This window comes from Mesocricetus auratus, unplaced genomic scaffold, assembly GCF_017639785.1.
Source record: "Mesocricetus auratus isolate SY011 unplaced genomic scaffold, BCM_Maur_2.0 Super-Scaffold_100003, whole genome shotgun sequence".
NCBI classification, from domain to species: domain Eukaryota; kingdom Metazoa; phylum Chordata; class Mammalia; order Rodentia; family Cricetidae; genus Mesocricetus; species Mesocricetus auratus.
Window position 1 is genome coordinate 40843880 of NW_024429188.1, and position 72089 is coordinate 40915968.

General features: G+C 44.6%; 2 protein-coding genes across 2 annotated transcripts; both read left to right on the forward strand.

Annotated features, from left to right (window-relative positions):
• The first annotated feature begins 24424 nt into the window (after positions 1–24424).
• Positions 24425–31157, forward strand: LOC110339636 (mitochondrial intermembrane space import and assembly protein 40-like). Its single transcript, XM_040744202.1, has 3 exons — positions 24425–25640; positions 27782–28036; positions 29586–31157. Exon 1 carries the CDS (start codon positions 24528–24530, stop codon positions 25308–25310), a length of 783 nt encoding a protein of 260 aa, XP_040600136.1. The 5' UTR covers positions 24425–24527; the 3' UTR covers positions 25311–25640; positions 27782–28036; positions 29586–31157.
• A 13928-nt stretch (positions 31158–45085) lies between these two features.
• Positions 45086–47419, forward strand: LOC101833567 (transcription factor SPT20 homolog). Its single transcript, XM_040743957.1, has one exon. The coding sequence runs from the start codon at positions 45086–45088 to the stop codon at positions 47417–47419; it is 2334 nt and encodes a 777-aa protein (XP_040599891.1).
• The last annotated feature ends 24670 nt before the right edge of the window (positions 47420–72089 follow it).

The window sequence follows — 72089 nt, forward strand, 5'->3', positions numbered from 1 at the left end:
CCAGAGGTCCTGAGTTCAATTCCCAGCACCCACATGGTGGCTCACAACCATCGTAATGAGATCTGGTGCCCTCTTCTGGCCTGCAAATATACATGCAGGCAGAATACTATACATAACAAATAAATAAATCTTTTTTTTTTTTTTGGTTTTTACGAGACAAGGTTTCTTTGTGTTGTTTTGGAGGCTGTCGGTCCAGCCCAGCCTCGAACTCACAGAGATCCGCCTGCCTCTGCCTCCCGAGTGTTGGGATTAAAGGTGTACGCCACCACTGCCCGGCAAATAAATCTTTAAAATGATTTAATTATCTTCTAGTAGTGGAAGCAGGAGAGTAATCCACAAACAGAGAGACTCAAACTATTTTTTAAGGCCTAGGAAAATGCTTGTTTGAGGTTTTTTTTTTTTTTGGTTTGGTTTGGGTTTCAATGTGGCAAAGGATATCACATACCTTTCCTTTTTGGAAAAAGTTCTGGATTTTGTTTCCCTTTTCTTTGCAGTGTGTGTTCATCTTGGTTGTTTTCTGGATCTTCTCTGGTCAATGACATCTGCATGATTTAGGTGTCCTTATCCTCAATCTTTGAGATCACTACTAATACAAGAAGCATAAGTACTTGAGACATGATAAAAGTTGAGGTGAGATGAATCTACCTATGGACAAGACTGGGAAAAGTCTGTGGGTTAGAGTCCTCAAGCTAACTGTCAAGGATTGTTTCACAAATTATAGGAGTACAGTCATCTGTTCCCTCAGTATAAAATGGAGATTGGTTCCAGCACTTGTGGGTACTCAAGTCTCTTGTATAAAATCCCATAGCATCTGCACAGAATTTAACATGTCTTTCCAAATACTTTAAGCCATAGCTTCTTATTTAGAGTGCCTGATACAAAGTGAATGTTGTGTAAATAGATGCTATATTGTATTGTTTAAGGAATAATGACAAGGAAGAAGTGCTCAATGCAGATAAAATTTTTCCAAATATTTTCTATCTATGGTTGGTAGAATACAAGAATGTAGAATTCAGAGATACAGAAGGAGGACTGTATTGGGAAGTTCCTGGCATTGGGGGAATACACAAGGGAGAATGGCCCCCTTTGGAGACTCCCTTAGACCAAAAACTAGGGTATGATTTATACAGGCAAAATTAGTACATTTCCCAGAGAGGCCGCTTAACAGGCCGAGTTTGGTAGGTAGTTCAAGATCAACTCCTTGTAGTGAAGCTGGGTACTGTGGAATAATTCTTTTGTACACTATGAAGATGTGTTGCTGTCATTGTTAACTGACCAATAGATAGGAAGAGGCTAGGTGGGAAAGCCAGACTGAGAGAATGCTGGGAAGAAGGGGGGTGGAATCACCAGCCGGACACAGAGGTAGCAGGAAATAAACATGCCATGTTGTAAAAAGGTACTTCGATGTGGTAGAGTGTAGATAAGAAATATGGGTTGATTTACGTTGTAAGAGCTAGTTAGAAACAAGCCTAAGCTATAGGCCAAACATTTATAATTAATAGTAAGTCTTTGTGTGGTTATTTGGGAGCTGACTGGTGGGACAGAGATAACTGGTGGGACAGAAAAACTCCACCTACAGCTGGGAACAGGTGACTTACTGAACCCCATGCACAGCTGTGGATTTTAGGAATTATGTTGAGCCATCAAGTCTGTTGGGTTGGCTCCAGATATACAGGCTTCAAGTAGCCACATTTCTATCAACAAGCTCTTTCCCCACATTTTAAAACCAATTTGGGGCTATTTTCAAAGTAAGTAGTTTCTCACTTCTTCATCCATTTTCTTGGATGTTACTCGTTTAGGGAAACACTTTTTATCTTACAAAGTTGCAAATCTTCTATTATATTAAACCAAATTTTGTCAGGAATATTCAACATACTTAAAAGTTGGTGGTTTGTGTCTTGAGAGAAGGGAACAAGGTGGAAAATACTTTATTCCATGTGAGCAGGTCTTGGTCTTCAGGATCATTCCCAAGTCAGATGAATAGCTAAAAGGACTCACGGGATCCAGCATATAGTCATACTCATAACTATGGCTTATGAAGTAGGTATCAAGAACAGCCAGTGATGGACCGGGCATACAAGGAGAAAGCAGTCAGAATCTAGCACTTGCTTCAAAGGATTCTGTCTCAGCAGAGTCACATGGGGAATGCTTAATCCTCCCACTAATGAGCTGTGATTACACAAGTGAAATGTTGTCAGCCAGGCAAGCTCATTAAGGATCTAGTACTCAGGATTCTTACTCCAGGGGATGAATACACAGGCAATCTCTATTAGCAAATCCCCAGATTCCAGGCTCTCAGAGGGAAACAGAGGTTCAGCACAATATTGCTTGTATAGTTTAGAGACAATGTCTTAATTACTTTTCCATCACTGTGAAGAGACCATGATCAAGGCAACTTATAGAAGAGTTTATTAGGGCTTACAGTTCCAGAGGTTTAGAGTTCATGACCATCATGGCAAAGACCATGGCAGCAAGAAGGAAGGTATGGCACTGAAGCCATAACTAGAGAGCTTATATCCTTGAGGCAACAACTACAAGACAGAGAGAGAGAGAGCTGGAAATGGTGTATAGGCTTTAGAAACCCCAAAACCCACCCCCAGCAGCCTGTCTCCTCCAACAAGGCCACACCTCCCAGTTCTCAAACAGGTGCATCAAAGAGGAACAAGCATTCAAATATATGGGCCTATGAGGGCCATCCTCATTCAAACTACCACAGTTAGCCACTTTCCAAATCTCCAAATCTCAGTCTCCAGATACCAGTCAGTGTCCAACTTTAGCAGGAATTTCAAAGATAAAAATTAGACATGGGATGTTAACGCTTATCTGCGCATATTCCAATCAGAAAACATTCATTGTTATGTTTTCTTTAGTTAGGACACCATAGAGAAAACATACATATCTATAAATTATTTGCCAATTAGAGGGAAATCATTTATTTCTCTTCTGATTTTATATAGGGCCTTTGCCCCTGATTTTGGAAATAAAGTTTTATTGAAACACATTACTGGGACATACACATTCATTCTCATATTATTCCCATTTCCACTTTAAAGTACAGATTTGAACTTGCAACAGAAACTATATGGTTCTCAGCCTAATGTGTTTACTATCTGACTCATTTAGAGGAAAAGTTTGGCAATCATTATTTTAGACGACAAAAAGTGCAGATAACCCATTTCTTATAATGTTTCATATGTCTTCTTCCAAAAATGTTTTTTCTTATCTAATATAATCTTCATTCAATAAGGTAAAAACATTGAGCATAAGATCAGTTAATTGATAATTACTCTTCAGTTGGATTATTCATGTAAGTGACTTACCTATGTCCAGTATACAAAATTGTCACTCAGAGAGAGAGTACCCTCTAATAAAACAGAAAGCTGTTTCTTCTGTGAGGAAATATAAAGATGACTCTACCTTCTTAAGCTCTTAAATGGGTCCTTTGTCTGCATAAAGGAATCCGACTAATTCAGGAGCTCATTAACTAGAGTAAAGCATGGAAATTGTATTGATTTTACATGTATGCCAGGATCTTCACAAGAGAGTGGAGTTGAAGAAATGACCAAAGCTTGATGCTTTTATGCTTTTTAAACAAAGAATAGTTAATTTGTGAGGGAATGAGAGGGAAAAAATGGATAGCCTGATGGGGGAAGTCCTTCTGTGTATATGTTTGTCTGATTGGTATAAATAAAGCACTGTTGGCCAATAGGGAAGCAAGATAGGTGGGACTAGGTGTCCAGGAGGATTCTGGGAAATGCAGTGAAGAGAGAGTCGCCATGTGTGATCCCGGGAGGAGAGAATATAAGTCTAGCGTTCTCAGTAAGATAAGACCTTATAAAAACATATATTAGTAATTATGGGTTATAAGTAAGTCAGAGCTAGCCAATAAGAAACCATAAAAAATGGCCAACAGCTTCATAATTAATATAGTGTCCTGTGTGTTCATTTGAGACTGATGCGGCTCTGGGACCACACTGGCGAGAAGAATGAACATTACAATAGCCAGGCTAGGGAAATGAATTTTAGGAATGCTGCTGAGAGATACCTGCAAAGAAGTAGAAGATAGAGATTGATTTGCAGTTTGTTTATTCAGCTTGATTGCAGCTTAAGTTATCAGTTGTTGGTGACCAAGGCTACCTTCTAGACTTGTTATGTGAAGACTTGTCTCCCAAAAGAATTTTTATGGACCTGGGAATAGCACACCAATAGGTTATCCGATACTAAATGAACAATCCTGAAAACATATACATACAAGTAACAGTATATGGACTGAGTAGGTTACATTTATGCATTTAGGAAAATACATACACATGAATTAAAGGAAAAAAGGCCTTCAATTTGAAAGAGAGCATGGGAGAGGTACATGGGTGTATTTGGAGGAGAAAATGGAAGGGAAAAACAACAGAATTATAATATAAGCTCAAAAAACAATAAAAATTTTTTAAAAAAGAATTTTTCTGGCTTGTGCATACAAGGAAAACCAGATCAAATGGCCCCTTTGAAGTTAAAGTTCTTCAAGTGATTGTAGCAAAGACTCAACATATTTTGAGATGGTGCACCCTCTTCTCCTTTCTTTTTCTACTATAGTACCAGGCTTTCAAGATATTAGAAGAAATGTAAATCTTGGGGAAATTTGCTACTTGTCTTGGTTCTAGAAATTTTCTACTGATCACTTATGACCTCCAAGACTATCGGTTTAGACTAATAACTTTCAAGGCAATTTTCAAAAGGTGGAGGATGTCACTCATTGGTAAAGTACTTGCCTAACATGTACAAGGCCCTGGGTTCCATCTCAGCACCTACAGAAAACGTAAAGGTTGGTAGGGGGCCGTGACATCAGGCAGTGGGAGCAAGTCTGAGGAAACGCCCATAACCAAGGTAAACAAAAGGAAGAGATAGATTCTTCTAAGGCATTTCTAGCAACCTAAGTAAAATCACTGCAGTGTAAAAGCAAGTACATCTCATTTTTATTCATTCATCATTCATTTACTCAGGAAAAATCTACTGGCATGTTCTATACAAATATCTATTGGTATCTAGCTGGTATGGCAAAGGAAGAGGGCATTGTAGTGGTTTGAATGAGAAATGTCCCAACAGACCCATACATTTGAACAGTTGACTTCCAGTTGGTGATGCTGTTTGAGGAGAGTTATGAAACCTGTAGGAGGTTCAGCTACATGTATATCATGTTTTTTGTTTGTTTGTTTGTTTTGCTCAAATATCAATAGATAGTGAGAATTTTCCCATCTTATAATCACCATGATTATATTTTAAAAGTTGTTTATTAGATACACACACTCTAATATTTCAATGGAATAAAACTAGAAAGAACATATTTTTGCAGAAACTTGTATTTAATCTAAATTTGTTTTAATTTTGTTCCTATAGGCCTTATCCCCTTAAACTGTTTAGAGAAAATTTAAATACTTATAGAAAAAGTTGATGAAAATATCAACTCAATAAACGTTAACAATAAAGAATTACTTGTTCCTGGGCTAAAAGAGATAGCTCAGTGGCTAAGAGAACTTGCTGCCTTTCCAGAGGTCATAAAGTTTGGTTCTAAGCTCCAACATAATGTTGACAATCATCTGTAACTCTAGTTCCAGGCGATCTGACACCCTCTTCTGGCCTTTGTGAGTAAAACAATCTGTTGCATTTTGGATACATTTTCTCTCTTTAAAAACGAAAAGTTGTGAGAAGCTTCTGTAAGGCAAAGGACCCAGTTAACACGACAAAACGGCAGCCCACAGAATGGGAAAAGATATTCACCAACTCTACATCTGACAGAGGGCTGATTTCCAAAATATACAAAGAACTCAAGAAGATAGTCACTGCTCCAAAACAATACAGAGAAACACTGTCTCCAAAAAAAAAAAAAAAAAAGAAAGATAGTCACCAAAACACCAAAGGATCCAATTAAAAAGTGGGGTACAGAACTACATAGAGAATTCTCAATAGAGGAGTCTAAAATGGCTGAGAGACACTTCAGAGATTGCTCAACATCCTTAGCCATCAGGGAAATGCAAATCAAAACAACTCCTGTAAGAATGGCTAAAATCAAAAACTCCAATTACAGTTTATGCTGGAGTGGATGTGGAGAAAGAGGAACACTCCTCCACTGCTGGTGAGCCACTTTGGAAATCAGTATGGTAGTTTCTCTGGAATATGGGAATCAGTCTATCTCAAGATTCAGCAATTTCACTCATAGGCATTCATACAGCAAGGATGTCTGTTCCACTATGTTCATAGTAGCATTATTTGTAATAGCCAGAACCTGGAAGCAACCTAGATGCCCCTCAACTGAAGAGTGGATAGAGAAAATGTGGTACATTTACACAATGGAGTACTACTCAGTGGAAAAAAAAAACAATGAAATCTTGAAATTCACAGGCAAATGGATGGAACTAGAAGAAACCATCCTGAGTAAGGTAACCCAGTCACAAAAACAAACATGGTATGTACTTACTCATATATGAATTTTCGACATAGAGCAAATAATTACTAGCCTACAATTCACACCTCCAGAGAAAGTAGGAAACAAGGAGGACCCTAAGAGAGACATACGTAGTCTCCTGGAGAAGAGGAAAGGGACAAGATCTCCTGAGATAATTGGGAGCATGTGGGAAGGGAGAGGGAGTTAGAAGAAAGAGAAGAGGAGAGGAGGACATGAGGGAGCAGGAAGATTGAGTCGGGAAGAACAGAGGGGAGCAAGAAAAGAGATACCACAATAGAGGGAGCCATTATAGGTTTAAAGAGAAATCTGGCACTAGGGAAATGTCCAGAGATCTACAAGGATGACCCCACCTAACAATCTAAGCAATAGTGGAGAGACTACCTTAAATGCCCTTCCCCGATAATGAGATTGATGACTACTTTATATGCCATCCTAGAACCTCCATCCAGTGGCTGATGGAAGCAGCAGCAGACACCCACAGCTAAACACTGAGCCAAAATCCTGGAATCCAGTTGCAGAGAGGAAGGAGTGATGAGCAAAGGGGTCAAGACCAGGCTGGAGAAACCCACAGAAACAGCTGACCTGAGCAAGGGGGAGCTCATGGACCCCAGACTGATAGCTGGGAAACCATCATAGGACTGTTCCAGACCCCCTGATTGAGGATGTCATTTTGGAGGTCTAGTTAATCTGTGGGGTCTCTGGTAGTGGATCAGTATTTATCCCTAGTACACGAATGGACTTTGAGAGCCCACTCCACATAGAGGGATACTCTCTCAGGCTAGATACACAAGGAAGGGTCTAGGCCCTGCTCCAGATGATATGACAGACTTTGAAGATCCCTCATGGAAGACCTCACCCTCCATGGGGAGCAGAAAGGGGATGGGATAAGGGGCTAGAGGGGGGCAAAGGAGGAGGGGAGGGAGAGGGAACTGGTATTAACATGTAAAACAAACTCGTTTCTAATTTAAATTAAGAAAAGGGAAAAAAATGAAAAGTTGCCAGGTGGTGGTGAGTGTCTTTAATCCTAGCACTCAGGAGGCAGAGAGAGGTGGATCTCTGTGAGTTCCAGACCAGCCTGGTCTACAGAGCGAGTTCCAGGACAGGCTCCAAAGTTACACAGAGAAACCCTGTCTCGAAAACCAAAAGAAAAGAACAGTTATCACTAAAAGAAAAAATAACAACTAATGACTCCCTTGGGTTGTTGGGACGCTCAGGTGAGGCATATGGAAAAGTCCTTAGCTTTCATAGTCTGAGAAGCCATAAATAAAGAAGGCATTCAGACTCTCTTCCTCCTTGGAAGTTGGGAAGAAAAAACTTAGCAACAAGCTGCAACTCAATCTGAAGGCTTCCCTAGTAAAGGAAGTAATGTTAGGCAGCCAAATCTCCTGTGTACATGCTGATGATCAACCTCCTTGAAAATACACTAATCGCATTAACTAGTGGTAAAGTTCTTCTCTATGGAATGCTCTTAGTAGGAGGTACCTGTTTTGGCTATTGTTTACTATTGTTATAGTAAGCAAACTTGAGATATGTATATTTCTGGTGCATAGCTCCCTGGAAACTATTATATAAGTTATGTAACCATCAGAGTATAAATAATGACTATATACATTGCTTAAAGATTTTATATGTTAAATCTGGTCTGATATACATCTTAATGGACAACATAAATGACAACTACAATGACACTGACCTGACTTCTCCATGCTGTCTGTATCTCATAGCTGCCAGTGTTAAATAATGAAGCTGGTTAGTATCCAAAATCAAGACATGGGCAGGACTGTGCTCCTTCTAAAATCTCTAGGTTGAATCTTCTTAGCTTTTGATGCTTACCCACAATCCTTAGGGATTAGGACTCACCTTAATATAACCTTATTTTATGTTAATTACCACGAGTTTCAAATAAACAGGAATTGCCTTCTGCATATATCGCAAAAATAAACTGTGCAAAGTTTAGCTTTAGTGGGGGAATTTGGAGTAGCATTCATGTCAGCAGAATTTAGCAATTATATTAAAGTAGCATATCATAAAAGAAGTGCTTTATGATGGGTTTTGGCAGTGCTGAAGGTTTAACCCAGTGTCTCATGCATGCTAGACAAGCACTGTAACTATGATGATTTTTGTATGCCAGATGTTATTCTTAAAATTCCAGTGTGGTTTGCTGCAGAAGCAGGTAAGAGGACTAAAGAAATACTTTAGGGACTAGAAAGATGGTTCAGTCAGTAAAGTACTTGCTGCACAGCATACATTTGGATCCCTAGCAATTATATTTTTAAAAACTAAGCATTATGGGGGCTCTAGAGATGGCTCAGAGGTTAAGAGCACTGGCTTCTGTTCCAGAGGTCCTGGGTTCAATTCCCAGCACCCACATGGTGGCTCACAACCCTCTTCTGGCAGGCAGGTATACATGCTGGCAGAACACTGTATACATAATAAATAAATCTTTTTTAAAAAGCTAAACATAGCAACACACACCTGATATCCTAGCACTGGAGAGATAAGGGAAGGAAATTCCAGGTCATATTGACCAGTCAGGCCAAATCAGCAATCCTCAGGTTCATTGAGACACTCAGCTTCAAATAATGATTAGTAGTAGTAGTAGTGGTGGTGGTAGTAGTAATAATAATAATAATGTGAAGAGCAATAGAGGAAGATGTCTGATGTCAACCTCTGGCCTCTATATATACAAACACACACACACAAATATTGGGGGGGGCAATTGGTATTGAAGAAACATTTAATGGATAAGATGTTTGTTACAAAATCATGCAGGCCTAAATTTGGATTCCCAGCACCCAGATACAAAATCAGAGTTAGTGTCCCTATAATCCCAGCACTGGGAGGATGAGACCAGAAGATGTCAGGAACTCAATAACCAGCCAATCTAGCCAATCAGTGAGCACCAGGTTCAGAGAGAGAGTCTGTGTCTCAAAAGCATAAAGTGGAGAGGGTTTTTGTTTTGGTTTGGTTTGGTTTTGGTTTTTGGTGTTTCGAGACAGGGTTTCTCTGTATTGTTTTGGAGCCTGTCCTGGAACTTGCTCTGTAGACCATGGTGGCCTCAAACTCAGAGGTCTGTCTGCCTCTGCCTCCCAAGTGCTGGGATTAAAGGCGTGCGCCACCAACGCCTGGCATATAAGGTGGAGTGTTATAGAGGAAAACACTTGTCATTGAACTCTGACCGCTACAGGTACACACACAGCCCCCCACATGGACTTTTAATGAACTACTTTAGAAAATTAAATGTTTAAGCCAGATGAGGTAGCTTAAGCATGTAAACGCTACTCTTTAGAGGCTGAGGCAAGAGAATTGCTGGAGTTTGAAGCCATACTGGGATCAACAGAAACGAAAAAGAGGAGAAAAACAAGAAGGAAGGGAAGACAGAGAGGGGAGAAGAAGAGGAGGGGGAGAGTCATGCTTAGTAAATTGAACCTTGACTGCCAGATAAAAAGATAAAATGCTTTCCCCTGTTCTTAATTGTTCAGTATCACTGAGTATTTTTCTTCTACTATTGGCAAATACAGAATGGTCTGTGTTTAAAACACAAAATTAGTCCAGGCAATGGTGGCACACGCCTTCAACCCCAGCACTCGGGAAGCAGAGGCAGGCGGATCTCTCTGAGTTTGAGGCCAGCCTGATCTACAGAGCAAGTTCCAGGACAGCCTCCAAAGCTAAATAGAGAAACGATGTCTCAAAAAACAAAACACAAAATAAAACAAAAACATAAAATTGGAAACTGTCTTAAGACTTTTGGCTAGCACGGGGCTTTTCAACCTTGGCACTGTCGACATCTTGGGCCATATGGACTTTTTTGTGGGACTCTGTTGTACATTGTAGAAGCTCAGCAGCACTCCTGGCCTTTGCCCACTAGGTGTCAGTAGCACCACCCACTCTCCCACAGCTGTGGCAACTGAAATGTCTCCAGACATCCAGAATAGGGATTTTTACCTAAAGGTTTAACAAAATGGTGACTCAAAAAAAAAAGCAAATTTGTCTCTCAGAGAACATGTGCTGCCATCCACCATGCCTCCAACCCCACCTCCACCCCCCCACACACAGAGCAAAACCAAAATCTGCCTCAAATGCTAATGTCCAGGCTGGGAAAATTGCTATAAACGAACAAGACTTTGGTAAGTGTGGGAGAGATCAGGATATGTTTTTTACTACTGGATTACAGTCACAGTTAACCTTTGAAAGTATTTTATCAGTTTAATTGGCACATGCAGATGAAGCCTCTCCAAAACCTAGTCTAGCCTCTTCAGGTTTCTGGGGCCATAAATTTCCCTTATTATTTAAGCTACTGTGAGTTATACTTTTCTGGTCTTGACACTAAAAGATTGATGTAAGAATCTGCGAATGTTGTTTTTAATTTTGTTGTTGGCACAGTGGCTGCATCCTAATCGACTGCTATCTCAGCCAGCAATTGCAACTCTGCAGCTACCAGCCTGCTTCTCTAGCAGCTGCCTGGCCACTGAGGCAGCAGCCTGGTGGGAAGTCTGTTCCAAGCAGGCATCAACTCCGTAACTGCCACTAGAGGTGGCTTTAACTAAATCTCTATCCCCCACCATGCGAACATGTTTCTAGCCACAGAACGCTTCTAAGCCAATCAAATATGTGAGATTTTCTCTCATCACTCATCAGCTCTCTAACTTCCTGGATGCTGTTCGGATGCCCTACAATCAATTGAACTCCAATCTGATCCTATAGATTCCAAAATTTAAGGACTCAGTCCCTCAAAACTGCTCCCATCGGAATGTTAATTGCAAGTCCTAACCCTCCTAAATCTGGGATTTCTGGTCAACTAGCTGGACATTCGGGGGATTCTCACTGTCCCCTGGCCCCATTTGATAACCTACTACAGTTACTCACAGAGTCAAAAGCATACCTCTCATTACGTTTATAGAGCTACTGTGAGGTGTCCTGGTGAAGAGGTGCATAGGGTTCTTTGTTTTACTCTTTACTCTTTTGAGGACCCGCCACTCAGCTCCCAAAATAATCACATGGAGAATTATTCTTTTTTATGAATGCTCAGTTTTACCTTGACTTGACTCTAGCCAGCTTTTCTTAAATTACCCAGTCTACCTTTTGCCTCTGAGCTTTTATCCTTCTCTATTCTATATTCCTTTCTTTACTTCTTACTCTGTGGCTTGCTTGGTGGCTGGGGGCTTGGGGCTGGGGGGCTGGGGGCTGGGGGGCTGAGGGGCTGGGGGGCTGGGTGCCTGGGGGGCTGGGGGCTGGGGCCTGGGGGGCTGGGGGCTGGGGCCTGGGGGACTGGGGGACTGGGTGCCTGGGGGCTGGGGGCCTGGGGGCTGGGGGCTGGGGGCTGGGGGCTGGGGGCTGGGGGCTGGGGGCTGGGGGCTGGGGGCTGGGGGCTGGGGGCTGGGGGCTGGCCCCTGGAGTCCTCCTTCTCTCACTCCTCCCTCTCTTCTCTTTCGTCTATTTATCCTCTCTGCCTGCCAGCCCCGCCTATCCTTTCTCCTGCCTCACTATTGGCCGTTCAGCTCTTTGTTAGACCATCAGGTGTTTTAGACAGGCACAGTAGCACAGCTTCACAGAGTTAACAAATGCAATATAAAAGAATGCAACACATCTTTGCATAATTAAGCAAATGTTCCACAGAATAAACAGATGTAACACATCTTCAACTAATATTCCCCAAAAGGTACACAGAGTGAAGTTCAGGAGCTTATGACAGTGTACAGTTACGATGCTCCATCCTCCCAGCATACAGAAGTAGTCCCCAACCTTGACGCTCTCGGAACCTGGGCATTTAGGGACTCATCAGAAAGACATGCTCTCCCCACCTCCAGAAGTTGAAGGGGTGGGCCTAAAAGTTCTAAGCCTCTGCTACTCAAGGTTTGATCTGCTTTGCAATCAGCTCTCATCTTGAAGTACTAACAGTAGTCTCAGTAGGAAAGGACGGGCTCCTACCACTCAAGGGATTGAAGAGCTCTATGCGAGCAACAAGAATCTTCTATCACCCTCATTGGTCAGGGTATTGCAGGGAACTTAGAGCCTGCACTCAGCAATGATGCCAAAGGCCAAACATAAGAAGGAAAGATTCCCCGGGTGTTGGTGGCGCATGCCTTTAATCCCAGCACTCGGGAGGCAGAGGCAGGCAGATCTGTGTGAGTTCGAGGCCAGCCTGGTCTACAAGAGCGAGTTCCAGGACAGCCTCCAAAGCAATACAGAAAAACCCTGTCTCGAATAAAAAAAAAAGAAGTAAAGATGCTGCTAGCACTTTATCACTCAGGAAATCACACAGGTCCTGGGAGCCCTTTGTCAGGAACTGCGAACAAAAGTCCAATGTACAGTTCCTTGTGAGTGGAGGACAGAGGAACTTCAATCTGTCAAAGCCTAAAAAGCATTGAACTATATTCACCCAGATACCTAATGGACAATCATCTTGCTTTGCTTGTCTACGTATGCCACAGTGTCTGGTATGTAACAGGTGCCCATTCAATGCTTGAAGAATAAACCAGTAAACTGACCCCATTAATAGACCCCATTACTACAGCACTTTAACTAACAGGACACACACTAGCTATGGCTAGCTCATCGTTAATGTAAACTGCACTGTTCCTGGTTTCTTCTTTCCCCCACTGAAAAGGCATAAATCGTACATCCCTTCTGCAGCAAGTTCCTAAAGGGAAAGGGCGCTTTCTCAAAACCAGATGCTCTTGGCAGCTTCCTGGAGTTATATTTGGCCACAGTGGGAGTCCAACAAGACCATGAAGTTATTGAACACACAACAGCTGCAATGTGCTGGCTACAGGAGTGAAAAGACCAAGCACTATACCCTCTGTATTCTTTAAAATAGCCTAACAGCATTGCACTCCCCAGAGGAGTTGTGCTTCTCTAAGTACACCATTAATACAAGGAAAGTAAACAGCAAAGAGGAAGTCCGTATATTCAACACCAGTCCTCCCTGGAAAACATACTGACTTGACTGCTAGGATCAGTCTCATGACTTTTATCAATGGAACCATAAGGAAGAAAAGTACCACTTACCAACAACCACTTCCATTACTTTAGGGTTTTATCTGCATTGGGCATTCCATTGATGCCTTTGTGTGTGTTTAACTCCCCATAACCAATCAGAGATTCCGTTATTATCCCCATTTTACGTATGGGTAAACTGAAGCATGTTGAGGTCAAGCAGCTTTAAGCCCTGGCAGTCCAGCTCCCAAATCTGTCTTCAGCCACTTCTCCACATTGCCTCCTAATCGTTCAAATTCCAAGGAATCTGCAGCCCTGGCTCCTTAGGAGACAACAAGCAGGACATCTAGGAACTGACGCGATCTTCAAAGGAAGGGCAGAAATGTGGATGATGAAACCGAGATGGGAATCTCTGGCAACATGGCAGGGGAAGTAGGATCGGGTGAACTGAATCGAGATGCTGCCAAATATGTGGAGACAGAGCTGAGTCTGGGCAGGAAACTGTAAAAACCAATTTCTTCTGAGGAGAGCAAGGCCGCTAACCTGCTTCAGAAAATAGGCAAGTGACTCCAGAAGTTCTCACTGTTTCCCTTTTCCATCCTAACTAGAAGCATTCTTACAAAGTCTTCCCCGATGGTCAGTTCTTAGCCGAAATGAAAAGTTCTCTCTCTCTTTTTTTTTGAGCTGCGAATATGGTATAGTGATGTTTTCTTCCTTGTTCTGGAGATTGAATTCAGTGTCTCATGCACGGTAGGCAAGTGCTGTATCATTGAGCTGCAACCCCAGCCTGCTTGCCATTTTTTTCTTAAATTTTGAGATAAGGTCTCTGTGCTGGTTACTTTTGTTTGTTGATTTGTTTGGATTCGGGTATTGCACTTGGTTTGTTAGTTAGTTAGTTTTGGTTTGGTTTTTGTCAACTTGACACAAACCAGAGTCGTCTGGGAAGAGGGAGCCTCAATTGAGAAAATGCCTCCATCAGATTGGCCTGTGGGCAAGTCTGTAGGACATTCTTCTCGACTGATGATTGATGTGAAAGGACTCCTCCCAATTGAGCGGTGCTACCCCTGGGCAGGTGGTGCCAACCCTAGGCAGGTATTACCAACCATTCGAAGGTTGTCCTGGGGAAAGCAGGCTGACCAGACCATGGGGAGCAGGCCAGTAAGCAGCAACCTCCACAGCCTCTGCACCAGATCCTGCCTCCAGGTCCCTGTCCTGACTTCCTTGGATGTTGATGGACTGTGATGTGAATGTTTTAAATGAACCATCCCCTCCCCAGATTGCTTTTGGTTCTGGTGTTTATCACAGCAATAGAAACCTAACTAAGACAGGCTCAAAGCTTTTTGATATGCTCCCTTCCTGGGTAGTCCTTGAGATCCTTAATGTCAGTCACTGTTCTACTGAGGTCTTCACTATTATTACTCTGTGACCAGTTGCAATTGTTTTTCTGCATACAGTGACCTTCAGCTGCAAGAAAAAAATCTGTAAGTTTACACTATGGTAAGATGACAAAGTTCTCTTTCTTGAATGGTCAATATTCAGTCTTAAAGAGAATGGTGGTGTAGCATAGTATGAACTACATATTTGGGGGCTGGAGAGAAGGTTCAGTTGTTGAGAGTATTTGTTGCTCTTGCAGAGGATCCTGGTTCAGTTTCTAGAACCCACATAGTGGCTCACAACCATCAGACACTCCAGTTCAAAGATATCCTATATCCTCTTCTGGCCTTCATGGACACCAGGCATTAATATGATGCACAGACATACATGCAGGCAAAGCACCCATACACATTAAATGAAAATAATATTTTTAAAAGAGGAAAAAGGCAGCCAGTGGTGGTGCACACCTTTAATCCCAGCACTCAGGAGGCAGAAGCAGGTGGGTTTCTGTGAGTTCGAGACCAGCCTGGTCTACAAGAGCAAGTTCCAGGACAGCCTCCAAAGCCACAGAGAAATCCTGCCTTGAAAAAAAAAGACGAAGAAGAAAAGGACTGTATATTTAGACTTTGTTCCCAGCTCCTAACAAAGGACCCACAGAGCCCTTGTAATTTCCTGAGTGATAAGGGTTGTGGGAGCATTTTTTATTCCTGTTCTAAATTGCCCAGGCTGACCTTGAATGCAATCTGCTGATCCTCCTGCCCCAGCCTACCAAGTAGCTGGAATCACAGGCCTGTGCTGCCAGGCTTAGCAAATGTGTTTCCCATTATATTCTTTTTGTGCATTTTTCCATGCATTCACTAATTCTTCATTCAAAATTCCTTAAATTTATAGTGTTTTTATAGATAGTGTTTTTAAGCAGTCCTTTCATACAGTAAAAGATAATAAATATGAAATTGCATTTGACACAGGATGGGATTTGAAGTTATAATTTATACATGACTGTAAGACAATCAAAGATTAGTTCTTGGATTTTATTCTGTGAAATGCTCACTTCGTAAGAGTGAAAAATCACATCTCAGTCAAGATCAGTGTTCCTCAGCCTTGGGGTAATGTGAGGGAACCACCAAGGGAACTTCAAAAGCTGCTGACAGCCAAACCACTTCCAGACATTCTGATTTGACTTCCAGGCCACCGTGAGATTTTTAGTAGTTGTATCGATCAGTATCAGTATCAGTATCAGTATCAGTATCAGTATCATCATCATTACTATATAGGTCACATAAGGCCATTTTTGTACAAGTATGTAATTTACTTTGAGTATCCTCCCCTTATACCTGCCTACCCTCTCCTTTCTACCCCCCATTAGTCTCCTTTGTTTCCTAAACAGTTTCACTTCAACTTTCATAAGATGTTTTAAAGCTTCCAATATGACTGAGCTGAGGTCCACTAGACTTGATGCAGTGTGGAGTCCTATCCATGCCATTGGCATCTTATTTACTCCCCAGGCAAGCCTTGTTGCTTTTTGTCACTGAGTTTATGTTTGATTTGGGAACTTTGAAAGTGTCTGAATGCAGAGGGCTGATCTCCAAAATTTACAGAGAACTCAAGAAGCAAGTCTCCAAAACACCAAAGGATCCAATTAAAAAGTAGGATACAGAACTAAATAGAGAATTCTCAATAGAGGAGTCTAAAATGGCTGAGAGACACTTAAGAAAGTGCTCAACATCCTTAGCCATCAAGGAAATGCAAATCAAAACAACTCTGAGATACCATCTTACTCCTGTCAGAATGTCAAAAATCAAAAACACCAATGACAGTTTATGCTGGAGAGGATGTGGAGAAAGGGGAACACTCCTCCACTGCTGGTGGGAGTGCCAACTTGTACAGCCACTTTGGAAATCAGTATGGAGATTCCTCAGAAAAATGGGAATCAGTCTACCACAAGACCCAGCATTTCCACTCTTAGGCATATACCCAAAAGATGCACATTCATACAACAAGGACATCTGTCCCACTATGTTCATAGCAGCATTATTTGTAATAGCCAGAATCTGGAAGCAACCAAGATGCCCAACTGAAGAGTAGATAGAGAAAATGTGGTACATTTACACAATGGAGTACTACTCAGCAGAAAAAAACAATGGAATCCTGAAATTTGCAGGCAAATGGATGGAACTAGAAGAAACCATTCTGACTGAGGTATCCCAGTCACAAAAAGAGACACATGGTATGTACTCACTCATATATGGATTTAAGACATGGATCAGTGGAGTACCAGCTCACAATCCCACTGCCAGAGAGTCTGGGAAACAGGGAAGACCCTAAGAGAGATATGCATGGTACTGCAGAAGGAGAATGGGATGGGATCTCCTGTGTGAATTGGGAGCATGGAGAGAGGGGAGAGGGAGCTGGGAAAAAGAGAGGGGGAGAAAAGGAGGGGAGAGGAGGACATGGGGGAGCAGGAAGGTTGAGTTGGGGGAAGAATAGAAGAGAGCAGGACGAGAGACACCATAATAGAGGGAGTCATTATAGGTTTGAGGAGAGATCTGGCACTAGTGAGATTTTCAGAGATCTACAAGGATGACACCAATTGGCAATCTAAGCAATAGTGGAGAGACTACCTTAAATGCCCCTCCCTGATAATAAGTTTGATGACTACCTTATATGCCATCCCAGAACCTTCATTCAGTGACTGATGGAAGCAGAGGCAGACAGCCACAGCTAAACACTGAAATGAACTCCTGGAACCCAGTTGCAGAGAGGAAGGGGTCAAGGGGTCAACACCAGGCTGGTGAAACCCACAGAAACTCCTGACCTGACCGAGGGGGAACTCTTGGACCCCAGACTGATAGCTGAGAGGACAGCATGGGACTGATCCAGACCCCCTGGATGTGGGTGTCAGTGAAGAGGCTTAGGTAATCTATGGGGCCTTGGGTAGTATTTATCCTTGGCATACAAATGGACTTTGAGTGTCCATCCCACATTGAGGGATGCTCTCTCAGCCTGGACTCTTGTGGGAGGGCCTAGGCCCTGCCCTGGAGGAAATGACAGACTATGGAGATCCCCCATGGAGGGCCTCACCCTCCTTGGGGAGCAGAGTGGGGATTTGGAGGGAGTTTGGGGGGTTGGTAGGCGGTACGGAAGGAGGGGAGAGAGAGGGATCTGGGATTGACATGTGAAGCAAGCTTGTTTCTTTCTTTCTTTCTTTTTTTTTTTTTTTTGGTTTTTACGAGACAGGGTTTCTCTGTATTGTTTTGGAGGCTATCGGTCCAGCCGGGCCTCGAACTCACAGAGATCCGCCTGCCTCTGCCTCCCGAGTGCTGGGATTAAAGGTGTGCGCCACCACCGCCCGGCTGCAAGCTTGTTTCTAATTTAAATAAAAAGATAAAAGAAGGTGTACGAATCATGCATTTTCACCAATTATGGATGCAACTGAATTTCATGATATCCTACAATTAAAAAACATTGAGACAGAGTCTCTCTCACTATATAGTCCTGGCTATCCTGGAATTTAGTGAGTAGTACAGAATGGCCTTGAATTTCAGAGATCCTCCGGTCTCTGCCTCTCGAGTACTGGGATTAAAGGTGTGTGTCACCATGCCAGGGTCTAAAAAATAAAATTCTATACAACTAAGAAATGTTTGTGATTATTAAAGATCCAACATGGAAACAGAAGGTTCATATTAGAGCAAATAGAGCACGGGCAGAAGAATGCTCAATGAATACTTCTCCAGACACCTGGGAAACATGGCTACGCTCCAAAGATCCTATGTCCATGCCCATATCCTGATCTCACCTGATCCTGGAAGCTAAGCAGAGTTGGATTGGAGACAGAAGATGGAATACAAATAGGTGCCCAAAAACATACTCATTTTGATTGAATTTGTTCCTAAATATCAGAAATGAAATTTTCTCATCTGCTTGACAATGTATAATACTCCTCCACCACTGTTTCAGTATCAAATGTTGGGGTCTTCTCACATATACCACAAACCCCAAACTGACCAAAGGATTTATATTTGTCACCTTAATATAAGTTAGGCTCACTTAATGTAGAAAACTAACTCCAACTGGTCACAGAGTGATAACAGGCCCTTGTGTCCCCAGTTTCGAGGAAACATGTGGTCATAGTGAAGAATGGATTGCTTTAGGGTTCTTGGATTCACCTGGACCTGTTCTTCCTCACTGCCACCAGGGACAAGTCCTCCTGTCACCAGCTGCCTCGTACTTCCCACAGTAAGTCAGATTTTTCCAAACACCTAGAAAGGCTCCACACTTTATTAGTTCAATCAGCAGGAACATCAACCAGGTAGACTGGCCAAAGCCTGTGGTTACAGCACTCTAGAGTCAGAGGCAGGAGGATTGTGAATTCACAGTGAGACTATCCTATCTCAGAATAAAAAATTTAAAAAACAGGGGCGGAAGAGATGGTTTGCTGCTTAAGAGCACTTGCTGCAGAACATCTGAGTGCAGGTGCCTGCAAAGCTAGACGAGGCTATCATATTCCCTGGAGCTGAAGTCACAGGTGGTTGGGCAGCTCACAATGCAAATGCACAAACCCACGCAGAAACACACACTCGTGCATGTAACTTTAAAAAATAAAAAAAAAATAGGAACAACAGATCAGAAGAAAGTATATGGGAAAATTTCTCACTTAAGCAAAATATAGGAATCACTGCTAATTAAAGGATTTTCAAATATCCATCATGATTATAAAGAATTATTTGTTAGATTTCTGCCCTTTTTTGCAGTTATCTGCCTTTTCAAGCATCCTCCCAGTGCTGTTTGCTATTCTGTGTAATAGTTGGTAATTGAAAGGTATATACTCTTCCTGTAGCTAGATTGAGCACCACCATAACACAGTCTAAACAGAATAAATTATATGTGTTTCTAAAATATGAGAAGCATTAAACATTTTTATATTAACTTGGAATATTAATAATTTCAGTCTAAGACTTGCAAAAATAAAAACAGTACTAAGAAACCTGAATTAACATTGGTGCACCTTCATTATCCTCTCCTCCCCTTCCACAGATCCCACAGACCACAGTCCTTGAGGCCTAGACATTTCAGCATTTTCCCTGAGAGCAGAGATAGTCTCACACAATCACAATAGTCAGGGATTGCATGCCAGACACTAGGGCCATTGTTCCGTGCTGTATCTTTCTGCTTAAATGAAAAGGCTTCTCTAGCATTTTGTAACTAAATCTTCTCTAGGATGAAGTTGTGTGGAAACAGTTTGATTCCTTCAAGGCCTGTTTTAAGCTTTGTGAGGCTAGTTCAGATAAGAAAGAACAGCCTTCAGTCCCTGTTGAGGGAACACTCTTCTACATATTGTACCAAATGCTTGGCTATTACAATGCTTGCCCATGCTGGCTATGGGGAAGATGAACTCTTTCTAGGCCTGTGTAATACCCAAGACCTTCCCAGGCTTCATGAGCCACACAGATCAGCATGAGGCTGCAGATGTCTAGACAGTCTCTGCAGATCTCCAGACTTCAATCTTGAGGTAGAGAATTGACCTTCTCCAGTCTCCCCCCCCCTGCAAGTTTTAGCCACAGTGAGCTCTCCAGATCCTTTTGTAAATTGTCATTTAAAAATTATTACACAGCCTGGTCTACAGAGCGAGTTCCAGGACAGGCTCCAGAACAATACAGAGAAACCCTGTCTCGAAAAACCAAATAAATAAATAAAATTATTATACAAAATTCTTATTATAAAAAATGAAACTGCTTAAGGAAAACATGTCAAGAACTCTCCCAGAAGGACCCCAACAGCACAGGAAATAACCTTAAGAGTTGACAAATGGGATTATATACAATTAGAGGGCTTCTGCACAGCAAAGGAAACTATTGCCAGGAGGAAGAGACAAATCTTAATCAGCTATACTTCAGAGAGAAGGCTATCATTTAAAACACAAAGAACTAGTCAAGCACGGTGGCACACCTTTAATCCCAGCACTCAGGAGGCAGAGGCAAAGGCAGGCGGATCTCTGAGTTTGAGGCCAGCCTGGTCTATAGAGTGAGTTCCAGGACAGTCAGAACTGTACAGAGAAACCCTGTCTCAAAAAGTGGGGGTGGGTTGAAAAATGAGACCAAATGTCAATCTTTGGCCTCTAATGCATGTGTGTATGCACGCATACTCCTGCACTATTGTGCGCAAGTGCATGCTTGCTTTTAGCTAACAAGGGCTAACAAGTAGTTAATGTGGAAGATCAGAAAAGCAGAGCTGTGGAAATGATCATTCTGCAACCATCATAGCTAAGAGTAATCAGTCAGACAAGAGTCATGGGTAAGTACTAACTTTAGGAGAGATCTTAATAAGCAACAGGGCATTTCCATGGCCTTTTACTGTTTCTCCTCAGGTTACCAGTTAGTTGTGTTGGAGAAAGAATAGTATTGGTGTCACATGAAGAAACACATGAACAAAACTACCACCTTTTTTTTTTTGAGACAGTCTCATTGAACCAGGACCTCGCTGATTAGCTAGACAGCAAGTTCCTGGGATCCTCCTATTTCTATCACCTCAGCTCTGGGATTACAGGCACACACAGCATCCAGCTATGTGAGTGTGAGTGTTAGGGATCCAAACTCAGGTCCTCTTGCTCACGTGACATGCTCTTTACTGACTAAGCCATCTTCCCAGCTCCTAATAATCTTGATGACTTTTTTATTCCATAGTATCAGTCACAGAGTACAATAAATTACGGTGGCTCTGTAATTTCACCCAGTCCCATTTGTCACCTCCTGACATTATTTCCTGTACTATTGAGGTCCATTTCAGAAAGTGTCTGCCTATGCTTGTATCTTGAAATGTTTTCCCTATATTTTCATCTGGCATCCAGTGTTTAGGGTTTTATACTAGGATCCTTTATCCATTCTGAATTCCTTTTTGTAATGTTATTAAAGCACAATGACTTTGTATAATGTTTTATTGTTTAGGCCAGGCGTTGGTGGCGCACGCCTTTAATCCCAGCACTCGAGAGGCAGAGGCAGGTGGCTCTCTGTGAGTTCGAGGCCAGCCTGGTCTACAGAGTGAGTTCCAGGACAGCCTCCAAGACAATACAGAGAAACCCTGTCTCGAAAAAAAACAAAAAAAAAAACGTTGTTTTATGTTTTGGTGTTTTACCATGGGTATCAGATCCCCTGGAACTGGAGTACCATGTGGGTGCCGTGTGGCACTGGGAATTGACCTCTGGAAGTGCAGCCAGTGTTCTTAACCACTGAACCATCTCCCCAGCCCCTTGAATTCCTTTTTGTGCAGAGTAAGAGACACATGTCTAACTTTATTCTTCTATACATGGGCATCCAGTTTTCCCATCACTGTTTGCTGAAAAGGAAACATTCATTTCCAACTAATGTTTTTGTCAAAAATTAGGACTATACATGTATGAAACTGTCCAACAATAAATAAAAATATCTTAAAGCAATTGTAAAGATTAACAAAAAGTATGTCTGAAAATCCCACAGTGAAACCCATTACTTTTTATGCTAACTCAAAATTAATACTTAATGAAGACACTGTCCGTAATCATTTCTAGAAAACACTGAAGCTGGGCTGAGAAGATGGCTCAGTGGGGAAGAACAGTTGCTGTACAAGGACAAGAATAGGAAAGAGTTCAGATTATCTACACCTCCATAAAATTTCAGATGTGGCCCTGTATACCTGAAACCCTAGTGCTGATGCTCGGGACAGGAGTAAGACAGGAGGATCTCTCCACTTTGTAGGCCACCAGCCTAGTCAAAAAACAGTGCGCTCCGGGTTTTGCAAAAGCCCTTGTCTCAAGAGAAGAAAGCAGAGCACAGAAGACGAGGGTCCCAGATATCAGGCTTCTGCAGCAAGTGCCTTTCCCAACTGAGCCGGCTCACTAGCCCCTTTGATCTTGTTTGATACAGGCTCTCACATACCTCGGATAGTCCTGAACTCCCTACATAACCAAAGCTGGCCTAAACTCCTAATCCTCTTGTCTCTGTGTCCTAAATTCTGATTACAGGTTTCTGCTACCATGGTAGTTTTTAAAAAGGAAAGAAAGATGCAGAGGCAGGCGGATCTCTGTGAGTTCGAGACCAGCCTGATCTACAAGAGGCTGTTCCAGAACAGCCTCCAAAGACACAGAGAAACCATGTCTCAATCCGCCCTCCCTCCCAAAAAAAGCGGAAAAAAAGAAAAAGAGGGAGAGAGGGAGGGAAAGAGGGAGGGGGAGGGAGGGGAAAGAGAGAAGGAAGGAAGGAAGGAAGGAAGGAAGGAAGGAAGGAAGGAAGGAAGGAAGGAAGGAAGGAAGGACGGATGGTTGGATGGAGGCTACTCTTCTTAGCTAGGCAGGGTGAATTTCATCGTGGCTGCTGTACAGCTGTGGACATGACACTCGCAATGACTTTGGCTCAGTTGTACAGCAAGCAGATGAAAGAGCAGGATATCAGGCCTGAGGTTTGGGGATTCCTTCCATGGCTTTTCAACACCATCCCTGAGCAAAGATGCCATAGAGGGTGGAGTTTAAAACCATGCCTGTGTGAGGCACGGACTCAGTCTGTGATCAGTGAGCTGGGTCACCTGTCTTTGGTGGTTTCACTCTTCTCCTTGGAAACTCCAGATTTGGGCTAGACAGTACAATGACTATGAGCTAGGCTGCATGTCACTGTTATGGGTCACAGTGGTGGCCAATTCATTTTCCATTCTGGAGGCTATCGCTGAATTCTACTTGCAAAATTCGAAATTTAAAGGCACGCCCGTGCTTCCTTTAGGAGGGCCTTTAAGGACCACCTGTTTCATTTTAAAACAACAATAACAAAAGAAAATAAGAAATACAGGATGGCAATTCAGGCTTACATTTTGATAAAGCAGGGCTGGTATCATTTTTTAAATTGTTGTCTGCCCCTCAGAAGAAAACTAATTTAAAGGAACTATCAATTTTCCTTTGTCCTGCCATTAAAGAACTCATATTTCCTCTAACTTATGGCATATCAACAATCACTTTATTTCAGTTAGGAAAGTGTCCAGATCATATTGATCAGTAGACTACTTTAAAATTACAGATTCCAAGCGCCTCCACTGACCTACCCAATAATAATGTTCAGGTGCAGAACCTAAAAATATTAATTTTAACAAGCCATCAGATGATTCTTATACTCAGCCAAGTTTGCAATTAGCCGATGCAGAGGTAAAGACAGCTTTGCAAAAAAAAAAAAAAAAAAAAAGCCTGATTCTGGAGATTGAAGTCTAAGAATGGGCAGCTCCAATGGGTGACAGTGACACAAGCAGGACATATCGCTCAGGCCGTTTGCATCGTGGATCATAGTTTGAACACCCTTTCTCTGGTTATGTGCTGAAAGGGTGTTCAAACCATGATCCACAATGCAAGGGGCCTGAGCGATTTTAGACTCATTATTTCCCTTCAAAGGCATTCCCTAAGGAACTCCCACTCGTTTCTACAGCGATGCTTAAAGATTCACAGAGATTGCCCAAAAGATAGCACCACCCTGGGGACCCAACTTTTATATATGGACCGGTTGAGGGGTACTCATCAAACTTCAGGAGGTTATGGTTTCCTTTGAAAAACACCGAGGGCCACAGCAGGCCGGCCTGGAGGGGGCGGGCCATGCGAGCCTCAGAACCGCCCTCCAGGCCAGAGGAGGGGAGAGGGAAGTCCCAGCCTGAAGGTGTATCAGCTACAGGCAACTCCTTCCAGCACTGCAAGCTGTGAGCTTCAAGTTGCTAGTTGTGAGCACCCGCACTGAGGCAGTGAGCAGCAGCACCCAGAGCTACCATGGCCTACTGCCGGCAGGAAGGGAAGGATCAAGTCATATTTGTGACCAGAGGAGACCATGAAAGTCCCAGCACTGCAGAGCTGGTGGTTGACGACCCCAGCGATCCCTATGCGGAGTACGGGTTGATACTGCCAAACGGAAAAATTAATTGGAATTGCCCGAGCCTTGGGGGAATGGCCGACGGCCCCTGTGGAGAGCACTTCAAGTCTGCCTTCTGCTTCCACTACAGCACAGAGGAACTCAAGGGATCCAACTGTATAGAAGACCAGTTCCAGGCCATGCAGGAGTGCATGGAGAAATACCCAGACATCTACCCCTGGGGAGAGAAGAATGAGAACAAGGGCGAGCACAAGGGTGACCCCTACGACTTCTACGAGGAGAGTGAGGAGGACAAAGAGGTCGATGAGGAGGAGGAGGACCGTGACGACTACTACGTGGATGATGAGGAGGACGACTATGACGACTACTACGTGGGAGGTGAGGAGGAGGACTACTCCGAAGGGAATGAAGAGGAGGAGGATGAGTACTACGACGAAGACTACTACTACGACGAGGGCGACTACTATCAAGAGGGTGACGACTACTGCTACGAGGAAGAAGAAGCCAAGGACTTCTACCACAGAGTTCACAACTATAAGCGGGACAGAGAAGAAGAGGAAGAGCGTGCTTACTTCGAGGTTGACTACAATGAGGAGGAGGAGGAAGAGGAGCCAGAAAAAGCGGTGAAGGAAGCCGTTGCCACTAAGGCCTCTGCTGCAGAAAAGCAGGAGTCTAGTGACTGAAGGCCCCGGATCACAGCTGCCACGCATTTGCTTAGCCACAGGACTTTCTGCTCAATGAACGCCTTTCAATAGCCCTCCATGAAAGCTTCTTTCCCTCTGGTGTTCTATACACTGTAATAGAGAAAATAACTTTTGATTATCAGGGGTCTTGGCGGCTTGCCATACACCCTGAAGAAAAGAGGTGTGTACGCGTGCGCCTGCACCCTGCTTAAACCTCCCGCCAGCACTAGGCCACTGCTGAACTGTCTTATCTGACTGCCCTGGATTCTGCTACCTTGAAATAACGTGAACTTTCTCAACAGTCAAAGCCGTTACTCAACATAGTCTCTTGTGAGTAAACTGATTTATGCTGACCCGTTGTATCCCTTTTGGTAGATTTTATAACTCTTTGGGAAATGAAGTAGAGGCCCAAACACCTTCCTTTAATAATAGCTGGTGTGAGGCCATCCCTGCTGGAAAAGGCCAGCGAGTAGACCCTCCCATTGGAGTGTGGCATCTGCTATGCTCCATCCCGGATATACTTGGTTTCGGTGTTTGAAGTGCATCCACTCTCTTGGGTGTCTACAGTTGGAAGGTGGAGTTTGGATCCTTTAACTCCTAGTGCATTGCCAAGTAAAAGGAGAGGCTGCTTTGGGGGTTTTGCTCTTTGTTGTCTTACCGTTTCAAAAGGCCTGGTGTGGAGCTCCTGTTCACTCCATACACTGAGTTGTAACATTCTCGAGATGTGGAGACCAAACTGTTGCCTGAGAGGCAGCCAAAGGAGGATGTGATCTGAATGAAGTACTCAAGGAGAAATGATTACTGAGAGAGAGAGAGAGAGAGAGAGAGAGAGAGAGAGAGAGAGAGAGAGCAGAGACAGAGAGACAGAGAGACAGAGACAGAGACAGAGACAGAGACAGAGAGTGTTCTAGGATTGGGAGTGGGATATGTGGGAGAGAGAATTTGTGGACTTGTGTATACCACAGCATTGATGTGGAGGTCAGAGAGCAGGCCTTGGGCGTCTGTGTCTGCTTTCTACCTTGCTTGAGACAGGGAGGGTGTCTGTTGTTTTTCTGTTCCATATGCCAGGCCAGCTGGCCCTCAAGCTTCTGGGAATTCTTTCTCTGCCTCCCATCACCCTTTAGGAGTACTGGGATCACAGGTTATCATGTCTTGCTTCTCTATTGGTTCTAGAGATTCAAACCCAGTTCCTCATTCCTGCATAGCAAGCACTTTTATCCACTGAACCATTTCCCAGCCTTTTTTCTTTCTTTTGAAATGAGGTCTTGCTATGTGGCCTAGGATAGCCTTGAACTCTTGATCTGGCTTTCGTTTTCCCAAGTGTTGGAATTACAAATTTTACTGCCACACTCTGCCATTAGACCTGGTTTGGGCACCTAAGAAAATCATTTAGACTAGTGAGATAGCTTGGCAAGTATAGGCACTTGCCACATGATAACCTGAGTTGAATCCCTGTGACCCACATATTGGAAGTAGAGAACCCCTGACCTCTACACACAAACAGTGGCACATGCAGACCCATCACACACACACACACACACACACACACACACACACACACACACACACACACACGCACACACGCACACACACACACACTGAATAAATAAATGTGCTCTCATCTGTAATATAGAGAAACTGGACTAGCTTGGTCCAGAAGAGGCAAATAGAACTAGAAAAAGCAACTGAACTATTAAGGTCATTTCTCCCATGCAAGACTAAACCAGGGCTAAGCCTGCTTAGCTTCCAAGATCAAACAAGATTGGGCATGTTCATGGTATGGCTGACACCTAAGGTTGATTTTTCAATTGTATAACATTGATAGAATCCCCTGGGAAGATTTTGAAAGTGACCATTTTCCAGTCACCAGCACGAGTTTATGAAGCAGAATTTCTGGAGAACACAAGCTGCTGTCTTTAAAATCTCCCCAGGTGACTTCAGTGAATAGCCTCTGCTCACCAGATGATGCCAAGCAGCATCCAGCAGAACAATTTTGATTAGTCATTCTGCACGTGTTTGTTTCTGTATGCCCTAGGAGGCAGTACCTGTCTTATGTGACACACAGCTTCTATTTATGGAGGACCTACTATTGTGAGTTTAAAGTCCTTACTGGCAGTAAATCATCTGCTGTGACTCAGGAGAACATTCTGATTAATGAAAAATAGTTCAAATCTCCCCCTCACTGACAACACTGACGTCACACTCTGGGATCACGAGGAGCCATAAACATGAATGAGACAAGAATACAAATAGGCAAGGATGGATATGCTCACTGAAGAGATCCCCCCACAAGAGCTGTTCTTTCTAAGTGAATTCCAGGACATTTTGCACCAGCCCCAATGTTAAGGCTCTGAATTTCCAAAGGAAACTCACCTGGTTATCAGGCAATGGGGACCTGTGCTGATACTGAATTGCCCTTTTTGGATGGACTAACTTATCATTTGACCTCTTCATTTGTTAATCGTCCACAGGTCCTTGGAGTACAGCACCATCAGAGAAACTACAAAAGGAAATGGCTGGAATATGGCATCTTGTCTTCAGGCTTGGGGAAGAAGATTTAATGACTTGATTTCCTGTTCACTTGGTGTTTTCCCAGGGGTACCATTTTACCATAGACTGTGGGTCTGGCCAGCTGACTCATTTTGTCCCAGCATCCCACATTCCACATGGCACATGGTCTTTTCCTGGGTAGTGGTTTTTCCTCCATTTAATGAGAAACTACCGAGGTAGGCGAAATGTGTCTCCCTGCCTCTACAGGATTTGTTTTGCGTCTCTTGATGGGGGTTCTCTTTCTTCCTGTCCTCAGACACCCAATGGTTTCTCACCTCCTGCCCCATGCACTCATAAAACAAAGTAATTAAAACCACAGAATCTCAGAAAAGACCTTCTATTCTGACTCCAGCCCCCATGTATCAAGGCAGAGAAGAGGTACTTTTAGAACAAGGCCCCTGGAATAAGCAGCTGTTGACTAAGACCTGTACTCAGGCCTGTGTCTATGCCCTTTGCATGTTTTTGGAACTCCAGGCTTTCCCCCTAGGGTGTTCACATTGCTCTTAGACCTGTTAAAACATGAAGAGCCCTGGAGGGCTGTCCAACAGACAAGGTCCCAAGGGTGTCCTCAGGCGCTGTCTGCAAAGCTAAATATTTTGTTCATGTGGCAAGTAGACATGACAGTTGAGCATGAGCTGAGGTGCTATGTCTGAGGTAGGTCTCCTGATGCTGGCCTTCTACTTGGGCATGAGAAATGACAAGACTCCTCGTGGTCATGCTCTTCGGTTTTAAGGTATGGTGAGCAGATGTTAGGAAGTGCATAGCACTATGGGAATTTGCAGGGTTTGTGTCCCTGGATGGTACAAGCACACGAGCATTCCTGCAGCACCCTCAAGACGATCTCTGCACATCTGACAAAGCTGCTGAGGCTGTGTCTATGTAACTCCAGGCAATTGTGCTTCTCACATGTTAACCTCCATGTTCTCCAGTCCGCCTGGAGCCAGCCCTTGCTTCTCCATTTTCCCATAAGTCTCAAAACGTTGCCTAGTTACCCATCCCCATATATTTTTTCTCATCTGGATCTCTCTCTACTAGGGCTATGGGGAAAACAAAGTAATTCCCCAATATTCTCTTATCTTTTTTAGATTTAAGATTCTCTCTCTCTCTCTCTCTCTCTCTCTCTCTCTCTGTGTGTGTGTGTGTGTGTGTGTATCTACCATATGTAATGTGGGGTGTGGGTGCCCATGCAGTCCAGGAGAGGACATAGGATCTCTTGGTGCTATAGTTACAGGCTGTCTGATATGAGAACTTGGGTTCTCTGGAAGAGCAGCAAGAGCTCTTAACCACCAAGCTACCTCTACAGTTCCATCCTTTCCTTGTATTTCATTCAAGCCAAAATGACTTACGTAGCAAATGAACATTTTTTGGCCTTTAGTAACCGCCAGAAAACACAGTTTCAAATTTTTTTCAAGAGAGAAAAAAATGAATGAGGCATAGTCATCTATCTTCACTGATATAAAAATGACTTGTTTGAGGAGTAAATCCCACCCAAAGCCCAACATAACAGCTTCATTTGGCCCTTCCTCCACCATGGAGAAGGCCTCCACCCACTTACATCCATCCCCATCTAACATAATCATATGTGAGTCCTACAGGAGACCTGTCAGAAATTGTTGGCATTAATGGTGAACATGTACGACCTCACAATTCAAAAGCACCTTCATATGAGATTCACAGATGAAACTCCAAAATTCTGTCTTAAATGATTCTTCTTTTCTTTTCCAGGAAAAACCAACTCAGGCCATGAGCTCAACTTTTAATCCTCTGTGGAAAGCTTCAAAGCAGGAAATGTGTGCCTCTGATGAAGAAAGGGGTGAACATGTTTTGTAAAAGTGATTTCCTTTGGGTCCATCTTCCTTTTCTGGGACAAAAAATAACTAAAGTGATTTATGGAGCAGCCAAATATCTTCTTTCACCTTTGAGTTCTTAGAGAAATGTATTTTTCTCATGAGACAAGAAAATTTCATTTTCTTATACATGTTCTGTTTTATGACCTAATATTTCCCATAAAAAGGATCTTAGAGAAAATCAGGGGACCAAAACTAAATAATGCTATTAGTGGTGAATGGGAGCTCCATGCCTTAGGGCTACAACCCCGGGCAAAATCAATTCTCAGCCAGTATGGTCATCTGTAAATGATGTGAATTTGCTTATTTTTGCAGAGTGTTCTTTTTGCTTAAAGTTGTAGAAAGAAAATAATGTTGAAATTAGATGATTTACCATCAGTCCCCTGTAAGAATTAAAATTCTATTTGACTAATTTGGTTACCTCCATAACTGGAAGGGTACTTTTAAATGAACAAATTGATTATTGTTTAATGTTTAGAATACCTACCATTCGGAGGGTTTGACAAAATGAACAGGGAAAAGCAAGCCTTCACTGACAAAAGGCTGTTACCCCCAATATACAACCAGATATTAAAAACCAACAATAAGAAAATGAACAATCAGACTTAAAATTAACAAAACTCACGAACAGACACTACTAAATAAGATCCCCGACTCCTAGCTTTTGGCCAGAGAAACTAGCATGATGGAATTGCCATTTCCTGAGATTGGAATACTCCCTGGGCAATTGTATACTATGTCACCTTCCCCAGGACCATTTCCTTACTTCCTTTCCTCTAGATCGGCCCACTGATGTATGGACTGATAACCTCAGAGCATGCTACAGTTCTAAGTTAGGGCTGGTCAAAATAAACACTGATGAGATCTGGAAAGCAGAACTGGAGCATCAGCCATTATACCTTAAAGGTTTGTGCCAGGTACCACTGCAGCTCACACACATTGTTGCTGAGCTGGTACCTCACCCTGTTAACAGTGTCCAGTGATGATATGGAGCAGGGGTGAGCAATAACTGGAACCTCAGCTCCCACTGGATCTCTTCCCTTGACTTTTCTGAATCTAGGGCCAGGTTTCTGTACAGCTCAGTGAAAAGGGAGCTAGCTCCTTCTATAGATTACCTCTATCACCAAGGTTCAAGGCAGTGTGTGACCAGACATACTTATCCTCCCTGGTCCCAATTAAACATTGTACATTCCTGGTGACCCCTGGATTTCTTTTGCTTCATACCCCGCTTTTCTTTCACATTGCTTGCACTGCTAAGCTGCTATAGAATCAGGTTCACTCTCTGAGAAAGAAGCAATAGCCCTCCATAGATTCCAGGGGCTTAATGATCCCTGGTGGATAACAACTTTGTTCTTATCCTCCAAATGTTTTCTCCCACACCTTACTTCCCTAGCTTCTCCGTGATCATATGGAGCCTGATTCCTATAAATAAATATGTTATTCCATAGCACACACCATGGTTCCAATTCCTTGTTGAAACGCCACCGATGCACTGCCAAAGGAGCAAGTTGTGATCATGATCTCAATTTTGATGTGGAAAATGTAAACTTCCTACTCAGCATCCAGGTGAATATTTTGAATAGGAAGCTTGATGCTGTGAGTAGTATGTGGTCCAGGCTAGATGTGGAAATTGGCAATCCATGACTGTACAGGTAAACACTAATGGCATCATCAAAGTTTTCAGTGTATAGATCAATATCAATGCATAGGTGATCTTAAAGCATTAAGAGCTGGCATGTTATAATAAAGGGCAAGGAGGACCATATTGGATTCCATGGCAGGCAAGGGTGACCTAGGTGGAGGAACAAACATGCCAGGCAGAAAAAAGCTTAGTGAGAAGTTTTAATAGAAAAGGAGAGGAAAGAGAAAAGAGGTGAAAAGACACAGAGGACAGAAGAGAAGAAGGAGACAGGAAAATTCCTGTCTGCCCCAGGGGAACAGCAGGAAAGAGAGAAGGAAAGAGAGAGACAGCGTAAGTGGGCAGGGGTCTTTCTTTTAAAGGGGTCCTTTGCACCTACGTGCAGACTACACAATCATGGAGCCCTGGGCTGTCCAGGATACTGCCTGAGTGCATTCTGCCAGGTGATAGGGGAGGCCAGCATAATGCCTGAATCCTTAGATTCCCACCTTTATTTATTATTTAAATGATGAAGAGTTAGGCGTGGCAAGTTAGAGAATAAGGGCGTTGAGTTCTCAAGACTACTTCCTGCTGAACCGGGGGACATTGACCATCTTTGGGGGACCTGAGAAAGCTGGAGTGCTGCCACATCCTGGGGTATCCAGCTGTTTCATTGCAGTTCAGGCTGTATGGAACTCTCTGGCGCCTCTTAGACCTAGCAAGATATTGGCAGAGCAGAGGACAAGGTTTAAAAAATCAGCAAAAATACTGGATAAAGAATGCTCTAATATCAAAAATATAAAGTGTCAGATGTGGTTTCTCACATTTGCAATCCCAGCATTTGGAGGCTGAGACTAGAGAATTGCCATGAGTTCAAAGCCAAAGTGAGTTACATAGTGAGTTTCAGGCCAGCCCAGACTATAATGTGAAACTCTGTCTCAAACAACTGAAAAAGAAGAAAAAGAAGCAGAGAGGACAGTACAGTTAGGTGTCAAAGTTCAGGCCAATAACCCAAGCACTCTGGAGACTGAAGCAGGAGACTCACAAACTCCAGGCCAGCCTGGGCACCCTGTCTTGGCAGAAAAAACAACAGTATTCATAGTAGTAAGTCATCAGTTAAAAACTGGCTGAGTAATGAAAGCGACAGGGACATAACAAGCCTTCCCTTGTAAGGATCTATGAATAGCTGATGACTGCTGGGGACCGGTTTTCTTCAAGGGTGTAGCCCCATAGGTCAATCCAGCCTCAGTAGACAGCCCCACACTCAGGTACATATGGGACTCAGGAGTCCATTTAAGAAAAAGACATGAAGTTGGAAGGAGGAGAGGGGGGGTGGGTGATTTTGCAGGAGTTAGGGGGTGACAAGGGTTATTGATATGATCAAAATGCATTGTATTAAATTCTCAATGAATTAATTAAAATGTACATATTTTAAAGCTGGTTGGATAAATAAATTTTTAAACCACCAAAAAACTGGTACAGGATGTTTAAGAAGAAACCATGGGAAAATTTGCTTTATGCTAAAAGAGAAAGCACTGAGTAAAGGCTAAGGGGAAGTACTAAGCTGAACAAAAGGTCTCAGTTGCTGAATAAACCTGGAAAAGCTGGTGATCGTTATAGAGTGTTCCCAAAGCAGATAAATAAAATACTTTGCTAGTCTATTTTTAATGCACATTCCAAAGATTTGGTGATGGTTTTCTTTGTATCTGACCACAGACTCTATTAATTAAGAAAAATGGTAAGTTTTAGAACATTAGCAAAAACAATTGGAATAAAAATAAAACAGGAAGCAACCTATCATTTGCACTATGCTCAGTGTGGAAAGGGTTGTGTGGCTGGGGGGCTACTGCCTCGGTTTCCAAAGCTAGACTTGGTATATTAGAGGGGTGATTTACAGCCACAGATGATCTTGTTCCCCCAGGAACATTTGGAAATGCCTACACATACGTTTGGCTGTCATAAAAGGCAGGAGGCTGCTCCTGACATCCAGTGGGTAGAGATTAAGCACAATTATAAACAACCCACAAAACACAGGATGGCTCCCAGGGTGGGTGGAGAAAAGGCAGAGTGAGAAATTACAACCTTGGTATGGCTACTTATCACAAGAAGTAGAGCACATTTTTTTCATTTTTACGTGTGTGTGTGTGTGTGTGTGTGTGTGTGTGTGTGTGCGCGCGCGGCGCGCATGCCTGAGGAGACCCTAAAAAGGCATCAGACTCCCTAAAGCTGGAGTTGCAGGTGGTTTTAAGCTGCCTGACGAGGGAGCTAAGAGCAGTTAGAGTAGCAAACTCTTTTAAATTTTAACCACAAAAAGGAAACAAAAAAGACAAATGGTGAAAAAGAAGGAGGAGACAGACCTTGGATAAAATAAAAAGATAGAAAAAGAAGGTGCCACAGGATAGATAATAAAATGTGATACATGTACACAATGGCATTCCGTTGTAAAGGGAAATGAGATTTTTACTGGAAAATGGATGTATCTGGAAAGTATAATGCTAATCAAGGTGACTCAAACTCAGAGAGATAAAAAACAACAGCAAAAACCCACTCATAGGTCCTCCCTTACAACAAATACTAGCCTGTAATACTGTAAGAATGAATAAATATAAATAATGTGTGAGGGAAGCCCCCAAAACTGGAAAGGAGCAGGAGAGAGATGATTGGTGATGAGGAAGATTGGGGGGTCATCAAAGGATTCATGGGACATGAAAGAGGAAAAGAGAAGGCTACAAGGGACCAGGGCTAGTGCATTGAGGAGATGTGCAGTAGGAGGATCACGAACTGTAGGAAAGGGACTTGCAGGGAGGAGGGGGTGCGGGTAATAGGATGGGAGGAAGAGAGGGTGGAGGTGACAGTAGTATATACTCTATAGAGTATTTATTTTGCGTACGTATGAAGTTGTCAAAATGAATTTAATGCAAGATTTGTGTTTTAAAAGGAAAAGGGAGATTAATATATGATGCAAGGCTTATGGGCTCTGAGACACTTGAAGCCCCAGTAAACAACACAGGGAAGATATAGAAGCAGTAAGTGAAGACATCAGCAACGGGAAGTGCTAGCCGTTTCTCTTACAGAGCATTCTGGAGATTTGCTTTACTCAGTGGGGGGCTGAAATAGACTAAGTCTCAAGCCAACCAGTAGACTGTTAGCTCGGAATAAGATATATGGAAAAGTATCTTCAGTTTCCCAGTCTGGGTACCCTATACTTCTAAGATCTTCATTGGCCCATTTAATGAACTGCAGCATGGAAGGGAAGCAGAGGCTGGGAATCAATGTGTAAAGACGAATGTAGTTTACTAACTGTAAACTAGGTCAGTTATCTCTCAACTGAATGAATTCTCTTACTCCTCTAGAAATATCTGTCAAGCCATGAGTTTTCTCATCCTGTGCTGCTGTGAGGAGAGGGCTGTCCATAGAGTTCTTAAATCCAGCCAGTGTGCTCATTAACATGCTTGGTGTAATTTAAAACAAACAAACAAAACCACTTCACCTTATTGGAAAGATCAGGCAGTAAACCAGCTCAAGTGAAAGGGACAGTAAACCATGATGAACACTACCAGGCCATCTGATGCCTACAGAAGAACACACACAAGTCTATAGTCCTCTGGGATAATTGTGGCTCAGGCTGCTCTGGGGGATGTCCAGTGGGAATCAAAGAGCAGACTATCTTTGGTCTGCGGATTTTAGCAGCACAAAATTGCCTGCTCCACTTAGATGGGATACAATCTCACTTACCCACGTGCCCTGACTCATTACATAGCACGTGTCTATGTCGGGGAGCATGAACGGCCGACTCATACCACTTACCTTCAGTATTAAAAAAAAAAAACCATGGCCTGAGCCCTACCCATTTCCTGAGGTGTTGTCATTCTGTACACACATACAGGGTCGTACCGTGAGGGTGGGAGACACTCAGTTTGAGGGTATCCTCAAGCCACATTGAGGTGGATGCCCTTGTCTGAGACAAGCACAACTGTCCCAGAGTAACGCTGCTGGGACCGTCCCAGCCAATGAGACAAGTGTGGATAAATGTCCCAGCTTCATTGCTTCCGGGATAAAACCAACTGAGGCTCATTATGCACTGTTTCCTCTGAGTCTCCAGGGGGGACCAGGCCTACATCACCCTTTAGCTTCTTCGTGTCTTCTGTCTGGTCCGTGACTCATCTCCTTGTTTCCTCAGCAGTCCTTCTTCAAACACATGGTCAGAAAACTGCTTGTGCTCCTGCCCTCTGCTCGGTGAATGCTGAAATCCCATGAGACGCAGGCAAAACACAGTTAATGCAACAACCGAATACTTGTGATCATTTTTAATTCTCAACTTGATACAGGCTAGAATCTCCTGGAGTCTTTTTTCTCTCAAGTTTTATTTTATTTTTAGCCATGTGTATGTGTATATATCTGTATATGAGTATGCACATATGAGCGCAGGTGCCTGCAGAAGCCAGAAGAGGGCATTACATCTTTTAGACCTTGAATTACAGGCATTTATGGGCCACTGGTAGTAAATTCTGGGAACTGAACTTAGGTCTTCTATGGGAACATAGAGGTTGTTAAAAGCTGAGCTATTTCTCCAACCCTAAGGGGAAAGAGTCTTAATTGGGGGGATTATCTAGATCAGGTTGACCTGTGGGTATGTATGTAGGAAGTTGTCTTGATTGTCCATTAATGTAGGAAGACCCAGCCCAGAGTGGGCAGCACCATTCCCTAGGCCAGGGGTCCTGAACTATATAAGAGAGGAGAAAAAAAGCCATCCAGCAGGCATTCTTTCTCTCTGCTCTTCACTGTGACATGCCATGACTAGGTGCTTTGAGTTGCTGCCACTGTGCTTCTCTGCTATGATGGACTGGAACCTGGAATTGTAAACCAAATAAACTCCTTTCTGCCCTAAGTTACTGTTCACTGGGGTATTTTAGCACAGGTACAGAAATGAAACTAGAACACCATCCTATGACCAGGTGTGCAGATAGCCCTCCTGTGATGAAGCACATGTGCCCTGGGATCACAGCCATGGGGCAGCATTCAGAGTATGTCCACGAATAGCAAAGAAGGCTGTAAAGTGACTCTCTGTTCCGCCCCTCCTCCTCCCCCAAAATGAAGATATAAAGATATCACCTAGGAGATACCAAGGCAAAAAAGGTATAGATAAGCAAAATTAGAAAAAAAACTATCCAAGCCTTTAGTTAGCTTCATTTCAGATATGGAAATTTTTTAATTATTTTTTATTTAGGTTAGAAACAATCTTGTTTCACATGGCAATCCCAGCTCCCTCTCCTCCTCCCCCGCCCTCCCCAACAAGTCCCCCAGTCCCCCACCCAATCTCAACTCCTATCCCCAGGGATGGTGAGGACCTCCATAGCGGATCTCCAGTGACTGTCATTTCATCCAGGACAGGGCCTAGGTCCTCCCCCAAGAGTCCCGGCTGAGAAAGCATCCCATATTGTGGCATGGGCACTCAAATTTATTTGCACACCAGGGATAAATACTATCCAAGGCCCCATAGATTACCTAGGCCTCCTCACTGACACCCACATTCAGGGGGTCAGGGTCAGTCCCATGCTTTCCACACAGTTATCAATCTGGAGTCCAAGAGCTCCCCTTTTTCAGGTCAACTGTTTCTGTGGGTTAAACCAGCCCACTCTTAACTCCTTTGCCCATCAGTTCTCCCTTTCTGACACTGGATTCCAGGAGTTCAGTGTTTAGCTGTGGGTATCTGCCTCTGCTTTCATCAGTCGCTGGATGAAGGTTCTGTTTCCTAGACTCTCTGGCAGTGGGATTGTATGCTGGAACTCTGCTGATTCATGTCTAAAATCCATATATGAGTGAGTACATACCATGTTTCTCTTTTTGTGACTGGGTTACCACACTCAGGATGGTTTCTTCTAGTGCCTTCCATTTGACTGCAAATTTCAAGATTCCATTGTTTTTTCTGCTGAATAGTACTCCATTGTGTAAATGTACCACATTTTCTCTATCCACTCTTCAGTTCAGGGGCATCTAGGTTGCTTCCAGGTTCTGACTATTACAAATAATGCTGCTATGAACATAGTGGAATAGACATCCTTGCTGTATGTATGGGCATCTTTCTGATTTAAGTTTAGCAAGTGATATCTATCCAGAAAATTGTCCATTTCCTTTAGATTTTCAAATTGTGTGGAGTACAGGTTTTCAAAGTATGACCTGACGAGTCCCTGGATTTCCTCAGAGTCCATTGTTGTGTCCCCCTTTTTGTTTCTGATTTTGTTAATTTGCACGTTCACACTCTGTCGTTTGGTAAGTTTGGATAAAGGTTTTTCTATCTTGTTGATTTTCTCAAAGAACTAACTCTTCATTACATTGATTTTTGTATTCTTTTCCTAGTCTCTGCTTTATTGATTTTAGCCCTCAATTTGATTATTTCCTGGTGTCTACTCCTCCTCAGTGAATTTGCTTTTTGTGTTCTAGAGCTTTCAGATGTGCTGTTAATTCTCTAGTGTAACTATCCTCCAGTTTATTCATGTGGGCACCTAGTGCTATGAACTTCCCTCGTATCACTGCTTTCAAAGTGTCTCATGAGTTTGGGTATGTTGTGTCATCATTCTCATTGAATTCTAGGAAGTCTTTAATTTCTTTTTTTATTTCTTCATTGACCCAGGAATGGTGCAATTGTGCATTATTCAACTTCCATGATTTTGTAGGGTTTCTGCAATTTGTGTTGTTGTTGAATTCTAATTTTAACATGTGGTGATCTGATAAGATGCATGGAGTTATTCCAAATTTTTGTACCTTTTGAGATTTGATATGTTGCCAAGTATGTGGTGAATTTTTGAGAAGATTCTATGTGGTGCTGAGAAGAAGGTGTATTTTGTGTTTGAGTGGAACGTTCTATAGATGTCTGTTAATCCCAATTGAGTCATAACTTCTATTAGTTCCTTTGCTTTTTTTGTTAAGTTCTGTCTGGTGGTCCTGTCTATAGGTGAAAGTGAGATGTTGAAGTCTCCCACTATAAGTGTGTGGGACTTTATATGTGAGTTGAGTTTTAGTAATGTTTCTTTTATGAATGTGGGTACCTTTGTATTTGGGGCATAGATGTTCAAAATTGAAACTTCATCTTGGTGGATTTCTCCTGTGATGAGTATGAAGTTCCCTTCTTCATCTCTTTTGATTCATTTTATTTTGAAATCTAATTTGTTACATATTAGGATTGCTACCCCTGCTTGTTTCTTGGGTCCATTTGATTAGAAAATCTTTTCCCAACCCTTAATTCTGAGGTAATGTCTATCTTTAAGGATGAGGTTGTTTTTTGTATGCAGCAGAAGAATGGGTTCTGTCTTCCAATCCATTCTGTTAGCCTGTGTCTCTTTATGGGTGAGTTAAGACCATTAATATTGAGGGATATTAATGACCATTGGTTGCTCATTTTTGATTGTTTTGGAGTAGTTGATGGTGGTGGAATTATATATGGATTTCCACCCCTTTTCTTTTGGCTGTTGGTAAGGTGGGATTATCTATTGCCTATGTTTTCTGGTTGTAGTTAACTCCTTTGGGTTGGGGTTTTCCTTCCAGAACTTTCTGTAGGGCTGGGTTAGTGGATACGTATTGCTTGAATCTAGTTTTGTCGTGGAATATCTTGTTTTCTCCATCTATAGTGATTGAGAGCTTCGCTAGGTATAGCAGTCTGGGCTGGCATCCGTGGTCTCTTAGTGTTGTTAGAATATCTATCCGGGACCTTCTGTCTTTCAGAGTTTCCATGGAGAAGTCAGGTGTGATTCTGATAGGTTTGCCTTTGTATGTTACTTGGCCTTTTTCCCTTGCTGCTCTTAATATTCTTTCTTTATTCTATATGTTCAGGTTTTTACTATTATGCGGCGAGGGGATTTCCTTTTGTGGTCCACTCTATTTGGTGTTCTGTAGGCTTCTTATACTTTCATTGGCATGTCTTTCTTTAAGTTGGGGAAGTTTTCTTCTGTGATTTTGCTAAATATGTTTTCTGCCCCTTTGAGGTGGATTTCTTCACCTTCTTCTATACCTATTTATTCCTAGGTTTGGTCTTTTCATGGTGTCCCATATTTCCTGGATATTTTGTGATGGGGAAATCCTGTGTATATGTCAATAAAGCACTGTTGGCCAATAGGGAAGCAAGATAGGTGGGACTAGGAGTCCAGGAGGACTCTGGATAGGAGAAACACAGGTAGTCAAGATGTAACCCCCATAGGGGTAAGAAGCCCGGACCTTTTTCTCTGGTAAGAGAAATACGTAGATTGGCAGTTATGGGGTAAATACTTAAGTCAGAGATAGCCAGTAAGAAACAAGCAAGGCCAACAGCTTCATAATTAATACAGCATCTTGTGTGTTATTTGGGGACTACAACTTGGCAGAGCCCAGGCAACTGGTGGGGAAAAACCAAAGTGGCTGGCAAGGAAAAGGCTTCTCTCCACAATTTTGTGTTAGGGATTTGTTGGACTTAAGACTTTCTTTGGTCGATGAATCTATTTCCCCTAGTGTATCTTCAACACCTGAGATTCTGTCTTCCACCTCTTGTATTATGTTGGTTATGCTTGTATCTGTAGTACCTGACCATTTGCCCAGCTTTTCTATTTCCAGCATTCCTTCAGACTGTGTTTTTTTATTGTCTCTATTTCAGCTTTCAACCCTTGTACTTTTTGAATTGGTTCTTGTAATTTTTGCTTTGTCTTTTCCTCTGTTTCTTGCATTTGTTGAAGTTTTGGTTTGTCTTTTCTTCCATTTCTTGCATTTTTTGCATTTTTGGATTGTTTTTTCCTTCATTTCTTTCAGTTCTTGTATTTTTGGGGATTTTTTCTTCCATGTCTTTAAGGGATTTTCTCATATCTTCTTTGAGGGTCGCTATCATTTTCAAGAAGTTGCTTTTAAGGTCTTTCTCATCTGCTTCTTCCGCAATGGACTGTTCAGGTCTTGCGGGTGTAGATTCTCTAGTTTCTGGTGGTGTCATATTGGTTTTTCTGTTGGTGGGTGTGTTTTTGTATTGCCTCCTTCCCATCATTTCTTCCTGTGGGTGCAGAAGGAGTGTCTTCCTCCCCTGGTGGGTATGCGACCCCTTTCCAGTGGGTGGAAGCAGGTCAATACCCTGGTGGCTTTCCTCTTGCATGGATGGAGGCCACCCTAATATCGGGACCTTAGCAAACTCTGGGTAGGCTGGACCCTTGCCTTGCCTGTCCTGTGGGTGGTGACTGGGACTTGGAAGCTGGCAGTCGCTGGGAGGCCTGAATCCCGTCAGTGTGGGATCTGGATCTGCTGTTCCCAGTCCTCTGGTCTCAGTGGTTCTTCTCAGGCCACTGGAAAGCAGGCTCCAGATATGGAAATTTTTAAAAATAGAAACAATGAAAATAAAGAAAAGAAAATAAGAGGCTGGGGAGAGAGTTCAGTTGGCAAAGTGCCTTCCTCACAAGCATGAGGCCCTTAGTTCAGATCCACATTATCCATGTAAAAAAGCCAGATATGGCCACTACAACTGCAGTCCTAGTCCTTAGGGACTAGTGACAGGCAGATTCCCTAGAGATCGGTGGCCAGCCAGTTTAGCCAATTGGTGAGCACTAAATTTAGTGAGACACCCTGTCTCAAAAGATAAGGTGGAGAGTGATTCAGGAAAATGCCCAATATTAATCTTTGCCCTCCTTATTTATGCGCATACATGTATAGACACACCTGCATGCACACACACATACAGTGCACATGCATACATTCTATACATACACATATACATATATCAAAACCAGAAAGGAAAACAGAAAGGCCCTCTGTGGTGCTCCAGAAGTGTCCACCTTCCCAAGGACAACCAGGCAGCTAGAAAACCATTCTTTTTATATGTTTGTTTATTGGTTTGCTTTTTAGTTGTGGGGGTGGAGGAGGAGGCAGCTCATTTCTTTATGTTTTCCCATACTATGGGTTGAGCTTAGGGCCTTGCCTATGCTTAAGCAAGTGAAATCAGGAAATTAAGTACCCAACCCTAGCAAACCATTCCTATCTGTTGCTTAACACCAGTCATTTCAAAGAAACTCAGGCAAAGAACGGAGGGTTTTTTATTATTCTTTTAACTTTTATTGATTCTTTGATTCTTTGTGGATTTCACCTCATGCATCCTGATCCTATTTATCTCCCCATCCCCTCAAATCCACCCTCTGCTTTTGCAAACCCCCAAAGAATACAAAATTTAAAAGAAAAACCAAACCAAATCAAACAAAAAGTAGGAGAATCTTGTCGTGGAAGCTGGAGTGTGGCTCAGTGAGTCACACAGCTCACCCTTTAGTCCATTCATCTTCACTTGCAAGTGTCCATTGCCAGGAGTCATTGGTCTGGTTTGAGGCCTCTGGCTTCTGCTACACTGTCGACAATGGGCTCTCACTGGGGCTCCTTTTGGATATCCTGTTGTTGTCCTGTGTCATGGAGATCCTGCAGTTTTAGATCTGCAAGTCTGGCTCCTTCATCTGCTCCAACAGTTCATACCTGAGGATGTTGGGGTGGGCTAACTCATAGCGCTGGTTCTGGGCCTGGGTGGTAGCTGTGTTGGTCAGCCCTCCAGCTTTCCCTCATCATCACTACCTGGGCGAGCTCTCCAGCACTGCCTCAGCTAACTCACCCAATCCAGCCTGTAGCAAGGAGGGGGCCAGTTGTCTTGCTCTCAGGTCCTCAGATCTGGGTCACTCACACTCACACCACCAGGGCAAGCTCTTTTATTTTTTTCCAAGCAAGGTGCAAGGCTCTCTCTCCTGATTCCTGTAAGAGGAATACGAGAGGGGATAGGGTCAGCTTTCCTGCTCTTGCGCCATCAGGTCTGACTCAACTGAGGCACACACACACACACACACACACACACACACACACACACACAGCATGGTCAGCTCTAGTGTGCCCACGCAAAGAACTTTTAATTCAAGCAAATATAATGTGTCTGTGATGATGTATAACAATCACAATTACTACTGATTTTTAAAGCCTTTATCTGAGTCTGATAGTATAGCACTCAGCAGGCAAAGATAAGCAGATCTCTGTGAGTTTGAGGTCAGCCTGGTCTACATGATGAGTTCCAGGACAGCCAGAGCTGCACAGTGAGATCCTGTCTCAAAAAACAAAACAAACAAACAAAAAGCATTTAGTGTAAATCTGTCTACTTCTGGGACTTCACAAACTTATCTTGGCTTCTTGTCATTATAGGCAATCACTGTGAACATTGGTGTCATTGCTATATGTAAATCTAAACAATAGAGTTTTCTAAATAGCTGTCAAAAAACTGGCAAATTCAAGGCAACAAAAGGACTAGGAAACAAGAGTCTATAAATAGTCAAAGAAATTTATTATCAAAAAGAAAAGAAAAGCTGGGGCTGGAGTGATGGCTTATCCATTAAGAACATGAGCTGCTCTTCCAGAGGACCAAGGTTCAATTTCCAACAATCAAATGGCAGCTTGTACACTGTCTGTAACTCCAGTTCTACTGGATCTGACACTGTCACACAGACATGCATGCAGGCAAAACACCAATGCACACAAAATAGAAACAGCTTGAAAAACCGGTGAGAGCGGCACCAGCATATTTGAAGAACTTATAAAAAAAATTCAGGGCTGGAGAAATGTCACAATGGTTAAAAGCACTTGCTATTCCTCTAGAGGAGTGGAGTTTGGGTCCTAGTACCATGTCAGGTGATTCACAACTACCTATAACTCCTCCAAAGTCATGTGTTTGTATGTGTGAATGAACAAGTAATAAAAATAAACCTGTTTTGTTTTTGTTTTTGTTTATCGAGACAGGGTTTCTCTATATTGTTTTGGAGGCTGTCCTGGAACTCCCTCGGTAGACTAGGCTTTGTCTCAAACTCACAGAGATCTGCCTGCCTCTGCCTCCCGGGTGTTGGTGGCCCATGCCTTTAATCCCAGCACTTGGGAGAACAAGTGATGGAGAGATGCTCAGCAGTTAAGAGCACTGCTTGCTCGTCCAGAGAACCTGGGTTCCACTTCCAGCACCCACATAACCACTCACAATCCTCTGGAATTCCAGGCCCACAGGGATCTGAGGCCCTCTTCTGGCCTCTGAGGGCACTGCACTGGCGTGGTACAAAAGTACGCGGGCAAAACACCATACACAAAATAATAATAAAAACAAAAGAAAAACTAGAAACACATAGGGAAATAAAAGATAAATAGTTGTGAATAAAAATGTCCTGTTACTGCCCGGTGGTGGCACACACCTTTAATCCCAGCACTCGGGAGGCAGAAGCAGGTGGATATCTCTGAGGTCAGCCTGGTCTACAGAGTGAGTTCCAGGACACCCAGGACTACACAGAGAAACCCTATCTAGAAAAACCAAAAAATAGGAAAAAGAAAAAGAAAGAATGTCATGCTATGTGTCTAACTATAAGAAAACCCTGGGACAGGAGGTACCCTGACAATAGGAAGAAGCGTTGTGATACACCAAGCATCAGTGTCTCCTCCACATGTATAAGGGTGGGCTTACTTGAGTGTGCCAAATTGGTGATGGGTACCAGGAACGGCCTAAACTTTGGAGACAATAGATCCCAAATACAGATTCTTTTTTTAAAGCAGATACAGTCTCGCTGGATGGTGGTAGTGACGAACGCCTTTAGTGCCTGCACGCGAGACGCAGAGTTCGAGGTAAGCCCGAAAGACAGAATGAGATCCAAGACAGCCACAGCTACACAGAGAAACCCTGTCTCAAAAAAAGAAGGAAAGAAAGAAAGAGAAAAAAAGAAAAAAAGGGAAAAGGGAAAAAAAGACACAATCTCACTATGTAGCCCGGCTAGTTTGAATTGGCTATTTAGGTCAGGCTGGCCTAGAACTGGTTCTGTAGAACAGGGTGGTCTCGAACTCCCAGAGATGGCCTGCCGCTACCTCCCATAGATCAGTTCTTGACAGGCACACCAAGACAAAATGGTGCCCAATGACTGCAGGTTGGACTACTATGTAAAATGGTGGATACTTAAACTGTAACAAAAAAAATTGCTACTGGCTCAAGCTTCCCGGTGCAAGTCTTTCACGTCAGGTGGACAGAAGACCGCCCCCAAAATCTTCCCGCCTCTGCAGCGGAAGTGGGTTATCCCCTGGAAAGGAAGTTTGAAAAGGGACCCTCCCACCCACAAGGCTTTATAAAGAGCGTGAAACCCGGGCGAGCGGCAAACGGCTTTCGGGAGACGACGTGCACGAGCAAGGCAGTTCCTCGGCCCTGCACGCCCGTTTTTTTTTTTTCCAGCACAGAGCACACCAGGTCGACACACCGGCAGTGAGCTCCAAAGGTATGGATGCTTTTAAAAATTTGCAAAATTTTAATGTAGCTCCTGGTTCTTTTTGGGGGGGGTTGGTTTTTCGAGAGAGGGTTTCTCTGTGCAACAGCCCTAGGTGACCTGGAACTCACTCTGGAGACCAGGCTGACCTCAAGCTCACAGAGATCCACCTGCCTCTGCTTCCCAAGTGCTGAGATTAAAGACGCACCGTGTGCCACCAACGCCCGGGGCAGCTCTTGGTTCCTTCGGCTTGTCTTTGCGGTTAAGTCGGGATCTCGCTGCCCTGCAGCCCAGACTTGCTTTGCCCGTGCCTAAGCCCCCAGAATACAATGCAGGAATTAGGAGCGTCCATTTCACCAGCGGGAGGCGGGTTTCTTGGAGTCCATATTAAATTCAGGCCGTGTGCTCCTGTACAGAGTTGTACAGTTTTGTGGGACAGTTAATATAACTGCCACGATTTCCACCTGTCTGCCAATATGTTTCATTTTTTATTTAAGGCCCCGATTTTCTATTACGATGGAACAAACTTTACAGGATGCCTTGGAGTGGGTGAATGATATTATTGAGTCTGTCCAGCAGCAGCCCCCTCCAGCGAGACCCGCATCCAGTGGGGGAAAATCTATTCAGGAAAAACTGTATGAGATTTATTTGGAGGAATGCGAGAAAGAGCCTGAAACAGAGGGCCTTCGAAGCAATGCCAACTTGCTAAGAAAGCTTATGGAGAGAGAGGCGCTGCCGTGTTTAGTGGTCAACCTGCATGCGGAAAATCAGGGCTATTCTCTCCTGCTCAAGGACAAAGACGGAGCCCTTATAGAGCCCTTTCCAGTGCCCTATGTAGGACAGCAACTGTACAAATATTTGGAGGCTGAAGAGTTGCATCCTTTTCTGATCGATGCCCTGGAAAAATCCCCTGTGAATGTGTTTCACCATGGCTGTGTCATAGCAGAAATCCGAGACTACAGGCAGTGCAGTGCTAACTACCCTCCTAGGGAGCCTGGTGAAGAGCCTGCTGTGTCATCTACAGTGTCCTCGCCTGCTTACCAAATGCGTCACGTTCTCTTACGTCCAACGATGCAGACGCTAGTGAGTGACGTGGAGTCCATAGCAAGAGACAACAGTCAGTGGACCCAGGAAGAAAAACGTGACCTTGGGGGCCAAATGATCCTGGCTACAGCAGAGCCACTGTGTCTGGACCCCTCTGTTGCTGTGACCTGCACGGCCAAGAGACTGCTGTTTAATGAGCAGAAGATGAACACTGACCCCATGAGACAATGCTTTAAGAGGCATGCTGCATGCTCTCTGGATCCACAAGGGGTACCATCTGGGTGTGTGTGTCCGCCTGACTCCACAAAAATGAGTCCTTTCAAAAAGCAGGCACAAATGAGAGCAGATAACGCATCTGAGCTGAAGATTGGTGAAGCCGAGCCATGGAAGCAGACCCTCTGTGAACTGGCGGTGCCTTCAGAAATGGACATGCCTTCTCTGTCCTTTGATGAGTCAGAACCAACTGTCTCTGCAGTTCCTGAGGTAAAATATGATTGTATGTTTGATTTTGAGGATGACAGGCCATTCTGGGATATGAGTCCAAGTATCATGAAGACCCTTGATGGTCCACTTTTCGCTGATGAAATAGAGTCTCCTCCAGAGGGCAGAAGTGATAGCACCATGGATTTCCCTCCCATGTCCCTGAGTGATTATGTAGATGAGTTCATGGCTGGGATAGACCCTGAGCCTACAAAGACAGTGGATGTGTGCCAAGAGCCTGTCCAGAGCCAAGCCAGGTGTCCAGATAAGATGCCACAGGGGTTTGGTAGCTCAGTCTGCCTTCCTCAACCCTCCCCAGGGAAGAAGCCCACAACCAGCTTAGTGTTATCCTCAGGGTTAGAGAAGGAAAGCAGACCCCCTCTGCCAGGACAGGGCTCCTCAGCTGTCAGTCCCATGACACCACAGGCTGGCCAAGGCCTACCACCTGCTCCTAAAGCAGCCACTGAAGTTCCGCAGACCCCTGTGAAAATGAGCAGGGTTAGCACCCTTCCTCCGGCTATCAAACACAAAGCTAGGTCATCAGAAAAGAACCCCCAGATCCAACCCACCACCAGCACCACTAGTATGAGTGTGATCCGTATAAGGTCTCTGCCAAACCCTTCTGGGTTGGTGGGGAATTCAACCCAGGTCCTAGACAGCTCCAGTAGTGCCCGAGGTGCTGAGGGAATCACTCCAAGTAGCCTTCTACCAAACAGAGAGCAGGTACCTGGGCCAGCACAGAGACCTGTGAAGCCACCTATGCAACTCATTATAAATAATACAGCAAGTCCCCTAACCGTGAGGCTTCCCCCTGGTTCTATCATTTTGCGCCCACAGCCTAAAAAGTCATCCCAGGGACAGCTGCAGCAGCCACAGCAAATATATGTATTGATTCCAAAACAGCATCAACCACCCAAGGCCACTGTTCCCCCACAGCGACAGCCATTGCCACCAGCTTCCTCCCAAGGGTCTAACCATCAGCAGGTGTCCTTGCCAGCTCAGCAAACTAGTCAGGTTAACACTGAGCAAACTGCTCACCTTAACACTGGGAGAAGCAGAGTGGTTCAACAGACCCAGACATCAGTGGTGTGTGGGGTGGGTCCCACCCAGCATAGTGACAGGCAGAGTGCTCCTTCCCAGGGCTTCCAGCTCTCTGCTACCCTGGTAGAGCAGGGGCAGACTCAGACCCAGAATTTGCAGTTGAGAATCATACCACGCCTAATGACTGTGTCCACAGAAGACATTCAGCAGTCTGACTGTGGACCCGCACATGGGGAACCCAGTGAGAGCAGAACAGGAGGGCCACCAAACACCCCAAAGTCCTAAGTCTTACTTCTCTTTAAAATGTCCCAGCATTGGGCTAAGGCACTTCTCAGTTTTTATTTCACTGTGGGTGTTTGGAATGTGCCGATATATTACAGTTTAAAATGCAAAATATCAAAGCTCGATGCCCAAGTTTTACAAAGAAACAGGGAAGGGATTTAAAACAAAACAACTGGGGCTATTTTGTTTGTTTTGCTTTTCACAGTCATGTTTATTGCAGTGTGCTGGTGTGAACCCACATCCAAATTTTGTTATCTTTAGTGATTCCACATTGTCATTTCAATAAACACTCAAACTGCAGTAACACGGGGCTGGACAATGCTTCAGCTGTTAAGAGCACTTGCTGCCCTTTCAAGGACTGCAGTTTGGATTCCAGAGCCTATTTCAGGCAGAATGCAGCTGTCTATACCTCCAGCTCCAGAAAACAAGACACTCTTCTGGCCTCTGCTGCGATAGACATGCATGTGTCCCTGTCACACAAACATAATGTAAAAACAAAATAGGAGCTGAAGCGACAGCTTACTGATTAGGAACATTTGTTGCTTTTGCAAAGAAACTGGGTTTAGTTCTCAGTATCCACATGGTGGCTCACAACCATCTGTGACTCCAGCTCCAGGGGATCTGACCTGCATGGGCACCAGGCATGCACATGGTACACATACATGCTTGCATACATACATACATACATGCATGCATGCATGCATACATGCAGGTAAAATTCCCAAGCACATAAAATAAACTTAATATGTCATTTAATCGCAATAATATAGTTTTAAGCTAATAATTTACTAATAATTGAGAAGCTTATTATAAATGGTCATTAAAAACAAACACATATTTTGCTGTTGTAACAGTTTTTAGGATACAGTTCAGTATTAGTAAGTACAATCGCGATGTCGTACAATATAGTTCTAGAACGTCTTCAATTTAGGGATTGAAACTTTGCACCTGTTAACCATCAAATCCCCCACCCCTGATTCCCCCCCCCCCCCCCGTCTACTTATGTGCCCAGGAGTCTGCGTGCTCCCAGTGCCACACACGCACGGAAACACCAGGTGGCTACTGTATCACGCAGCCTTTTCCACTTGGCACGATGTCCCCAAGGTCCGTGCACGTTGTGCCTTGTGGCAGGACGTCAGTGCTTTGTGAAAACCATTCCCTGTGTTAAATATGTAAGGAAGTGACTTGTGAGCCTGGGAAAGTGTCTTTCAGGAGAACTTAGTATTTCCTAGTGTAAAAGGCCTGTGCGCAGAGTCTGCAGTGGAGTGCCGCAGTACACTGTGCAAAACTGATACCAAAGGAGACCAGAGGATACAAAGGAAGGTTGTCACACTGCGGTGGAGTGCAGCCTAGACATGCATTCCTGTGCAAGGGAGCCGGTGGCAGATTTGCTAACGTCCGCCCCAGCCCTCGGGAGGTTTCCCTGCACTCGGTGCTCTGACAGACAGACCCCAGCTCTCTTGCAGACCCTGCCACTGGCCTGGAAGAGTCAATCTGGGATGGCTTACTGTGGCTCTCCTTGTGAGGCCATTCACACGTTTTAGAACATTCTAGGTTACTTGCACGAAGGGAATGAGCACTTGGAAACTCGGTTTTCCTGGTCTGCTTCCCCAGTGCCTACAGCCTTCTGAGGCTGTGACGGGGGTTGTCCTCCTCCTCTGCCTTTCCCCCACGGCTTCTCCCTCACCAGCTGTCAGCGCTCTCTGCCAGATCAGACCATGTCAGGGCCCCTGGTTTCAGTGGACGCAACGGCCCTGGCCTTTTCACTTACTCCCTTTAGAGAGTGCAGGTGCGTAGGGCTGGAGAGAGGGCTCGGCCGTTAAAGGCTGGGCTCTCAACCAAATATGAGAGTGGAGGGTGTGACGAACATTTACCTGTGCCAAAGTAACACTTATGTTGCCATAAATACCCTAGCACTTATGACGCTGGCACTGCTGTGTGGCCAGCCCCTCAGTCTGTTTCCAGAACATGCTCAGCACTTCAAAAGAAGTCCTGGACCTATGTAGCACTAAGGGGAGGCCTCCTCGCCCTACCCCGGCCACTGGCAGCCACCGATTTGCTTTGTGGCCCTATGGGTGTGATTGTTCTCAGTGTTTATCTTAGGTGAATTATGAAGTGTTTTGTACAACTTTGTACATTTGTGTCTGCCTTTTTGCCTGGCATGTGTTTGATGTTTGTTCATCTTGTGCTATGTTCCAGCACTCAGAGCCTCTTTGACACAGCCACAGTCCCCTGTCTGTGTATGGCCTGATCTGGTTATCCATGTTTGGGCTCTTTCCACCTTTTGGCTACTGTGGGTCACGGTGCTGCCATCATTCATGTACAGACATTATTTTACTGCTTATGTTTTGTTTTGGTAACCCGTAAGGATAAGCTGCCTACATGAAATTTGCCTTTTGTAAGTGCACATGTATGTTTATTTGCCTTTTACCCTAAGAAGTGGAAACTGTCTGTTCTGAAAGAGACTAGGGAAGGGACAGCAACCGTGACCATCACTGGCATGAACCTGAGGTCCTGTCGGTGCTCTTTAGCAGAGATTCAGCCTCCTTCAAGCAAGCTGCTCCCGTTGGCCACCAGAGTGACAGTGAGCTGACTGGGGCACCCTGGACATCGCTAGGAGCGGAGCCTGCGCTGGGAAGGAGTGAAGCGGCCCAGTGAGCCGGGGGGCAAAGAGCGTAAGCCCAGCCTTCAGAGCAAGCAGACCTGAGCTCAGCGTGCTGCCAGATTTCATGCCCTTCCTCCTTGTGCTCTGTAACCGGTCCATTCCGGCACCATAAGCACAATGTTTGGCTTGAGAGATGTGTCCTTTCTTTTCAGACAGGCAAATAAATTCATCTTAGTTTGCAGTTACCACTTAGTGGCATCTGTTTATTTCCCTTCAATGATCCCCATTGTGGTAACAATTCGTCTTTCCAGGGTCCTATTCCCATATTTCTTACCTTCCAGCTGACAGCAATATAGGTATTTGTCTCTGCTGAATAAAGCACTGAAATGTCACCAGGTTACCCTGTAGGTTTGCAACAGATGAGTCTTACCAGTAATGGACACAATGGTCTTTGCAGTCTTTTTTGAGATTACAATATAATTACATCATTTCTCCCTTCCCTTTTCTCCCTTCAGAGCCTCCTGTATACCCCTCCTTGATCCCTTTCAAATTTATGGCCTCTTTTTCATTGTTATTGCATAATATATGTATATGGGTGTATCATCTTAAATAGATTAATACAACATGCTCAGTCTATATAATGTATAATATTGCCTGCAATTTATGTTTTCAGGGCTGACCATTTGCTAATGAATAACCAATTAGTATTTTCTTCCCTGGGAAAGAGTATTTCCTCCACTCTCAGCATTTTTTAGTTATCTGTAGTTCTTTGTATAGGGTTGAGACCTTCTGCTTTTGGGGTTTTGTTTTTTTTTTTTTTGGTTTTGGTTTTTTTACTTTTTTTCAAGCAGAGGGTTTTTTTTATTAGGGGAAAAGGATCATAAAAGGGGGGAAGGGAGGGGAGAGATCAGCCTCTGGGGATAGGAGCAGCAGGAAAGAGGAAAGGGGACAACAGAGAGGGAAAGAAAGAAAGAGAAGGAAACCTTATGTGTTAATAGTGTGGTTTTTGTTTTTGTGGGGTTTTTTTGGTTTGTTGTTGTTGTTGTCGTTTTTCAAGACAGGATTTCACTGTGTAGCCTTGGCTGTCCTGGAACTCGCTTTGTAGACCAGGCTGGCTTCGAACTCATGGAAATCCACCAGCCTCTATCTCCCAAGTGCTGGGATTAAAGGCATGCACCACCACTGCCCAGCTTATTGTGGGATTGTGTGTGTGTGTGTGTGTGTGTGTGTGTGTGTGTGTGTGTGTGTGTGTGTGTGTGTACCGGCCACGGTGAACTTGGGGCAGTCAGAGGACAACATATGGGAGTCAGTTGTCCCCCTCCACTTGTATGTTCCAAGGATCAAACTCAGGTTTGGCAGCAAGTGCTTTGGGTGCTGAGCCACCTCACCAGTCCTGTAGTTCGAGACTAGCCTGAGCTACAAAGTGAAGCACAGTCTCAACACTGTTCCACAAAGTAGAACTATGAAGTTGCTAAGATTTTTATCCTGCTTGTAAGACAAGTTAGCCTGCTACCATTTCATGGATTCTGGAAGGAGCCACAAGCTCAAAACAGGACATTAGTATTTCTAATGTGACAAGCACCATGACAGGGGTTTACATTGATTCCTTTCTCCCTGAAGTCCCATGAAGGCAACAGGGATATGGGCCCAGACAGTGGGTGTGTGTCACAGCTGAGGAATCCAAGCATAGGAAATAGCAGTGTTTAATTAATTTTCGATTTATTTCTTTTACATGCTTGGGCATTTGCCTGAATGTATTTCTGCACCACATGTGTGCCTGCAGAGGTCAGAAGGTGGCATCTGATCCCCTGAAAGTCAAGTGATGGATGGTTGTGAGTCACTATGTGAATGCTTGGAACTGAGTCCCAGGTCCTCTTCAAAAGCAGCAAGTTCTCTGAAGCACCAGGCCATCTTTCTAGTCCCAGGAAACAGCAGTGTTTTAGAAGAGGCTCTTGAAGGAGATAGTTTAGTCCTGAGCTCCATAAGGCCATAGTATCTCTATCTCCTAAGTTATACAAAGTTCTGGAAAAGTAGGTTTAGGGACCTGGGGATGGCTCTGTACTGCTGCCTCCTTCAGACCCCCTCTGTCAGCAGGCATGCACCTGATGTACACACACACACACACACACACACACACACACACACACACACACGATACAGGCAAACATTCATGTACAAGAAACAAAAGTGATTTTTTTAGGCTGGGAGAGATGGCTCAGTGGTTTGAGTCCCGCTGCTCTTGCAGAGGACTCGAGATTGGTTTCTAGCACCTCAGCTGGACCAGCTCACATCTACCTGGAACTCCAGCTCCACGGGACTCTGTGGTCACCCCAGGTACATGCACCTAACACACACACACACACAGAGAGAGAGAGGAAGAGAGAGAGCACAGAGAGAGAGAGCACAGAGAGAGAGAGAGACAGAGACACAGAGAACACATAGAGAGAGAGCAGAGAGAGAGAGCAGAGAGAGAGAGAGAACTCAGGAATATTAAAATGTAATTTAAAAAAACAATGGAGGGGCTGGGATATAGCTCAGTGGTTAAAAAAAAAACTTCCCTAACTTGTATGAAGCCCTGAGTAAGATTGATCTCTGGTGCTAAAATAAAAGCAGCCAGACAACAAAATGACGGAAGAAGAGGCAGGGGAGATAGCTCACTTGGTAAAATGCTTGCCTAGCAAACATGAGGACCTGAGTTCAATCCCTGGAATCCACATTAAAAGACAACAACAGGCTTACTGATACACACTTGTAATCCCAGCACTGGGGAGGTAAAGACAGGAACATCCCTGGGGCTCCAAGCCAGCCATCCTAGCCTATTTGGGAAGCTCTGGGCCAGTGAGAAACCCTGTCACAACGTGAAGTAGATGACTCTACAACAGTGGTTCTCAACCTATGGGTCGGCAGGCCTCTATCTCCAAAAATATTTACATTATGATTCATAACAGTAGCAAAATTACAGCAATAAAATAATTTTATGGTTGGGGTCACCACAACAAGAGGAGCTGTATTAAAGGGTCGCAGCATTAGGAAGGTTGGAAACCACTGATCCAGACGAATGACAACGTTGTCCCCTGACCCCTACATGCGTATGTGCCCATTGGAGCATACACATATACCAACACAAACACATGTAAAGCAGTGGCAGAAAGAACCAGGTGGGTGGCACAGGTCTGGATTCCCTTCGTTGGAGGCAGGAGGATCAGGACTTCAAGAGGCACGGTTTAAGGAAAGAAGAGACTGTCATAAAATCTGTCTTTAATAGCATGGCAGCTAAGCATATAGAGATAAAGAAGGAAATCAATCTAGGATCTGTCTTTGAGCGTGCCCACATTTACGGAAGAGTGTACACTGGGAATGACTGAGAAAGTGACAAATAGAAGGGTGGGGGAGGGGTGGGAGGCTGGAGAAATTGTTCCGTGGTTAAAACACTTGCCTTGCAAACCCGAGTACGAGTTCAAGAGATCCACAGAACCCATACGTGCGGGGGGTGGGCGTGGCAGCCCGCCTAAAGTTCCTGCAAAAACAGACGCGCCCGAGGATGCTGGCTAGCTATATCGAAGAGCTCTGAGTTTGATTGAGAGACCCTGCCTCGATGAGTGAGGTGAATCTCAAACTCCGCATGCACGTGTACATATGTGTTCGTGCACTAACACACGTATACTCATACACACCACACACACGTGAAAAGCATGTAAAAAAGGAGAGCTGGAAATGGTATTAAAACTCCCATCACCCCGGAAGCACCCTGCCCCATTTACAGGTAAAAATACGCTGAGCAATAGAGCACATACTGAGTTCCCAATCAGGCCCAGATCTGGTGAGAAAGGAAAGACCCTGGGTGATGGTTCCTTGCCGGTGAGGAGTTTTGCTGCAGTGGGCTTTTGCTATTCTCCAGCATCTGCAATCTGCAATAGATTGTAATTGAGATGCACAGGACTGAATGGGTAGTTTTTTTGTTTTTGGGGGTTTTTTTTTGTTTGGTGTGTGTGTGTGTGTGTTTGTGTGTGTGTGTGTGTGTGTGTGTGTGTTATCTAAATGGGAGTTTTGTAGATTTGCAGTGTGGTTAACAAAAGAACAGCTGCCCAATGTATGGGTGACATTGTGAAACACACCAGAATGTGGAAATAACAAGAGGGTGTCCATTATTTCCCATTAAGTGATATATTTAACAGTGTCAGGCTTAAGATGTCTATGTTAAGAATGCATTGCTTTATACCCAATATAAGTACCCCTTTCTCTTCTATGGCTCAACCAAGGATCTGCGCTTACAGTAAAATTGTAGTGGTAATTTTGGAGAATTCACCTAATATCTATAGGAATTACAGCTGCTTAAAATTGACAAATGTGGGTCCCTGATGTGTCCCTTGAAACTTGCAGAACTTTTTCTCCAGTCATAGTATCTCTCACATTCAGTATATTTTGTAATGACACTCTCATTTTGCATATTGACTTTTCCCTCGCCCCTAACACACACACACACACTCACACACACACACACACACACACACACACTTGTTTTCTGAAACTCAGTAAGTTGTGAAAGAAAAATAACACACCTAACAAAATACCTGGTGATCAAGATGTCTCCTAAATTTCTGTCCCTCCCTGTTCAAGGTTTTCCTGATGTTTTTTGACAGGCTAACATGTGCTTGCCTGACCTTGCCCCTCCTCCCAGTCATTAGGAGGTCACATGCCCTCCTCCTTGGCAAGGAACCAATCAGAAATTAGCTGGTGGGGCTGTGCTTCATGGCTCTAGGTATGCTTTCATATAAGTGAAAAATAGTGATGTGCAGAGCATAGCAACCGTCCTGGGAGGGCCTATGGGCCATAACAACCAGTTGACCAATCAACACAGGGCAGGTCATCCAAGCCCGTAAGCACACCAATCCTGAGACTGTTGTGTACCCCTAGACACTCCCCTTACACTACCCAATATATTTCCCCGCCTCGTGGTTCCTCAGGGTTCTTCTCCAGGCATCTGCTGTGATGAATGGATGAAGGGCCCGAGCTAATGCGGTTAGCTCGTTAAACAACAATAAAAGACTCTTTGCTTTTGCACCAAAATGGGTCTCTTGGTGATTTGGGAGTTTCAGAATTTGGGCACAACAAAATGGAGCTATCCTTGAAATGCAGGAAGAGGGAAGGTAAAGGGTACTGATGTCTCAGCCACCTCTTCCCTAGTTGATTGCACTTTAGCAGGGGACTATTGGGGTTTTTTTTCCAGACAGAGTTTCTCTGTGTAACAGTCCTGGCTGTCATGAAACTCGTTCTGTAGACCAGGTTGGCCTTGAACTCACAGAGATACAGCTGCCTCTGCTTCCCAAGTGCTGGAACTAAAGGTATATGCCACCAATGCCCAGCTGATTGTGATTTTTTTCTCTGAGTAAAATATTTGAAAATAGCTAAAAGCACTCGTTTCATTCAGGAATTCTTGGGCTTTTTTAAAAAACTCTTTTACTTTTTTGCTGGGGGGGGCACCGCCCAGCTCCCACATAAAGGACACAAAGAGGCTTAATATTACTTACAAATGACTGGGCTTCACTTGGTTTGCTGCTAGCCAGCTTTTCTTAAACTGTCCTGTTTACCCTTTGCACCTAGGCTTTTTCTTTTTCTTCTGTGTATCTTTCACTCTTACTCCATGAATGGCTGTGTGACTGGATGGCTGGCCCCTTCTTTTCCCACTAATCTCTCTTGCATCCTGGTACCACTTTTTTCCTTCTATTTATTCTCTCTGCCTGCCAGCACCACCTAGCCTTTCTCCTACCTTGCTATTGGCCATTCAGCTCTTTATTAGACCCATCAGGTGTTTTAGACAGGCAAAGTCACACAGCTTCACAGAGTTAAACAAATGCAACACAAAAGGATGCAGAATATCTTTACATCGTTAAACAAATGTTCCACAGCATAAACAAAAGAAACACATCTTAAAATAGTATTCCACAACAATTCTCCTGTCTGAAATTAATACAACCCAGATCCAGCACCATGCTACCCCAGTGTGGTCCTAAGACAATGTGCACTGCCATATCTGGGAGCTCAGCAGAGGTGTGAGTGAGCCTGCCCCCGATGTTGTGAGCATGGGAGAACTGTCCCCATTACTCATCTGTCGTGTGCCAGCATGGGCCGAGGAGAAATGTCCACCACCCCCATGCGCATCAACATCCGAGGCAGGTGGGGGAGCTGGTCCTGAGGTCATAAGAGCAGGAGAGCTGTTCCTGCCCCTTACCAGCTGCAGCACTTGGGGGAGTGGCCCCTATGACATGCCAGGGCAACACAGTAGAGACAGCCCTGCAGGTATAGGTGTGGGAGAGCTGACCCTGAGGACATGAAACCAGGAGAACCGCCCTGCCCCTTGCTCATTGCTGCAAGGGGTGGCCTAGCCAGGGCCATGCAGGAGAGCTCACCCTGGTGGTGAGGACAGGGGAGAGCTGGTGGGCTGACCAATCCTGCAACTACCCAGACTCAGAACCAGGGCTTTGAGTTGGCCAACCCAAACATCCACCCCATCTGAGATCTGCTGGAGCACACAAAGGAGCCAGCCCTGAAGACACAAAGGTGCACGATTTCCACAGCACACAGCAACAGCAGGACATCCAAGAGGAGACCAAGTAAACACTCAGCATTAATAGTGAAGCAGAAACCAGAGGCCTGGAAACAGACCAGTGATTCTGAAATGAACAGTTGCAAGAATAGATAAATGCATAGTTTACTGTGTGATTCACTGTGTTACACTGCAGCTTCCATGACAAGATTGATTTTTCCTTCTCTCTTGTTTTCTTTTGTCTACAAGGGAAGAGCATGGATGCAAAGGGACAGTGAAATGAGTGATATGAAACACACAGAGAATAAGTTAAAAGCAGAAAATAAATAACTTGAGAAACAAAGGCAAGGCAGACAGACAGAAAGAAAAAAGAAATGCAGGCTCTGGGGTTCCCCAGAGATTGGCCAATGATCCAGACTATTGGCTGCTCTTGCAGAGGACGGAGGTTCAGTTCCTAGCACCCACATGGTGACTCACACAGTTTGTGACTATGGCCCCAGGAAACACAATAGACATGCTTCTGGTCTCAGAAGGCAGTGCACACAGAGGGTACACAGATATCCATGCAGGCCAAACACTCATCCAGAGACAGACAGGCAGGGGTAAAATGAAGACACTCTGCCTGATGTTGCTCAGATGGTAGCATGCTTACCTAGCATGCACAAAGCCCTGGGTTCACTCACACAACATTAACAGGGTGTGATGGTGCTGGGTGTGGCTCAGGCCTTTAAACCCAGCACTCAGTATGCAGAGGAAGGTGCATCTCTGTGAGCTTGAGGCCAGCCTGGTCTCTACAGTGAGCTCCAGGGATGACAGAGCTGTGTAGAGACACTTTCGCCCCTACTCTCTCTCTCACACACACACACAGTCATATGTACAATATATTATATGTAATTTTTAAAACCAGGGTGTGAGTATACATACCTATAATCCCAACACGAGGGAAGTAGATACAGAAGACCTGAATTTCAAAGCTTCCATGCAGTGGTGACACACGCTTTTAATTCCAGCACATAGGAGGCAGAGCCAGGAGAATCTCTGACTGCTGTACAGAGGGAGTTCCAGGACAGAGGACAGACAGGGCTACACACAGGGAAACCCAGTCTGGAAAAACCAAGGGATGAGTAGAGAGACAGAGACAGAGACAGAGAGACAGATACAGAGACAGAGAGGGACAGATAGAGACAGGGAGACAGAGACAAAGAGAGACAGAGACAGACAAGGACAGACAGAGAGAAACAGAGACAGACAAACATAGAGATAGACACAATGAGACAGACAGAGAGGGGGAGGGAGAGAAAATTAAAGACATTATTGGCCGTGCACTGCTGGCACACACCAGGCTGGTCTCGAACTCACAGAGATCCTCCTGTCTCTGCCTCCCAAATGCTGGGATTAAAGGCGAGCGCCACCACCGCCCTGCTTCAGAATGAGCATTTTGACAAGACTCCTAGGTGGACTCTGAGAAGCACTGCTATGAAAACCTGGAAACTGATAAACAGGGCCTGTACCCCATGCCAGGAGGGCAGGCGAGCTGGAACTCAGCCAACTCAGCTAATCTAGGGCTGGAGATCGCAGCCCCGCCCACACAGGACTCCAGCCCCGCCTCCTCAGCCCAGGGGCGCTCACAATGGTGCCAGGCAGCTGGGCTCTGCAGAGAGAACTCTGTGACAAGGAAGCCTGGCCCGGTCCAGCGTCTCGGCGAGCTGAGGGCCACGAGGACGCCCACATACAGGCCTGGGGCTGTCCTCCCCGGGATCCGAGGAGAAACCGCGGGCCCACTCGGCACCTTGCAGCTGGAGGTGAGGGGCAAAGGCCGAGGTGTCAGGGCTGTACAGAGTTGGCAGGGACCCCACTGGCCCTGCCCCTCACTGGCTCAAGCATGCGGGAGAGCAGGGCCTACACCTCACCCGGACAGAGCAAGAGAGCTGACCCTGTGCACAGGGACCTGGGCGAGCTGGCCCTGAGGGCGTGGGCATCAGAGAGCAGGCTGGTCCCCTCTCGTATCGCGTGTGGTGACAGAGGTGAGGGAAGCTGCCCTCCTCCCTTACCCCTCCTTCTCCCAACCCCTCGCCCCCCCCCGCCACCAGATCCCGCACCAGTTGCAACACTGAGGAGATCAGGCTTGTGCTACACCCGGGAAGCAAAGTCGAGCCGACCCTGTAAATGGCCTCGGGAGAGCCAGCCCTGAGAACGTGAGAGGGACATAGGAGTGCCCACTCCCTTCTCTACAGTGAGGTGGTTGGGATGAGGGAAAGACGCCCTCCCCGCCTTGACCCTACCGACTCCAGCTGGCAAAGAAGCTGACCCTCCCCTTTTCCAGCCGCTGCACTCGGGAGAGAGGGCCCTGTACCTTGCATGGGCATCACTGAGGGTTGACCATATATATGGGGTTTAAGTGAGAGAACCTTGAGAATGTGAGTATGGGAGACCAAGCCTCAACCTCCACCTACTATATGTTGTCACGGTCTGGTGACAAGTACCTCCCCCCTAGTCCATAAACGCCTAAGGCCCGTGCAAGAGCTGACCCTGAATTAACAAGATTGGAAACTGTGCCTGTCCACTCCCATGGGCTGCAACACTCAGGAGAGGATGCCCTGACCCTTCCAGGGCAGCACAAGAGAGCCAACCCTGTTAGTGCAGGTGTGGGTGAGCCCAGCCCCCAAATTGTGAGCAGGGGAGATCTGTCCTGACTTCGGATCTGTGCTGTGGAATAACCCTCTGCACACTGTGAGTATGTGTTGTTTTGAGTGGGTTAATAAAGAAGCTGACTAGCCGGGCGTTGGTGGCGCACGCCTTTAATCCCAGCACTCGGGAGGCAGAGGCAGGTAGATCTCTGTGAGTTCGAGGCCAGCCTGGTCTACAGAGCGAGCTCCAGGACAGCCTCCAAAACAATACAGAGAAACCCTGTCTCGAAAAACCAAAAAATAAAATAAAATAAAATAAAGAAGCTGACTGGCCTGTAAAACTGGGCTGCAGGAGGTTAGGCAGGCCAAGCCAAACTCAGAATGCTGGGAGGGAGAAGGACAGAGACACAGAGGGAGCAGGAGATAAATGTGCCATGCTAATTAAGGTACCGCCTCATGGTAGAACATATATAAGAAATATGGGTTAAGTAAATGAAAGAGTTAACTAGTAAGAAGCCTGAGCCATCGGCCGAGCACTTACAATTAATGTAAGTCTTGTGTAGTAATCTGGAAGCAGCTTCTGGAATGGGAAAACTCCTCCTACATATGGTGTTCAATGTGGAACCACATACATTCACATAAACCCTGAGAAAGCTTTAAAAAAGATTCTAAACAAACAAAAAAAGTCAAATGTGGCTTCTTAGTAACCGCCTTTTCTCTGCTGGACTCTGTTTGCTAGCAGTGAGCAGAGGCACGGCTCTTTTCATGGGTCTTGCTACCAAACATTTAAACGGGGTTTATGAGCAGCGGATGGCACACTGCTCGGTGGCAGTGTGGACCCAGAAACTTGCCAGAGTTGGGACGGTAAACATGGGGGGTTCTCATGCAAACAGAAAACGTTACAGTAAGGACAAATTTGGACAAAAAGAGCCTCCAAACGGATCACAGTGTGCTTGAAAATGTGCCTAGGCTTGGGAGAGAGAAGAGTATATACAATACAGTCTTAGATTTAAAAATATAGCTTAACAATAATAAAATAAGTCCTTAAAGTGGGAAGAAAATAATATAAAAGAAATAAGCCACGTAAAGGTGGGAAATACACAGAGAGTGTGGATCCTGTATGTGATGTGTTGTCTTTGAATTTTTTGGCTGCTAAGAGACACTAACTTATAAAAACATAGTAGAGCTGGCCCTGGAGTCACAAGAGCAGAAGAGCTGTCCCTGCACCTGCCTGGGCAACACGGTAGAGCTGGCCCTGAAGGTGTAAGCGCGGGAGATGGGACCCTGAGATCATGAAGGCAGAACTGGCCTCACCCCTCACTCAATGCTGCAAAGGTGAATTAGCAGGGGCCATGCTGGAGAGCTCACCCTGGTGGTGAGGACAGGGTAGAACTGGCGGGCTGACTAACCCTGTAGCTGCCAGACCCAGAACAAGGGTTGTGAGTTGGGCTCACCCCGTTTGTGATCTGCGGGAGCAGGTGAAGAGGCCTAACCCACAGATGGAAAGCTGCAGGATCGCCACAACACAGGGCAACAATCGGATATCCAAGAGAAGTACCAGTGAGGGCCCAGGATTGATAGGGTAGCAGAAGCCATAGGCCTTGGACCAGACCAATGACCTCTTGCAATGAACACTTACAAGTAAAGATATATGGACTAAAGGGTTTACTGTGTGACACACTACAGCTTCCACACTATTTTTTTGAGGGGGGATTGATTTCGCTTTTTGTTATGAGAAGCTTTTTCCTTGAGAAGGAGCCGTTCCGCCAGCCTGGTTCCAGAGCCGCTTTCACGCCAGCCTAGTTCTAGAGCTGTATCAGTCCCAAATAAACACACAGGAGGCTATATTAATTATGAAGCTGTTGGCCTTGCTTGTTTCTTACTAGCTAGCTCTGACTTAAGTAATTACCCCATAATTGTTAATCTAAGTATGTTTCTTACCGGAGAGGTTTCCGGGCTTCCTACCCCAATGGCGTTACATCTCGAACTCTCTGTGTTTCTCCTTCCCAGAATCCTCCTGGACTCCTAGCCCCTCCTATCTAGATTCCTATAGGCTCAACAGTACTTTATTGGCAAATAACAGGCAAATAACAGGACTTCCCCAACAGCTTTTAAATTTTGTTTTGTTGGGGGGATGCAAGGGCAGAGGGCAGAAGCAAGGGGACAGGGGAATGAGTGGGATAAGATGCATGATATTAAAAATAAAATGTTTTTTTAAAATATGGGACATCAAGATGCCACACAAACCAAATGATGCCCTGAGTTCAATCATCCAGAGCCCATATAAAGATGGAAGGAGGAAGCGGACTCACAAAGTTATTCCCTGACCTCTACCTGCATGCCATAGCACACAGACACCACACACACACACACACACACACACACACACACACACACACACACACACACACGATTTTTTATCCCTGCTTGTTTGCTATGCCTGCCTCTTGGGTATTTTTTGAGGGGTAGTGTTTCAAGACAGGGTTTCTCTGTGTAGCCCTGGCTGTCCTGGAACTCACTTTGCAGACCAGACTGGCCTCGAACTCATAGACATCCACCTGCCTCTGCCTCCAAAGTGCTTGGATTAAAGGTGTGCACCACCTCTGCCTAGCCCTTGAGTAATTTTTTTAAGTGGTCAAGATAGAAAATGCAAAGGAAGTGAGAGCTACTTTATCCCTGTGCCGCTGAGCAGCTGCACCCCCTTCCTGGGGCTCTAGATGGGCGGTGGTCCTTTATTGGAGCAGTAGAGCAGTAGCAAAACCCTGGATAGAAAAGCTTAAGTGTTCAAGCAGCTATGTGAGCTGTCCCGTAGCTGTCATCCTAGCAGTGGCGAGGCTGGGGACAGGAAGATCAGGAGTTGCAGGCCAGCCTGGACTACATCATGAGACCCTGTCTTAGAAAAAAATCAATAAAAGACAAGCCAAAACTAAAAAAGAACTCAAAGTGTGATGGTTGAAATGGGTAATGTACATAAATAGCTGGACCACTTTTTCTCTTGTTCTAAATTCTATTCTATTTGGGAGTAATTTTCTCCCACTTCAACATCCCTCATTATATATGCTTTCATTCAAAATGTTAATTCTTCTTCTTGTTGTAATTTAACCATCCGCTAATCATTTCTGGGATGGAAACACATATTCCTAAGTGAAACTCTATTGAAGAGCTGAATTCAGCAGACAGTGTGTTTGTTTCTCTAATTCTTGTCTAATGGTTAATAGAATTGCCAACGAAGAACTTTTTCAAAGTCTTAAAAACTATCTGCGGTAATGTTTTTATGCAAACTAAACTTTTTTGGCCAAGCAGAGGTTTAAATCTCTATAAAATAAAGTGTGAGTGAGTGAGTGAGTGTGTGTGTGTGTGTGTGTGTATGTGTGTGTGTGTATCTCAAATTATATTTGCAAAAAAAAGACTATAATCTCTTTACATGAAATGCAACTCTTTTCAAGTATAAAGAAAACTAGATTCTACTTGTGGGTTGTCTAATTACTGCTGGAGAGACCTTGGGCAAGCAACTGAGTGATAGATAGCCTGCATCTTTTCTCCAAACTTGAGCCTGTTTATAACACACAGGATGGAAACTGGATCAAGAAACAAAAAGAAGATAATGACAAGCAAGTTTGATCTAAGGAAGAGAATAGTGACACAATAAGGTACAAAGTCAGACTGCTGTCTCTGCCTGGCTTTTGCTGCCATCCTCTTATGCCCCATCCCTGCAATTCAGAATGCTATCTAACCACTGTAATTTATGGGCTCCTTTGCAAAACAACACTTTTAATGAAGTCAGCAGTATACGAAATCAGCTAAGATTTCCCAGGGTTTGAAAAGATAAAACAGCAATCAACTCCAAATCAGATTGTATTTACGCATTTAAAAGAGAAGGTCATGTGTCACCTGTTTTTTTCTGCATTTGATAGCATTCTTTATTACTCTCAAGAAGAAGATGAGAGTGTTATTAGTCTCTGCTCCCTCCTGTCCTCATAACATACATGCTGTACTGGACTATGGAATGCAATCTACTGGGTGCTAAATTAGATCTAAGACTCAATTCTCCACCCCTATATTCATAATGTTCTCCATGTAAATGCCTAAGATTCCCTTCTTGGTATGTAGCCATACAAGGTGTGAAGCTTGAGCTCAGTAAAACATGAAAATGTGTTGGAGGTAGAGAGATTTTTCTGCACTTTTTGCTCTTGCAGAGGACCCAGATTTGATCCCTATCATCCATGAGGTGCTTCATAACCATCCATAACTCCAGTGCCAGGGGAATCCGATGCCCTCTTCTGACTACCAGAAGCAGAGGGTGCCTACAGACACACATACATACAGGCAAAACACTGATGCACATAAAATAAAATAAAGACATCTTTGAAGAATTCAAAATGGAAATGTGAGCCCCCCTATGCAAAACCAGAAACCAAGTTGCCTTTATAACTTTTAATTTTTTAATTTCCTTGTGGCATTCTCATACATACATAGTTTTGGTTCCCCCACCCACTCCTCTGCCCCATAACCTTGTCCCCTCTGTCCCCAATTATTCCCTTCTACCTCCTGTATTCCCCCTTCCATTTTCATACCACACAAGTCTTTTCACCCTTCCCACCACCTCCCTTAAAGTCTCTTCTGTCCCATCTCAGGCTTCACTGTAATTTCCTGGCCTGTGCCCACACTCAAGCCCATATAGATATCCACATATAAAAATCCTATGTAAACACCCATATATGAAATTAGAAGTTAAGGTCCACAGCCCACCTTGAGTGTTCACTTGATGTTATAACTTGTATCTCATTGGGAAAGGCTCTCCTATGTCTTTCTTTTCTCCACAACTAACATGCAATATTTTCTTTGCCACCTTTCATACCCCTAATCCATACGTTTTCCTTCTCCTTCTTGTCTTATCCCCTCATGCCCCTTCCCCATGTTCCTTCCAATTTGTTACTTAAATGTTTACCCCTAACCCTAAAAAAGAAAAAATACTGTTAACTTTATTTTACCCAGCCAGTACTCTAAGTACCCCTGACTCCAAGCTTTCATAACAATTGACATATAAAACTTCTTCCTTGGGGATGGAGAGATGGCTCAGGAGTGTAGAGCACTTGATGCTCTTGTGAAGGACATGATTTTGATTCCCAGCACCCACAGGTGGCTCACAAAAACCCATAATTCCAGTTCCAGGGAATCTGATGCCCTCTTCTGACTTCTGCAGGTATGAGGTACATGGTGCACATACATATATCAGGCAAAACATTCATATAAATAAATACCTTTTAAATTTTAAAAAGTAAGCTAATCTTTCTTCTACAGTATCTCTCTCTCGTGTGTGTGTGTGTGTGTGTGTGTGTGTGTGTGTGTGTGTGTGTGTGTGTGTGTGATATAGAGAGAGACAGAGAGACTGACTATCTGTGTGATCAGTTTGGAACTTGTTGTTTTTACTTTTTTTTGAGATGGGGGTCTCGTGCATCCCAGAATGACAGTGGCACCTTTATATTCAAATCCCTGCCTAAGACATAGAAGGTAAAATACATGTTTAGGGACCCAGGGAAGATGGGGAAGAAGAAAGTGGATATTTTAATCTGTTTTTCCCATGAGAGCATTGACAAACTGGCCCATTCATGAGCTGTAGAAGTGGACAATGACACAAGTGCTTTGCAGATCTCCAGAACAGTTCCAACAAGGCAAGCAAAATAGTTTACAGTATTTGCCTAGCATGTGCGAAGCTCTGGGTTCAATTCCCAGCACTGAAAAAGAAGTTGAACATAGAGTTATCACGTGATCCTGCAGTTCCATACCCAGGAACATACCCAAGAAGACTGAAAACATATTCACATAAAATCTTTTCATAAACATTCATAGCAACATTATTCATAATAGACCAAAACTCAAAGCAACCCGAATTTCCAACAACTGATGAATGGATTTTTTAAGTGGTATATTGTCGCACCTGCTGTGCGGCCTGCATCCGAGAATGTAGCGAGGTGGTCGGGATAGATGACACAGAGACCGTTCGGTTGCTTTAAGAAAACTTTATGCTTCCCAAGTCAGCTTAGGAGGAGAGACCCCAAGTCCACTTAGGAGAGAGAAGTCTCTCCAAGAAAAAAATGCTTCCCTTTTTAAGGACTTCTGCCATCCATCTACATACAATTCTTTCCAGACTTCTCACCCTCCTGGCTGGTGGTTTAATCTCCGGCCCCAGAATTGGGGAGACACAGCAGGGGGGACAGGAAGAAGCATCTAGCCGTAGGGGGTGTCAAAGTCATGGTGTTTCAGTGAGCAAGCCCTTATCTGAGCCCTATCAAGAGCTTTATAGCACTGAATTGTTTTCAGTAAACATTATCTCACAGCTGCCTGCTCCCAGGCTGAAGGGGAAGTGGGTTTCTGCTCAAGGTCTGGTGTCCCCACAGTATATCCTGACAATGGGACACAATTCTAACATTAAAATGTGAGGTTCTGGTTTGTGCTATGGCATGGATAATCCCTTGAAAATACTAAACTAAGTGAACAGGGTGACTCATAATTCTAGAACCTGGGAGGCTAAGCCAGTGGGATTTCCATGAGTTTGAAGCCAGCCTGGATTACATAATGAGTTCCAAGCTAGCCTTCAAAACAGAGTGAGTTCCTGTCAAAGAAAAAGAGGGGAAGAGGGGGAGAAAGAAAGAAGGAGAAAGACAGGAAGGCAGGTCAGGTGCAGTAACACACATGTTTAATCACAGCACTCAGGAGGCAGAGGAAGACAGATCTCTGTGAATTCAAGGCTAACCTAGTCTCCATACCAAGTTCTAGGCCAGCCAGGGCTACATAGAGAGACCCTATCTCAAAAAAATCATAAAACCAACAATGTAATAGTGACTGATACTCAATGCAGCTGCAAACTAAGGAATTCCAAGGATTGTCAGGGGCCACCAGAAGCTAATGAGAGGCATGGCACCCATTTTCTGTCAGAACCAATCCTGATACACTTTGACGTTGGGCTTCTGGTCCCCAGATATATGAAAAAGTAAAACTTTTCAAGCCACTCAGTTTGATGATACTGGCTAGAGAAACCCTGGAGGGCCAGTCATCAACTTGTTTATTTGTTTATTTTATTTTATGCGCATATTTTGCCTGAATGTATGTCAGTGTACCATGTGCATGTGGTGCCTCCAGTGGCCAGTTGAGGGTGGCAGAGCTCCGGGAACTGGAGTTACAGGCATTGCCAACCACATATGGGTCCTGGGAATCAAACTCCAGTCTTCTGGAAGAGCAGCCAACGAATGCTTTTAGCTGCTGAGCCATTTCTCCCAAACCCCAATGCACTGACTTGTATGGAAATAGCAAGGTACCAGGCAGATACAGGTACCACAATACCTAATAATCTCTAATAATTTGCTTTGACAGTTCACACAGAGTAGAGCTGACACAGTTTATAAGTGTGCATGAAGGATCTGGAATGCAAGGTGAGCTGCTACCAATGGGATGTTCTCAGTTATAGGAGATGGATAAGCTCTAGAGAGCTGCTGTGCAACCTAATGCCTGTTGTTACCAATATGGCATCCTACACTCAAAAAATCTGTTAACAGAGTAGATCCTGTGGTACATTTTTTTACCATGAAACAAAGCAGACAAAAATGAAGGGTGCACATGGAAACTTCGAGAGGTGTTGAGTGTGTCCATTACCTTGATGGTAGTGATGGGACTGTGGATGTTTGCATGTGTGCTAGCAAACTCATCAGATTACAGACATTCATATGTTCAGTTCTGGGTATGTCAAGAATGTCTCAGTAGAATTGTTTTAAAATCGTTTAGTGATGGGCTGGAGAGAAGACTCAATAGTTAAGAGCACATGCTGCTCTGCCAGAGGCTAGTTTGGTCCCCAACACCCACATGACATGGTATGCCTTCTTCAGGCACCTGCACACACGTGGCCAGCATGGACACACACACACACACACACACACACACACACACACACCATGTACATATAAATAAAAACAGAATAATTTCTCACTGTGCAACCCTGACTGAACTGTAATTCTTCATGCAAACCAGGATGGCTTCAAACTCACGGAGATGTGCCTCCCTCTACCAATGGAGTTCTGGGATAAAAGTAAATCTTTTCAAACTGATTAATGACACAAGTATGGTGGTACGTGTCTGTTAGCTAAGCCCTCTGGATACTGAGGCAGGACGACCATGAGCTTGAGGCCAGCCTGTGAAGCACACAGCAGCTTATACTGAGTTCACAAAAGCAACCAAACGAGAACAAATTCAATTAGCTCAGTTTTGAGTTTCCAGCAGAGGGCGGTGTTTCCTTCCTTGGTAGTCCAGCCAATGTGCCTGCTATCTGAAGTCTATCCAGAGATGACTGGAACCATGTAACCAATGTATTACATCACTGTCTCAGACACAAGAGTTTTTTATTTTACATGTGCAAGCCTGGGGTTTGAAGCTGCAGCGTCCCCTGTGCTAAGCAAGCACGCTTGTGCATAAGCTACATCCCTAGCACCTCCATGTCTGAATGTCAAAATTCAAGTATTTTTTTCTTGCCCCAACACAAAACCTTCTCTAATGCTTCCTCTTTTGCTCCATCTCCTGTCCTAACCTGCCAAAACCCTGAAGACCCTGAGGGAAAAACCAATATCATGCCTCTCTCCTTGCTTCTGGTGGTAGCTGCCAACCCTTTTATGTTCCTTGGCTTGTCTCTGCATACGTCTCCGCCACCATCCTCATGCGTCCATGTTTCCCTGTCTTCTCCCTTTCTGTCTTTTAAAAAAGATGCTGTCGTTAGATTTACAGCCCACCCTAAATCCAAATAATCTCACTCAGCATTTCCTGAGAATAGGAACCAGGTCTTAGACAGATCTTGGGTCTGGGGTGGGAGTGAGACTAGGACATGATTTAGCCCACTATAGTAATCTTCAGACTGAGCTCCTTGAGATTACAATGTCTGCTATTTGTTTACCCCCGAGTGCCTGGAGTAGTGTGTCTTAATAATGTCTTAAACACAGAAATTGCTCAGGGGGTTCGCTGAGTCCATGGGTCGATAGACTGGCTGCTAGGACCATGGTAGGTGTCTAACCTGGTAGGTGGACACTTGGTGTAGCCAGAATTGGAAAGGGTGCATCAAGGGCACATGGAGCGCTCACAGGGCACGGGCCAGGTGCAGCACTGCACACCTGCACCCAGCACTGGGGAGGCTGGGGCGGGAAGTGGCCCGGGAGACTAGACTAAACCACAAAGTGACATGTTATCCCAAAGTGGGGGGGGGGGACAGTACACTCCATGGCTTCACAGGCACGCCACGTAGCTTAAATGAAAAAACCTTCTCACAAATCCTCGCAAATACATCCCAGATGAAGCTTCTCTGGCCTTCAGAGAGTTAGGTAAACTTGGCAGAAACCCCAGCTGTCACAATGAGGATCCCCAGCCCTGTCTCCAATTTCTACAAATTACTAACTCTACTTCGTGATCCTAATTTGTCATCTTCCATGTGTTCTTGATTTCTTCCCTTGCCAAAAGTCTGGCCAGTTCCAGTTATTGTGCAACATTCCCCCAGCCTTTTTTGCAGTGCAAGCACACGGCGTCGAGTATTTTGCTCTCAGGTTCCTGGACTTACACGATAGCGCTTCAGTATCCTCCAGCCAGCTCGCTCCATTTCCTTCTCATTTGACTCTCCCTTCCCTCTCCCTCTCCGGTGTAAAGCAGGGATTCCTTTGTCTCCTGCTAAGCGGTTCTCTTCATACTTGGCCACCACTGCCTTGTCTACCTAGCTTCTACTCTCAGAACAGGCTTGCTAAAACACAAGGCTGGGCGGGACTCACATTTAATCCCAGCACTACAGGGGCAGAGGCAATGGGATCAATGTGAGTTCGAGGCCAGCCTGGTCTACAGAGCGAGTTCTGGTGTACAGAGTGAGTTCCCAGACAGGCTGTAAAGCTATACAGAGAAACCCTGTCTTGGAAAAAACCCACAAGTCTGGAAGGAGGAAGGGGGAGGAGGGGGAGGAGGGGGAGGAGGGGAGGGACTGAGGAAAAGGAGAGGAGACCAGAGGAAGGCAAAGCAAGGAAGGGAAGAAGGGGAGGAGAGGGATGGGGAAGGACAGGAGGCGAGAGCAGAGCAAAAGGCAGACAAGGAAGAAGACAAGGGGGAGAAGAGAGAGAAGGAATTACGAACTTCTAGGAAGAACACTCATAAAGGCTCATCAAAAGACTGTGTTTGTATTTTCCTGTTTCATTAAGAATAGGCTAAATTTTGAAAGTCTCTGGGTAAGAAGTGAACTTCAGTAACAGCCCCTGGGGCCACTTGCTGTAGACTTCCCTTAGCTTTCTTGGCAGAGCGAAGCAAGTCTTGAGAAGTTTACATTTAACTCGAATCTCAACCATAGCGATGATTTACACCCCCAACCCCCCACCCCCGCGCCGCCTCTGCCTTTTGCATTGTCTTTTTCTTGGCGCGCTCTCCTTGGCTCTGCTTGCCTGCCGTACACTGTGTACGAACCACAGAGATGCCTGCGCTGTTTAACTGTGCCTTTTGTTTGTTCCCACAATCAGCTCCAAAACAGCTGTTGAATGTTCGTCCTCGGATCTGGCATCTTCTTTCAGGGACTTGGAACAGCAGCATCTTCTGCTTTTCATTTTCTTGAAGAAAGGGGAGATTAAAAAGAAGAAGAAGAAAAAGAACAGGCCAGGCGCTGTGTGTAGGCGCTGGTTAATGATTTACTTCCTCCGTCTTCCTTAACCAGCAAAGTTCATACTCCAGCGGCTGCCGCGTTCCCCTTAATAAGCTTCCGACCTACGCTGAGCTGAGCAAAACGGTGGTGCAAACAGCTGGCTTCAAGAGCCACTGAGGGGTCCAGATGAGACAGCCAGGAGCGCGGGGCTGGCGGGGGGGAGGCTGCCATTTGACACAGTTGTGAGGAAAGGAAGGACAGCTGTCACTGTCCTGTGATGCCCTCAGCTCCAGTACGCCCCATCTGTTGAAAAGTCAGACATTTAAGTGTTGACCAAGTGCGTCCTTTTGGTATGAATTGGCTGCTGAGTTTTGTTCTAGGGAACTTAAGAAAACGTGGCATTGAGTGATGGACACATTTAATACCTTGTGGTACGAAAAAGCACTCAAGAAAATGAAGACAAAGTGTGCCTTTTCTGCGTGCAAGGTATTGCTTAGTATAGAATCATTGCTTCAAGGCCAATGGCTAATCAAAACAGCCATTATTAAATGTCACCAGCTATGCTTAAATTGCTTTTTGACCACTGGTTTTCGAACTGCAGCTCTCCACAGGGATAATCTAAAGAGAGCTTTGGAGGAGGGGGTCAGCTGGTGACAGGAGTCCAGTGCGATATGCTGTCCTGCTGCCAGTGAAGCCTGGGGAAGGGTCGTCATGTGCAGCCTGCATCAGGGTCACAGACGAGCCGTGGAAGCAACATGTGATGAGGGAGCGAACATGGGCACCCTGCTGTAAGTCAGCTCCTGTTGTCACCGCCGTTTAAGTGGGGCTGGAGCCCCTTCTGTTGGATGGACTTAGCCCATCGGGAAGCATCTTTAGCAAGCTTCATGCTTACTTCTGTACAGTTAAGTCTCTCTTCCCCTCCCCTTGCCTCCCCTCCTCTCTTAATTTCACCCTGCCTGCCCCCTGGAGACGTAAAGCTAGTGTTCAGCCCACACTGTCTCTTAGAGGCCAAAGTCCACCAAAGATCACACTAGCCCAGAGCAGTGACTTCTTAAGCTAAAGCATCTTCCCTTGCTTTAATAAGTTAGGGTCCTACCTGTCTCACCTCAGCCCCACATCAAGCAGAAATCAGAAAAACACGAGCCTTACAGGGAAACTCCCAATATCCCGGGTTCAAAAAATGGCCCCCAGATCTACACTCTAAGGTAATAATGTCCACATCCTTAACTCTTTCCCTCACAGCGTGCCTCCCTTCCCCACTGTTCACTCGGTCTGTAACTCACAACTTGCATTCCCCAACTTCTCCCCACACCCAAGGCCTGGAACACACTCTGTAGACCAGAGTGGCTTCAAACTCACAGAGATCCGCCTGCCTCTGCCTCCCAAGTGCTGGGATTAAAGGCGTGCGCCACCAACACCTGGCTTCAAAACAGGTTCTTACTGAGTGCCCAATCTGGCCTCAAGCTTAATTCTCATTGTCTCTGTCCCCCTAAGGCTGAGATGTGCTGGAGGGACCTGTAAATAATGCTTTATGGATCACTTTCTCTTGAACACTTTCAATAGCTTCTTGTCTCACATGGAATAAAACCCAACTCCTAGCCATGACCTAGAAAAGCCTTCCAGGCTCTTGTGGCTTGTATTAAAAGCATGCATGGTCCATACCTTTCTTTCTGCCTCTCCCCGGGACTAGCTGTCTGTCCCTGTCTAGAGCAAGCTGCCATACTCGGGGCTTCTCTGTCCGCCTGCAATACACTCTCTCTGGTATGTCACATGGCCAGAATCTTCTTTGGCTGCCAGTCTTCAAAGAGCCTTTCTCGACTACCTCATCTGGGCCATGCCGTCATATTTGTTTCCCTTACACGTAGCTACTTCACTTATTTAGATGTTGTCTGCCTCCACTGGAGTTGGAAATCCATGGAGAAAGGAATTTTTACCTTATTTACAGTTGTGCCCCCATTGGCATACCTGACACAGTATGGTAAAACATCAAATATCTGACATTTCAGTTGTAAGCTGTGGTGCTTTGAATGAGACTGGTTCCCATAAATTCAGTTTACTACCCAGCTGATGAGTTGTTTCGGAAGGATTAGGAGGTGTGGCCTTGTTGGAGTGGGTGTGGCCTTGTTGGAGTGGGTGTGGCCTTGTTGGAGTGGGTGTGGCCTTGTTGGAGTAGGTGTGGCCTTGTTGGAAGGATGTATGTTGCTGGGAGTGGGCTTTGAGGTTTCAAAAGCCAATGCCAGGCCCCGTCTCCCCAT

What these genes read in the sequence shown, in the direction of transcription:
- LOC110339636 (XM_040744202.1), top strand. Translation starts at nt 24,528, where the DNA reads ATGGCCTACTGCCGGCAGGAAGGGAAGGATCAAGTCATATTTGTGACC.
- LOC101833567 (XM_040743957.1), top strand. Translation starts at nt 45,086, where the DNA reads ATGGAACAAACTTTACAGGATGCCTTGGAGTGGGTGAATGATATTATT.